The 69,224-nt window shown below is 57.9% G+C and overlaps 1 protein-coding gene across 1 annotated transcript; it reads left to right on the top strand.

Annotated features, from left to right (window-relative positions):
* The first annotated feature begins 31,758 nt into the window (after positions 1 to 31,758).
* NALF2 (NALCN channel auxiliary factor 2) lies at positions 31,759 to 65,820 on the top strand. Its single transcript, XM_063346353.1, has 4 exons — positions 31,759 to 32,596; positions 57,183 to 57,354; positions 57,957 to 58,638; positions 62,703 to 65,820. Exons 1-3 carry the CDS (start codon positions 31,832 to 31,834, stop codon positions 58,361 to 58,363), a joined length of 1,344 nt encoding a protein of 447 aa, XP_063202423.1. The 5' UTR covers positions 31,759 to 31,831; the 3' UTR covers positions 58,364 to 58,638; positions 62,703 to 65,820.
* The last annotated feature ends 3,404 nt before the right edge of the window (positions 65,821 to 69,224 follow it).

Genomic DNA, 69,224 nt, shown 5'->3' with positions numbered 1-69,224 from the left:
CCAGTTCAGGAGCAAAGTCCGGTCATGCAAACATCTCACAGCCCCGCACAGAAACAAACCCAGTCCCTGCATGGTTCCTGGGGCCAGGGCATGGCCACCCCAGCTACTTCCCTGCTCACCGAGCGCACGCGTCTGTGCGGGGTGGTTTAATCGGCTTTACAGCCGCGTGAATCCCCTCACCATCGGGTCTCCCCCGCGGGTCGGGGCCCTGTCAGCAGCGGCGGAGGAAGGACGGCTGCGCTAAATCGTGCGTCCCCACCACACATGCTGCTCCGCTCATCGCCCCTTCCCTCCCCAGCCCTGCGCATCCTCTCGGGCGCCCGGCCACTGTCTCCCAGCCGGGGCTGTGCAAGTGCTTCCAGACACGGGTCAGGGCAACGGGGGCTTCCCGCCGGCAGCTGCGGAGATGGGAAAACAAGACCCCGGCCTGGCTCTGCTTTGGTGTCTTGTCATCGCCACTGATGGAGAGGGTCGCCGAGGCAGGATGCTGCCCACGGCATCAGCGCCCTGCCAGCCCTGCCACAGGGTCACAGCGCTTGGGGGTCCCCTCTCTGCAAGAGGGTCCCCAGTGCTGCCAGGCACCCGCAGCAGCACCCTCAGCTCCCCAGAGGGGCTGAAATCCCAGCGGAAAGGATGGGATGCTGTGGGAGGTGGGTGGGCTCGCAGCTGGGGCACAGACCCCCGTGGATGGGGTGAAGCTGCTCTCTGTGCTCTGCTCCCCCTTTCCCACCACCCGGGGCCCTGCTGGGAGCCTGGGGCCAGGAGCAGATGCCAAAATGCCGTGGGTGGCTCTGCCCCGAGCTTCCCGGCCACCCCCCCAGCTCTCTATGCCAGCAGTGCTGCCGTAGGGCATGGCGTGGTGGTCCCAGCTCATGGTTCTGCTGGGGGCTTTGGCACAGCCTGCAGTGTGAAACCAGCCTGGAAAAATGGGGCTGCAGGAGGGACAACCCCGTTTTGGGGAGGGCAGAACCTCTAGGATCCACCATAGTCCTGCAGGGACTGCAACTTCTTGCTGGCTGCCACCGCTGCTACCGAAATGCCCCTCAGTGCTGCACGGGACCTCTGGGCTTGTGTCCCTAAGCCCTGGCAGGTCCTCCCGCCCCTCTCCCTGCTGCCCTCTCCTCCCGAGGACAGCCCCTTTCCCCAGCATCCCCGGTGGAGGTGCGGATGGGTGGCATGCTGCCATCCCAGCAGCCTGGGTCCTTCAGGGACGTGCCCTCCCTTGCACAGGACAGCAGAGACCAGGGGCTTTTGTCTTGCCGTTTCACAGCCCTGCAGTCACCCTGCCGTCTTCTCCTGAGCAGTGGCACAGCCAGCTGTGCATCCACCCGCTCCCCAGATCCAGAACCTTCCTGCCCCAGGATGGACGAGCTGCAGCGGGGCTTTTCCCTTCGGAGCAGCACGGTCCCCAGGCAATGCCATGACGGCCAGGAAATGCCACCATTGCCCTGCGCAGCCACCAGTGTGGTCACCCAGGAGCAATCGCTGCTTGGAGCTGCTCAAAGGCCTCCTTCAGCTTCCTCTCCTCCGCTAAAAATCCCTTTTCCAGAGGAGCCGTGCGAAGCGCCTCAAGTCTTTGGGTTCGCCCGTATGTTTATAAAGAATTTGTCCCATGATTAATCTTTCCAAGAATCCTCTGCAGATCCACTTCGCGCCGGGGAGGGGACATTTTGCCTATTGCTCCAAATTTCTCTGGATTAGCAATTAAGACATCTTTTCTCACTCTATATCCAACGGAGACAACTTCTGCTAGACCCATTACTGGTTTCACACAGCCTCGCCCTTTGTACGGGAGATATTTCCTCGGCAATGTTTCCCCCAATCTTTCATTGAGGGATTTTTTTTTTTTTTTTAGGGACCACGAGTTTAATTAAAACATTATTCGTTACAAGTTTAGCACCTAGTAACGCCTCAAAGACTTCGTAATCCCTCTCTGAAAAAGCCGTGGGGGCTGAATACCGAAGGGCTTCAACGTTGGCTTGAAAGTAGCCGGGAGGAGCAGCTAAAATTACCAACCCGCAGCTCCATCCACCCAACGCAACGTGACAGCATCCGTCCGTCGTGAGTGTCTGCCACCCTCCTTCTTCGTGGCACTTTGCCGCTGCTTCAGCAGCTCTGGTGGGGCAGAGATTCCCCCCACGGCGCCTGGGAGAAGGATCCCTGGCCCCCCCAGACCCCTTAGCCCCCTCCTCACCATCCTCGGGGGCTCAGCTGCATCCTCAGGGCTCCTCTTGCCCCTCTCCATCCAAATCCAGCCATAGCTGCAGAGCCGGCAGCGAGGACATCACAACTCAAAAATAATAATTAAAAAAAAAATTTTTAAAAAATGGAGCAGGGGAAGGGAAAATAATTGCAAAGAAGAGCTCATGACAATCAAAACTTGCTCCCCACGTATTTTCATAAGCTTTTGTTTCAGTCATGACTGCCATTTATTTTAAAATGTGTTTTCCTATCATTAACTTTAATTTCAGGATTTTTGAAACAGAAAAGAACTAAACATTCAGTAATTTGGAGAGTTTTTCTCTTTTTTTGCAGCGAAAAAAAGAAAACAGTCCTGGTCTGTTCATGACAAAGTTGATGAATCGGCATTTTTTAATAGAATTTTTTTTTTTTCCTTGGCCAGTTCCCAGCCCAAGCTATTTAGTCTAGCAGCTGAGCTGCTTCATCCTTCTGGAGTCTTGGAGGAGGCTGGCCGTCCTTGCTGCTCTCTGATATGATTTCGGGAGCCCTCCTTGGTGGCGATGGCCCTCTGGCCCCCGCTCATGGCAGGGCTGGTTGGCATCGCTATCACACTTATGGTCGCTCTGAAGGAGTCCAGCGCGGAGAAACCCTCTCTCTCCTCTGCGGTGTCCTTCCCTCCTTCATTTTTCTTTTATTCTTTTATATTTTCTGGGTTGCTCGTGGACGCAGGAATTCCCTTGCAGCCCTGCTCCCTCTGATGTGCCGGAGCACTTTGTTCCCTACCCTCAGCCTCACTGCATCCCCCGAAAGCCACATCTTACAACTGCCCTGCCACGTTCTCTGCTCCTTTCTCTTGCCTTCAGGCAAGCTGGATTCCTCCATGCTGAAAGGGGCATTTTAAGCTCACATCCCCTGGGCTCCTGCCCTCTCCCTTGCCTTTCCCTTTGCTGCTCACATCCCAGAGTACTGCATCCAGCTCTGGAGCCCTCAGCACAAGAAGGACACGGACCTGTTGGAGCGGGGCCAGAGGAGGCCACAGAGATATCAAAGGGCTGGAGCCCCTCTGCTGTGAGGACAGGCTGAGAGAGCTGGGGGGGTTCAGCCTGGAGAAAAGAAGGCTCCAGGGAGACCTTAGAGCCCCTGCCAGAACCTAAAGGGGCTACAGGAGAGATGGGGAGGGGCTGTTTGCAAGGGCATGTAGCAACAGGACGAGGGGCAATGGCCTTAAACTAGAGCAGGGCAGGTTTAGATCAGACATCAGGAAGAAGTTCTTTACACTGAGGGTGGTGAGACACTGGCCCAGGTTGCCCAGAGAGGGGGTGGAGGCCCCATCCCTGGAGACATTCAAGGCCAGGCTGGATGAGGCTCTGAGCAACCTGCTCTAGTTGAAGATGTCCCTGCTCCCTGCAGGGGGGTTGGACTAGATGGCCTTTAGAGATCCCTTCAACCCAACACATTCTATGATTCTATGATCCCAGAGTTCTGGGGCTGCATTTGCCACTCTCCAGCCGGGCTCCGGCTTCCCACGTCCTCCCCGTTGGTGCTCAAGGAACCTGCCTTTCCCAAAGTGTTGTGACTCTCAGCATCCCTGTCTGCACCCTGCCCCAGCGCTGCTGCCACCACCAAAATCCACTGCCGAGATCCTGCCTGGGGCATTTCTGCGCACTGGGACAGTCACATCTCGTCCCGGTTAGAGCATGGGGCCATGCTCGGAGGATGCTGGTCCTTTCAGCGCCATGGGGCTGGGACCCACATCCCCCATGGGGGCTCCCCAGGACCCCAGCCTGCTCAGGCAGCAGGGCTCAGACAGCACATCAGCCTCCAGCACTGTAGCAAAGGATTTGGAAAACAAGGATGCTGGTGAGCACATTAGATCATAGAATGGTTTGGGTTGGAAGGGACATAAAAGATCATCTAGTTCCAACCCCCCTGCCCTGGGCAGGGACACCTCCCATCAGACCAGGTTGCTCCAAGCCCCGTCCAACCTGGCCTTGAACCCCTCCAGGGATGGGGCAGCCACAGCTTCTCTGGGCAACCTGGGCCAGGGGCTCACTGCCCTCACAGCAAAGAATTTCTTCCCAATCTCTAATCCAAATCTAACCTCCTTCAGTTTGAAACCGTTACCCCTTACACTCCCTAATAAAGAGTCCCTCCCCAAATGTCGGGACACGGCACTTTTCCTGCCTCACCAGGGATTTGACCCCTAAGGACACACGCTGCCTTAATGAGAGGGACGCTGGGAGCAAGAGCAAGGGGACGCCTTTGCTCTCCCTTCAGACACACCCAGGGCGATGCTCTGGTGAGCCGGCACCAGCTCCAGGAAGGTGCTTCCTTCCCTTTCCCAGGTGGAGAGGAGCTGACAAAGGACAGCATCTGAACGCGCAGGCTCAATATATCAGGAGAAGCAAAGAGACCCCCAGGGTCCCGGACCTTTCAACAGCCAGATGCAAAATACCCACTCCTGTTACCCAGGTACTTACTCATTTCCAGTTGATTGAAATATAAATACAGGTCCTCAGCCTGATGAATCGCTTCTGCTCTGCGCGGCATTTACCTTTGAGGGGGAGTGAAAAGGAGAGGAAATGGTTTCCCACGTGCTTTCCACCCAGCCCTCTGCACGGAGAGAGCACAAAGCACATGGAAAACATCATTGCTCTGCGGATAAGATACTGATTCGCCTTCTAGACCTGCTGGTATGGTCTTAGGAAAGTCATTTATTTCATTCCCGCTCTACCTCAACCTTTGTTTTCACCATTTGTCCTTTCTATTTAGATTTTTAAACACTTGTGGCTGGTTTTAACCGTTTGTTGCTGGTTGGAGCATCGTTAAATAGCCCTTGCACCAAAGAGGCAATGGAGGCACCATAGAAAAACCCGGTTGGGAAGCAAAGCCACCAGGACCCTCGCCCAGCCCTGGCGCTGTTGGGACCCTTGCCGTGCCCCCGTGCAGAAGCGCGTGCTCCTGCCCCAAAAAATGTGCCCCCACCCCTGTGCCGGGTTAACAGCCGGTGACCCCGGGGAGGGAGGGGACGAGCCTGGAGTGCATGGGGGCGATGAGAGGGACCCCGGCAGGAGAGGGCACGGCCGCCACGATGCTCAGCCCTTTATAGGGCCGCGATAGCGGGGCTGAATTCCTAGATAACCCCAGGCAGATATACGGCCAGGCTGAGGGGACCTGCCCTCCCTCCGCCGGTGAATTAAAGCAGCCCTGGCAGCCAAAGCCCCGGGGACATAAATTAATGATGGAGATCAGAGATAGGAGCCGCTGGCCCTTGGCTCGGAGGGGCAGGGAGCAGAGCGCTGCGGGGTGCTGCGGGTGACCGTCCCCGCTGCGGCAGCGTGGGGATGCTCTTTGCCTCCCCAAAGGCAGGGAATTCCGTGGCGGGCTGGGCGCTCCCCGGCCAGGCATGAGGGGATCGTTAATACCTGCTGACACCGAGGTCACGGGTCAGGCACCAAACCGTCCCGCCGAGCCGGGGGAAGTGGCCTTTGCAGTGACACGCAGCCGCCCGAGGCACCCCTGCCATGCTGGGGGGGGACACGGGAATGCCCTGGTTGGGGGCCCTGGGACCCCCCAGCGCTGGGCTTGGGGTGGTCCCTGAGTGCCAATGCAGGTTCCTGGGAAGGGATGCAACCTGCGGGAGCTGGAGAAAAGCAAATCCATGTCTGCCTTTTCTTAGAGGCCAGGCAACGAGGAGGTAGGTGTTTTCTATGCACATACACACTCCCCCTCTTTTCCTTGTCCCTTCCTCGCTCGCACATGTCCCTCCTCTGCTAAAACCTTCAACCTTCGAGCCAGAAATTCCCCACCACAAGAAGCTGTGTGGAAAAAAAAAACACAAAATGAACAGAAAAGCATTTTGCAGCCCCTGCCCAGCCGTGCTGCTGGCTGCCCAGGGTGTCACCTGTGGCCCCTCAGGTCACCCCACAAGCGTGTGGTCCCCCTGAAGGTGTTGGGGCACATCTGCACCGGGAGAAGCCCCGAGGTCCGGGCAGAGACCTTGAAGGCAAAGGCAGCCTCACGGCTTTGGAGAAGGCAAGTGAAAAGCTGCCGGCAAGCCAGTCTGTAAACCCCCCCTCCTGCCGATGGGGTCCCCCTGTCACCCCGCCTGGCAGCGCGTTAATAACCCCTGGCGCCAAGCTCGGCCCAGCCCGGCCATCCTGCTCCGTGAGCGCGTGGGTCACTAATGAGCCCCGGCGCTCATTAGCCCCAGCTGCAGGGCCGGGGGCCGCGCTCCCGCCCGCTGTCAGCGGACACGGGGGTGTGTGTTCGATTAGTGCCCCACGGGGCCGGCACCCCTCTGCCCCCCATTCCCGCCCGCCGCCCCCTAATAGATGAGATGTGATATAAAAGCGCATCCCGTGAGTGCTTACGGCTTCTCCGGCACCTCCCCATGAACCGCCTGGGGCAGAGAGCCCACCTTTATCTGCCAGCATCCCCCAGTGCTCCCGCTGCCACGCCGGGCAATAGCGAGGACCCGAGTTATTTACCTGGCCAGAGTGATGAATGTCACTATAATGAACCCAAAATGGAACCGGCTAAAGATTAAAACCAACCCCCACCTTCCCCAGCCGCGGCCACCCTCCCCAGCCTTAACATTTTCTTGAGTGCATGGAGCCCAGATAAGAACAAGTTAAATTTATCTTCAAAGAACCCCCAAAAGCGACTCTCTCTTAACCCCCTGCTCACTGCCTCCCTCCTCGCCGGTATAAATCTTCCCCTTATCTGAACTTCCAAAGGAGCGGGGCTGGGCGGGGGAAGGAGCGGGAACACAGCAGACTTTTTTTAAGCCAAAAAACCCTCTGGTTCGTATTAAAGAGGCAGGATAAAAGAGCGCGAAGGGTCCCGCTGCGAGCATAAATAACGCAGGATGGGCCCTTTGCAGAGATTTACACCGGGCGGTTCTCTTAGAGAGAGACAAAGCCCAAAACAACAACAAGGGAGGCACAAGGGAGGTTTGTCCCCCCACGCCAAGGGGTGCCGGTGGCTACGGGGAGGGCAGGCAGCGCGGGCAGGAGGCATCGGAGCAGGCAGCCGGGAATGGGGGTCTGCAGGTGGGATGGGGACCCTGAGCGCTGGGCTCTGGCACAGAACCCTGTGCTGGCCCTGGCCCTCTGCGGGAGGGAGGACATGGGCAGGGGGACAGGGGAAAAGGGGAAGGGAAAAGGCGAAGGGGAAGGGAAAAGGCGAAGGGGAAGGGGAAGGGGAAGGGGAAGGGGAAGGGGAAGGGGAAGGGGAAGGGGAAGGGGAAGGGGAAGGGGAAGGGGAAGGGGAAGGGGAAGGGGAAGGGGATGCAATGCCCCGCGCTGCAGCACCCACGGCGCAGTGACCTGCGCCTCACACGCCGGCACATCCGCAGCCCCGCTGATCGGACAAAGGAAACTGGGCAGACACAGCCAAATTCCAGAAAATTATTTTTTCATTTTCTCCTTTATTAGTTTTTTATTAGAGGGGGGAAAAAAATAAACGTTAAGCTGACTCTGCGCGAGTGCAATCTTCACCAGAAAAGCTGCTGGCTGCACAGAGGCTGCCCTTGGGCTCTGAGCGCTGGGGGCCTGGCTGCGCTCCCACCCCATGTCTATCTCCCCCCCCCCTCACCCCTGGACCGCAGCACAGGGGCCAGGTCACAGCCTGCATCCCGGGGAGGATGCACCGCGGGTGCACAGCTCCTCGCTTGAGGATGCCCAGGGATAGCAGGTAGGGGCGGCAGTAGGGCACCCACCTCTTCCCTGCTCTTGGAGCCAGGAAAACACCCAGATGTTGGCCCCCCAGCTCTGGCAAGCTGCGGAAAACCATGTCCCTCCCGCCAGGTCACACAGAGGGAAGGGATGCGGTGGAATTCAGCAGCCTCCCAGGAGCGGTGGGTCTTCAGGTGTGGATTTTGTCACACGGTCAGCCCCGGCCCCCTTTTCCCAGCCATGGCCATTGATCCCCCCACCCCTGCCCGGGGGGTGAGACGCCCCTGGGGGTGTGCCGGGGATGAGCTGCAGTCGAAGATGCAGGATAAGCATCGACTGCAGGAGCTGGCTCCACAGCCCAGCCCTGCGGGGGGGGGGCAGACCCAGAGTTTTGGGGCTGTTGGGCCCCCCCAGCACTGATGTGTGGGCAGGGGATGGGGGGAGCTTTCCCACACACACTGCAGATGCTCTGGCCGGGGGTGTCCAGGAGGGCAGATCTGAAGGCAGCCCCCTGGGATCAGTGCGCTGCAGGAGCAGCACGGGTGAATAAATCCGACCAGCACAGGAACATCCCGGCCAAGGAATGAGCTAACTGCGGGGTCGGATGCGGCGGATAATGCAGAGCCTCTCGCATTGATGCAATCTGGAGAAGACACAGCCCGATGGGAACCATTGGAAAAAGCCTTTGACCTTCCCGAACTCTCGGAAAGATTGAAGCTGCACCTCCGGCCTGGAGAGCTGAGGGGGTGGGGGGAGAGAAAAGTACGAGCAGATGTCCCCCGCGGCAGGGGACACACGCAGCAGCCAGGGGAGGGTGGGTAGGATGAGCGTGGGGGTGTGCCCGCTGGCACAGCGGGTGGGTCGGGCAGTGTGGCATGCAGGACGACCACCCACGGCCACGCTGCCACGGGCAGGACCGAGCACCACAGCAGCACGGGGAGCTGATGCCATCCCCGCTGCCATCCTTCCCGCAGCGGGAGCCGTGACACGGTCCCACCGCAGCCGCAGGTTCCCCGCGCCGCTCGCGCTGGAGGTGGGAAGGGCTGCCAAGATCCATCGCCCTCCTGCAAAAAAGCTCTAGGATCTGGAACCAATTATTTCTCCGGGCCCAGGAATTAGCACATTACAAAAGCAAAATGACTTCAAGAACCTGGAATGGGATCAGTTTTTGCTCAAATTGTCACCTGCTGACCCTCAGCGCGGGGAGGGGAGGCTGCGGGGCAGCGACACGCGGCGCGGGTCCCTGTGAGAGCAGGAAAACCCTCACCTGCAAACAGCAGCTCCAGAGCACAGCTGAAGAGAGGTGTCGGTGCTCGCTCCCCACGTCAGCTGAATTTTTCTCATTCCTGGTTGAAGCTCTCCAGAGCTCAGTCCAAGGCGAGAAGTGACCCCGGGGCTGCCTCGTGTGCCCTCCTCGGCGTGGTCCAGATGGATGCTCAACGCACCCGGCCACCTCCCACCCAAAAGCATCTCCAAGTTATCAGCAATGCGTCCGCCTGACCCCGGCCAGCAGGAAAAATCCCTCTGCACCGAACTGCCAGCGGCATCGGCTCTGCTCACCTCTGCCGAGGGATTAGAGGAGAGTAACTCAAGCGACTCGAGGAGATATCGCCCGGGAGGCTCGCAGGCACGAGGAAACCTGCCGGAACCGTGGTATTAATCAACAGGTGACTGAGCCGCGGATTGCTTTTGGAAAAGCGGATTCTGCCTCGAACGGCTGCAGGCGCTGGCGGCGAGCTGCCCGCGCTCCTTCTCAACGCTTCTCTTCAGGAGTCATCGACCGTCCCGTGTTGCTACTTGAGCCTCCAAGAAAAAATGGTCCTCTAAGGGCGATAAATAGCACAGAACCCTCTGAAGGGAGTGGGAGCCCGCGGGATGGGATACATCTCCAAAAGTCTTCCTGGGGTGCAGCCTGCAGCTCGGGCCATCCCCTCTCTGTCTCGGGGTGTAGAGTGGGGATTTATCCCCTGGGCACAGCAACTGCCAACGATTTTGGGAATACGCCTTCCCGAGCCCAGCAAACACACCAGAGGGATGTCCCCGGCGAGCTGGTCCCCACGCTGCCCAGGGTAGCACGTGGGTGACGCTGGGGACGGCTGCGATGTCCCCATGCCCTCGCCCCCGCCTGACCGTCCCCCCCTTCCTCCTCCTCTTCCGCAGCCCTGGCTCCTGGCTCCAGCTGGAGAGAAAATCCTGCTTTTTTTTTTTTTTTTTTTTTGCCTTGCGACCGAGCTAAGCGAGCTGGAGAAAATCAACACGGGATTTGCATTAACAGCAGTCGCTACAACAAGATTGCAGCCAAACACAATATTAGAAACTCAGTTTCCCCTCCATCCTTAGTGCTTCCAGATGGAGCCCCTCGCACAGACCAAAGGGTAGGGGCGAACCCCCCTTTCTGCTCTCAGCACGGACCTTTTCTTCAGCCCCAGGCTCCGGAGGGGGTGAGGAGGGACAGATCTGCCCTTTGTCCAAGCTCCGAGCCCGATGCCGAAGCCGTGAGGGGACCGGCAGTTTCCCCCGCTTCCAAAGCAGCAGATTTATTTCCGTTTACATCAGAGAAAGTTAAAAAAAAAAAAAAAAAACCAACTGAAAGAGAAAGAGATCAGGATATTCTGTAGGTCCCTTAGGATCTGTATAGGGGAAGACATCCTTGGAATAACACAAGCAGCCCCAGCACCGCCTTCTGAGTCCGGCCAGAAACCGGCCTCTCCGGGCACTAAAATCACTATAGCAGAGTGCTAAAAATATTCATTACCCAGGAGGGAGTCGTCATAATTGAACAGGCCCCAGGTATTAAGTAGGTAGCAAGACCTGGCACAGGCTCCTTGGCTTACACCTAGTCGCACACATTTGTGTTTGCCATTAAAGCCTTCAGGCAAAGATGTTCCCGAGGAACGGCCAAAACCCGAGTGGCTGGCTTGTCGTCCCCCCCCCGGCCCCGCCACCCTCTGCCAGGAGACCCTCGTCTCATGGAGCTGTCAGCTCGTTGGTTTGAGCTGAAGCAGTTCGCCAGCACTTAGGGCTTTGCCAGGTAGTTTCTGATAAGAAAATAAGTTGCCTTGTGGGGACGCGGGGGCGCGCGGGGTGCAGCCCTGCCTGATTGCTGGGGCCAGCCCTGCTCCATCACCACCCGCACCCCCCTGCACCCCCCCGGGCTGCTGTCTCCCCCTCCACGCCTTGGAAACCCAAGCTCGGCTCATGTCCTCGTCATGCGGGGAGCTCATTAAACAAGCTGGCTAATATTTGTCCAGGCTTTGCATGAGGCCGGCCTTGCCTTGGGCAGGGTTTTTGGCTCTTCCCAATGGGAAATGGGTTTCAGCGCTTCCTCCGGGTAGCCTGGGAGCAAGTTCCAGGGCTCGTCCGTCAGCGCCGAGCTGGCTGCTTGTTGTCTTTGGGACAAAAAGACACGTATAACTGCCACTGACTGCTCACAGAATCGCGGCGGCTCCCGTTAGCTCTCGCACAGGATCACCAGCTCCGAGCCTGGTCAGAGCACCTTCAGCCAGATAGGAAAATCAAATTTAAGTGACAGTTTTCTTGTTTTTCACCAGCGGCTTTTGCAGCTGCCGCTCTCCAGCTTTTCTTAGTGAGAAAGCGGGGGCAAACCACCCCGGCTGCGTGCCCAGTGAGCATCTGCACATCCCCCTGCGCGGGGCAAATCGGAGGGTGCAGGATTGCAGGAGCAGGACCCCAGCGGGGTCTCAGCACCCCCCCAGCACCCCCCTGGCACCCAGCCCTGCTCCCTGGGGAGTGCCGTGTCCATGCACCGGCTCTGCTGGCCCTGGCAAAGCCTCGGGACGGATGCGATCGCTCACGTCCTGTTTAGCCCCAGCCTGTTTACTGGCCACCAGCGGTGTTTACCGGCCCGCCCAGACCCTCTGCAAACCGGAGGCAGCTGCAGCTGGAGGAGGGATGCGGGAGGGGGGTTCTGCGATGCTCTCCGGAGCCGGGCGTGCGGGCGGCCCGAGGATCGCAGCCTTGTTTATCCTGCTGTGGCTTCCCCGGCCAAAATCCCACGGCTGGGCTCTGTACGGGGACGCAAGGAGCGCTCCAACTGATCCCTGTGCACGTGGAGGTCTCGAGCCCCTTCCGTGGGGAGAAAGATGGATGTGAGGGCTACTAAAGGCAGGAACGTTGCTCAGATCCTTCAACCAGCAAACACAGGTGTGTTTTTACCTGGCAGCTATTTCCAATGCCATGTTTTACACTGGTAGCATTCCGGAGAGGACCCCAGACCTGTGCCACCAGCCGGGGCTGGCGCCTGCAGCACCCGCTGTACCTGCAGCGTACGGGGCTCCGCTTTTATAAGCAACAGATTTGCTTTGCATCTTAAAGAAAAGCCCCTCATAAAATCTGCCAGCCCTGCAGAGAGATAAGCGGTGTCTCAGGGAGCCCTTGGCTCAGAAAGGTGCTGCGGAAGGAGCCGCTGTGATGGAGAGCCAAGTGTGGGGGCAGCCAGGGGAGGGGGACGCTCTCGGGCCATTGCAGAGCCTTGGCCAGTCCCCACCCCCATCTCTGAAGCCCTTTTGGAAAGCTGCGTGGTGGGATCCAGCGCAGCACGCGGGGCACAAAGCCACCCTCCTGCCACCCCCGCCCACGGCTCCCTTGGTGGGACTGTGGCCATCGAGGGACCCCGGTGGTCCCAGAGCATCAGGGACTCCCCGGAGCAGTACGGCGGCGGCTTTATCACTGGTTTCCAGAGTGGGACCTGAAGGGCAGCATGAAAACACACACACACACACACACAGACACACACACAGACCCATCGCAGCTCACGGCACAGCCCTGACCTGAATTTGGAGCTGCTGGATGAGAGGCCAAAAGCAGCTGCCCCCACTTTGCTGTCCCCCACCGCCTCGTCCCTCTGCGCCTCCCTCGGGCAAACCCAGCCGTACCTGCCTGCAAGGCCCTGACACAGCCTGATAAGGGCTGATAAGAAGCTAAAGGAAGGAGCAAGACTCATGGGGACAAGTTTTACAGGGGAAATCAGCTGCGGGAAATAGCAGTGGTGGGGGCGGGATTTGGGAGCATCCCCCATCAAACGAAGCCTCGGGAGGCAAAATTGCAAAGCGGGGCATGGCCACTCCGCCTCCGCGTGGCATCCGGCTCGGGCGGATGGAGCGTGTGGCACCTTCATGTGTTTAAACAGCCATAAAAGCTGGGGTGGGGTAAATTCCCTTTACAGCAGCAAGGGCAGAGGGCGGCTGGTGCAGCCCCGGCCAAGGACAGGGCGGGTGGCCCCGCTCCGCTCCCTCCGTGCTGCACAGGAGCCGGTGGCGGCAGAGCCCCCTGCCCCCTCCCCGTGCACACAGCAGTTTTAGGGGTGCCTTCGCTTGCTCCACAGCCGGGATGAGCAGGGCAGTGGGCATTTTGGGGAAAGGCTGACGGAGCCGCAGAGCGGTCGGTGTAGGATGGACCAGCCCAAAGGAGGCACTGAGTTACCCGATGGGTCACTTTGGGCTAGAACTGGGACGAGGGGGACCACTTCCAGGGAGCTGCCAGGGGTGCTGCAGGTGATGCCTACGGGGAAAAGTCTGCAACACTCAGGTTAGAGCAAACACCGGTGCTCGGGACCGATTTTAGGGATGCTCTGCATCTTTCTGACTCGCTGTGCAGCAAGGGCAGGGGCAGCTGGGCTCCGATGCCCAGTGCGACGCAGCCGGTGCTGCCCGGGTGAGAGGAGAGGGCTGGGAGCACGGGGAGGAGACTGCGCGCTCCCCGCAGATAAGGCAGGATATAATGACTAGTTTTACACGCACGGAGATACAAAAAGCCAAATTGTGGAGGATAATTGCTCAGAAAAAACAAAGGGGCGCTTCATATTTCTTGGCTCCCTGACAGAATTAGCACAGCGAGCATTCCCCGGCTTTCCTTTCATTCTTCTCCAAAAACATCACTTTCCTCGGGCGGCGGGGGGGGGGGACGAGGAGGAGGGAGTGGGAAAGAAGTGAGCATCGGCGGGTCCCCGGCAGCGCATCACGGCCAGCTGCATGCGGGGAGCGGGGGCTCTGCCCGTGCCCCTTCCCGGTTGCCTCCGTCGCCCACCCAGCCTCCTTGCCCTCTCCCAGACCCCCGGGTCTGGGCCACATGGGGGACAGCTATGCCGGAGCCCATCCCCTGTGCTGCGGTCCCCAGCCCAGCCTGGCCCCGCGGCAGCTCCCAGCGATGCCCGGGCTTGTGCGTGTCCGCTGCAGAGGTGGTATCGAGCACAGCGGGGAGGCAGCGTGCCAGCGGCGTGGTCTAATCCACGAGTCTTGGGGAGGCAAGCAGCTGGGGAAGAGCCTCGGAGGCTTTTTCCCAAGCTCCGAGAGCTCTCTGAAGCCGCGTGGTGCTCGCCCCCGTACCCAGGTGTCCTTTGAAAGGGAGAAGGCAGCCCCAGCCCCTGGCAAGCCACAGCACGGGCAGCACCAGGGAGCCTCTACATGGGGAACGGGTGGTCAGAAAAGGTGATTTACTATGGGACTTTGAGATGCCACCGTCTGATGCCCTGAGCCATGGAAGCTCATCTCCTGCCAAAGCCCCAGCCTGGAAAACAAACCTTTATCAACACGCAGGATGGTGGTTTTAATGCTTTGGTGGGAGAAAGGGCACAAATGGAGGGTGGCGTCCGAGCCCAGATGCCCCTGCCCTTGCTGCACAGCGAGTCAGAAAGATGCAGAGCATCCCTAAAATCGGTCCTGAGTGCTGGTGTTTGTTCTAACCTGGGGAGAGGAGTGGGATGGAAAAGTGAAAAGGCAAGGGGGTGAGGTGAAGAGGAGAATGAAGAGAGTGGCTGTGCTGGAGACAGCCACACGCCTCCCGCGAGCGGTTGACCACTGGTGGCAGGTTGAGTGCCACCACCCCAGCCCAGTGTGGCCGGTTTTGCACCCCGGGCACCAGGGGTGATGGGGCATCCTTGGGATCCGAGCGCCTTTTGGCTTACCTCAGTAAAAACGCACATGTGAAACCCTTTTATGTATCAGTCCCTGCTCCCCAGGTCTAGTTTAAAGCCACCCAGTGTCACCCCTGTCCCTGCCACCCGCAAGCCCCATGGGCACCTGCCCACCGCGGCCCTGCAGCAGCCCCATCGCACCTCCAGCTCCCTCCTCCCCACGCCGCGGGGCTGGATGGCAGCGGGGTCCCTGTGGGTGCCGGGGGTGGTGACAGCCGGGGCTCCCCCCGCACCCTCCCAGCAGCCCCGCTGCCGGCTGCGCTCCCCTTCCACCCCTGCACCGGCTGGGTGAAGGCTGCAGCTTTTCAGGCCTCCCCATAAAGAGTGTTATTCAGAGCTGGAATTAAAAAGCTTAAGTGTAAAAGAACGCTAAAGGGAGCAGTGGAAGAACCGGATTTTCTTTTATTTGATTTTTTTTCTCTTCTGAAGGATGCTGTATTGAGCCGAACATGACAAATATGCCAGGAATGTTTGCCCTCAGGGCCTGGGAGAGCAGGGAAAGGCCCAGAGAAAGGCACCGCTGGCACCTTATCAACACCCCAGTCCCACTGTTTCTAAAAAACAAGTGCCAGCGGCAGGTCCCCGGGGCAGCAGCTGCCCACAGCACCCCGAGCAGGATGCCAGCGGGTGCAGCACTGCCACCGACCCCACGGGCACCCGCTGTGCCATGGGGGGGTATGTCACGCCAGCAGCGATGCCCGCCAGCTGCACAGCCACCCTGGGCGCAGGGCAGCCCCCTGCCCGAGCCTGGACCCATCTTCAGGGGGAGAAGCGGCAGAGCCGGGGGGTGGCAGTGGGTGATGTGATGTGGGGTGTGCAGCTCCCTGGGACCCTGTACTGTGTCCAGCTCCGGAACCCTCAGCACAAGAAGGACACAGACCTGTTGGAGCGGGGCCAGAGGAGGCCACAGAGATATCAAAGGGCTGGAGCCCCTCTGCTGTGAGGACAGGCTGAGAGAGCTGGGGGGGTTCAGCCTGGAGAAGAGAAGCTCCGGGGAGACCTCAGAGCCCCTGCCAGAACCTAAAGGGGCTCCAGGAAAGCTGGGGAGGGGCTGTTTGCAAGGGCATGTAGCGACTGGACGAGGGGCAATGGCGTTAAACTAGAGCAGGGCAGGTTTAGATCAGACATGAGGAAGAAGTTCTTTACACTGAGGGTGGTGAGACACTGGCCCAGGTTGCCCAGAGAGGGGGTGGAGGCCCCATCCCTGGAGACATTCAAGGCCAGGCTGGATGAGGCTCTGAGCAACCTGCTCTAGTTGAAGATGTCCCTGCTCCCTGCAGGGGGGTTGGACTAGATGGCCTTTAGAGGTCCCTTCCAACCCAACACATTCTGTGATTCTATAACCCATGCCCCTCCTGCTCGTCACCGCAGTGTGTGCCAGCGTGACTGGAGCAGCGACGGCTTTCGTTAGGCTGGGCAAGTCCATCCATCAGAGCAGCATCACTTCTGACTGCCTCGGAGGCGCTGCTGGAGCTGCAGACCCAACGACGGCTTCATTTCGGGGGAAAGCAGCGGGACGGAGGGCTGTGGCAGGACATGGGGACAGGGCTGACACCTGCCAGGTCACAGCCATCCCGGCTTAAACATGCAGTGGTGGCAGGGAGAGCATCGCATGCCCTGGAGGTGCACCAGCATCATGCCGGGGTCTTCCCCATCCCTCCTGGCCTCCTCCACTCGATCCCGGCAAAACCCTTCCCAGAGGAACCTCCTTTAGTGAAGAGCTTAAAGCCACTTGCGTGGTGCTTATCGAGATCTTGGTGTTTGCACCAAGGAAAGAGCCAGCGCTGAGCCCCCGTGCTGCTCCAAAGAGCCCCAGCCTGGCTTCAGGGAAGCCATGCGCAGTGGGCTGGGGCCGGGGCTAATTAACAATCCTCATTAAAAATATATTGTGGTTGGTTTAAACAAGGTTCCCCCAAGCCAGAGGAAGCCGGTGAGGGGCTGCGGAGAGATAGTGAGTGAGCGAGGCGGCTGGGGAGGGGGAGGCGATGCCTGGGTGCATTTATTTCTTTATTTACTTCCATTTCTAAAATAAAATAAAGTGCCTCTCTGTAGCTGTAGGCGCCCTAGCGTCTATTAAAGTACCACATAGGAAATTGTAAAGCACAGGAAAACAACCCAATCAGCCTGACCCCTTAACAAACTCCAGCCACAGCCAAAGTTGCAGAGTAAACAAAGCAAAGCCGCCGCCGTCGCCAAGCCTCGCCCGGTGGCTGCATGGTCCCACCGGCGGCTGGCCGGCCCCACAGCCCTCATCCCGGCCCCCAGCTGTGGGGCTGTCCCCAAGATGCTCCCATGTGCCGTCTGCCAGCACCGGGGATGCTCTGCTGCCACGGCTGCGGTGTCACCCCCGGTGCTGGCGTTGCCACGCGCGCTCCAGAGAGCATCGCCCCTGCCGCACGGGCTCGGCAGCGGACACCGAATCCGGCAAAGCCCCGTCCTCACCCAGCCCCGGGGTGACACACGTGGCCTTTGCCCCTCTCCGGGCTGCGAGGAGCGAAGGCAGCTGCGCTACAGCCTTGCCTGACCGCACTCTTCCTCGCTTCCTTGGCCAAAAAGGGGATGATGTTAAATGAGTCAACAGTTGGCCCGAGCGCTGGGGTCGGGAGGGTAATGTTTCCTTCCGAGTCAGATGCTTCCACTCCTCCTCGCTGGAGACAACGATGCTCTGGGCCAGCAATGGGTCCTGCCTCTCCCGCACAGGGCAAGACTGGTGTCCCTCCGAGCCTGGGGGTTTATCCCAGGCCCCCTGAACCCTTCTGACACCCACAGAGGGGCACCGCCACCACCGCAAGCCATTAGCATCCGTCCCACCGAGGTATTGCTCCGTTTCCCTGGACACCGGCAATTCAGCCAGAACCTGAACAATTTTCTGTGCATAACAGCCAGAAATCTGCTTTCAGTGGCAGGCTCTGAAATCAGCATCCCAGCAGAGGCAGCCTGGATTAATCAGGCTGGCCACAACTCGGAACAAACCTGCTGATTAAGCCTTGGCAGAGGCGGCGGTGTGTGCTCAGGGCCTTCCCTTTGCCTCCTGCACAGGCACAGCACGAGGGTTCCGAAATCTTTACCGAGCCACGGACTGCATCCTTCCAAAGCCGTCTGCCACCGGCGCTGCAGCCGCCTGCCCCGTGTCCCCCACATCCCCCATGTCCCCTGCCCCAGGAGTGACAGGGACTGGGCACGCAGGAGGCGATGCGGGGCTGCCCGGGGGGGTTACCGGGGTGTCGGGAGCGCAGCAAGCAGGGAGCAGCCCTGCGCACCCGAGGTGTTCCCGATGGATGAAGGAAGGCAGGGCTGTGCAATGATGCTTTGGGGGGGGGTTATGCTCCTGCTGACTCCAAACTCCCCCTCAGATCCCGCAGGGCTAGAGACCCCCCTCCCTTCCTGCAGGGAGAGCACGGACCTCTTTTTGTAGAGTATATGGCTGTCGGATGCTGTGCTCGTGGCCGGCACTGGCAGCAGGCTGCTGTCCTGGTGTCCCAAGCTTTCCTGGGGACCTGTGGGGTCACCTGCCCACCCTTCACCAGCCCGGCCCCGCTGCCCCAGGGACCACACTGAGCTGAGGGTGGGGATGTCAGCATCCTCCTGTGCTACCCAGCCCCGTGGGGGATGTCTCTGGGTGCGTGTGGGTGCAAGACGTGCAGCCCTGCAGAGCAGGAGGCAGGACATCTCCTCCATCACCGCGCTCTCTCTTCCTGGCGAAGCGGCAGGATGTTTACATGAAGGTTTCTGGCCAGTGAAGGACGCACAAAGCCTCCAAAAAATAAAATGAAATTTAAAAAAAAAGAAAAAAAAATCCCCTCTTGTTCCCTTCAGCAGATGGAAAGTAAACACAGCTGCTCTGTTCACCCCAGGCGCCGTCCGCGCACCCCGGCCCCCCCGCCCTGCGGTGGTCCCCATGCAAGCTGGCGAGGACGTGCTGCCCTGGTGGCCACATGCCTGTGGCCCTGTGCAGGGCAATGGAGGGACAAGGAGTCCTTGGGCTGGACCCCATGGGGATCCTGAGCCCCCAGCGTGGGTGGCAGTGTGGGCTGGGGACACCCAGCTTCCCACGCTGTGTGATGGGTGCAGGCGCTGAGGAGGTGCTGCCCCGGAGAGGGGACAGACTGCGCGGGAAGCCATGTCCCGGCCCCGAGGAGCCATCCTAAAGAGGGTGGCATCCAGTGGGTCCTCTCTTGCAGAAAGGAGTGGATGAGCAGACCCCCCTGGAAGGAGATGCTCGAGAGGACAGTGTGAGGGGGACAAGGGACCTGTCACCTGCGCAGCCTGGGGACAAGAGCAGCAGAAGAGGGAGGATGCAACGCGTGTGCGGGAAGAAGAAAGATGGGCTCGCGCTGGCGTGGGAGGACACGGCTACCCGCATCCACGTGGAGGATGGGGTGAAGTGGAGGTTAAACATCAGGAAACACTGTCTGGCTGTAGCCGGGATCTGGGCGGCAGAGCCGGCTCCGGGGCAAGCTGTGAGCCACCTCTGCAGGGACAGGCTGTGGCTTAGCAGGGGGGGCTGGCTGGGGGGACAACCGGTGCGGGCTGCGTGCCTGCCACACCACCACGTCTCCGATTTCCCATACCCTTTTCTTCTCCCTTAATTTTAATGCAAGCAGCAGCTCCTGGCAGCAGGGCCCGCTGCAGCTCCCCAGCCTGCAGTGGTCCCCACCCCATCTGACCTGAAACTGAGAAGAAAGGAAACATTTCCCATATTTACTATGCAACCGCTTCAGCTCCGGGGCAAAGCCGCGAGTGGGAACCTTCACAACCGCTTCCCCCAAAGTAACGCTCCCGGTTCTGGATTTAAATAAAACTCAAGGAACTCTAAACCCCGCCACACACACAAGCAGAAGTACCAAATCCCCCCCTGATTTCACCTGTGCCGTGACTTGCTCAGCAGGGTTTTAGCAAATGGCCCCAAACCCATCAGCCTCCAGGTCCGGGAGGCCTGTGAGCCTTGTGGAAGGCTGGGCTGCGCTTGGAGATGGGGGGTGCTGAGGGCTGCGGGGATGTTGCCAGAGATGCTTGGGGCTGTCAGGGGTTCTCTGGGCTGCAGGGCTGCCCCGGGGCTGGAACAGTGCTTGGGGCTGGCAGAGATATTCGAGACTGGCAGGGATGCTCAGGGCCATGGGGATGCTCGGGGCCGGTGGGAATGCTCGGGGCTGTGAGGATGCTTGGGGCTGGCAGGAACGCTTGAGGCCATAGGGATGCTCAGGGCTGGCAGGGATGCTTGGGGCCGTGGGAATGCTCAGGGCTGGAAGAGTGCTGGAGGCTATTGGAGGTTCTTGGGGCTGGAAGGAATGCTCGAGGCCATGGGGATGCTCAGGGCTGGCAGGGATGCTCGGGGCCGTGGGAATGCTCAGGGCTGGAAGAGTGCTCGAGGCTATTGGAGGTGCTTGGGGCTGGCAGGGGTTCTCGGGGCCGTGGGGATGTTCAGGGCTGGCAGGGATGCTCGAGGCCATGGGGATGCTCAGGGCTGGCACGGTGTGCAAGACTAGCAGGGATGCCCAGGGCTGTGCAGATGCCCGGGGCTGTGCAGATTCTCCAGGCTGTGCAGATGCTGGGAGCTGGCAGGGATGCTGGGAGCTGGCAGGGATGCTGGAGGGTGCGGAGTGCTCACGGGCAGGGTGCTCGGGGGCTGGGGGTGCTGGTAGGGAGGGCAGGTTGCTGGCAGGCAGGGCAAGGTCTGCGGGAGCTCCTGCCCGGGCCGCTTGCGTGGAGCTCGGCTGTCCTCTAGTGCACGCCCGGCTCCATGACACGGCCACGGCCGGGCGAGGCAAGGCAAAGCAGGGCAAGGCAAGACAGGATAAGGCAGGGAAAGGCAGGATAAGGCAGGGCAAAGCAGGGCGAGGATGGAGCTCTGCCCCACCAAGACCCACCTCCTGCTTTTCAGCCTCCCACTCCCTGTCAACCTCCACTTTTTTGGGGGGCTCCACTATTTACTCAGCATCCCGCTCTTTGCCCTTCACTATTTTTTTTTTCCCAACCTCCCACTCTCTTTTGGCCTTCTACCCGTTTTTTGGCCTCAGCTCTATATTAGCCTCCACTCTTTTTAACGCTATCTACTTTTTCTTTGGACTTCTGCTCCTTTTCAGCCTCCCATTCTTCAGTGGCCTCCACTCTTCGTCAGACTCTTTCAATCTCAGACTCCATTTCACACTATGATTTTATTGGCCTCCCACCCCATTTCACTCTCTACTTTTTTTGGCCTCTATTTTTCATTTGGCCTCCCGCCCTTTTCAGCCTCTGCATTTCTTTCACCCTCCCACCCTCTCTTGGTCTTCTACCCTTTTGCGGCCTCTATTTTTCCTGACCATCCACCCTTTTTCCATCTCACACTCCTTTCCAGCCTCTATTTTTTCTCTGTCTCCAATCTTCTTTTTAACTCCACTTCCTTCCCAGCTTCCTTCTCCTTTTTAGCCTCCATTTCTTTTTCAGCCTTCCTTGTTTTCTCCATCTCCGATCTTTTTTGGCCTCTACCTTCTTTACTCAGCCTCCTGCTCTTTTCCAGCCTCCTGCTCTCCTTTGGCCTCCGCTTTTCATCAGACTCATGGAGCCTCAGATTCTATTTCCTTTTACAATTTTCTCAGCCTCAAACTTTTCTGGCCACCACTTTTTCTTGTTGGCCACCTCTTTTTTCTCAACCCCCACGCTTTTCCTTGGCCTCCTACATTTTTCAGCCTCCAATGTTTTTTGACCTCCGATTTATCTCTGTCTCCCACTTTTTTTTTTGGGTGGCGCTTTTTTTTCGCCACCACTAACGACAGGACAGGGGGACGCAGCTGCCACCCACACAGGGCCTGGAGAGTCAACACAGGCACACGGGATGGGGAAAGGGGAAAAAGAGAGGAAGAGGGGAGTGGAGAGAGCGGAGGTGGAGGGATGGGGCTGTCAGGTCCTGGGAGCACTGTGGAGCTGTTACGAGCCTCACCTGGGGCTCCCACACCCGTCTGTGGCTCCATTTAAGCTCAGATTGGAGCCTTCAGCCCCTTCCTCACCTCAGTGCAGATGTGCCCGTCTCTGGCCCTGCCTCCAGCATGGACCTCAGCTGTGATGCTAGAGGTAACTTCTCTCTGGGGGAGGTTGTGGATACCCATTGTGGCTTGTTCCCAGCCCTGGCTTTGCTCCTGGGTGCTTGGGAGCCATGGTGCAGCCTTGCCTCCAGCCCTGCCTCCCTTTGCTCTTGCCTGGATGGACCCTGGACCTGGCTTGGTGCTTGCTTTGGCTGGGGCTGCTGATGGGACGAGCTGTGTTGCCAGCATTCAGCTCTGCCTGCCGTGGGGGAGGTTGCATCTTGTGGGTGAGGACACTGCCTGTGCTGGGATCACCCTTGGCTTCCCATTTTGCCTGTGCTTGAAGACATCCTCATTCTCCCTGGCAGAGCTTTGGGGTAGCAGGTTCAGCTCCTGCAGCCCTTAGCTGTGCTCCTGCCTCATCGAGGTGACACCTGCCCTGTCCCTGCTGGGGTTATGGGCACAAGGCAGGCTCCATCGCCACTGCCATCGCTGCACGGAGGGAGACCCAGCCCTGAGGCAGGGGGGTAGGTGTGAGCCCCAGGCCCTTCATTGTACCTCCCACCAACACGACTGGATGCTCTGGGCTGTTTTGGGTCCCCCTGGCCCTGATGCACCTGCAGTGCCCCTGCTCTCCCACCCATCGCGTCCCTCCCTGCTGTCCCAGGGTCATGGCTACAGGTTTCAGCAGCAGTCGATTATTTTGGTGCGCTGCTGGGGGCTGTGCTTGGCCAGGTGGGAAGGGTGAGTTGCTCCTGCGTGCGATGCACACTGCAGAGATTAATCCTCCCCGCTCGTGTGCGGGACTGGGCCAGCCTGGGGGCTCTCCTGAGCAGTGAGGGTGCTTTCTTCCTGCCCTCCCTTCCCCCTTGCAGCACCCTGGGCTCCCCTCTCCACTCATTGCCTCTCCTTTCCCTCCCTGCACAGAGTTTGTTTTCACCACAGCCTTCTCCATCCTCAGTCTGACTCCTGATGAAGTCCTCCTGCGCTGCAGGAAAGCCTTTTTTCTAGTTTTCCTTCGGGGACCATTTCTCCAGCATCCCTTGTCTTTTATTAAATTGGAGCCAAAAAGATGCTGTAGAGGGGGTTGAACACTCCGGCCCTTTGCAGAGCAGCCAGGGCAGAGGATGAGCAGCCCAGAGACGCAGCAGGGTGCGGGTGGGACCTGCCACCCTGGAGGAGCCGGGACCCCTGAACACACTGTAAGCGGGAGTCAGGCACAGACGTGTGGGAGGCAGGCGGCAGCGTGCAAGGCGAAGGGAAAGCCAGAAAATAGTGTGGATGTTTTACTGAGTGTGTGCTGGCTGAGTGTCTGGGAGCAGGAGAGGGAGGGGAGGGCAGTGCCTTTGCCTGCACGTGTGCGCCAGCGTTCAGCACGCGTGGGAGGGGTGTGCATGGCCTGGTGCGTGGTGCGTGGCGTGCTGTGTGGCCCAATGCGTGGCCCAGGTGTGGTGCGTGGCGTGTTGTGTGGCCTGATATGTGGCCCAGGTGTCGCAGGTGTCCCCTTGTGTGGTCCAGGCATGGCGCACGGCCCCGCAGGCGCAGCGTGTGTTGGCACACGTGTGCCCAAGGGATGCCCACGCCTGTGCGAAGCCCCGCACGGCACGGAGGTGTGCGGCGGTGCGGGGATGGGGACGGGACACCCCGGTGCGGGGGAGCCGGCGGAGCCCCGTCCCGGCCGCGCTGCCCGCGGGGCGGCAGCAGAGCGACAGCGATGGTTCCCGCTGCCCGCGGCGGGCCGGGCACCGGCACCGGGACGGGCAGGAGCGACGTGCCCCGTCCCTGCCCGCTCCCCTCTGCCCGCAGGACGGGCGGGTGGGGGCACAGGTCTGCCCGCCCGCCTCCTCCCGCACCGCAACCACCCCACCACCCCCACACCCCCCCGCCGCGACCGAGCGGCGCGGCTGGGAATCCCCTCGGGTAACCCTGATGTGCTCAAAACTGCTTTGGCAGACACTGCCTTGGAAAAGGCACACACCTCCCCGCTGGGCTGCCCGGCTCGGGGGCCCCAAAAAGGGCCGTGGTGGTACCTGACCCGCCTGAGGCAAAAATGACGTGCCCAGAGCGAGTGGGGAGATGCTGCGGCAAGAAATTCTTGCAGGCAAATGCAAGACCTGGCCCGGTGTACCAGCAAGCCCCTGGTGACATCTGCTGTTTGCACCCAGGTCACCCCGCGGCTCAGCTCACCCTGCGACTGGCATTGACCCAGAGCAACACCACAGCCAGCTCCCCGGCCAGAGTTGGGCACCAGTGAGAGCACCCCAGGCTCTAAACAAGTGTGGTCAGAAAGGTGAGGAAAGGGAAACCAGAGGTTTTGGGGGGAGCAAGGGATGTCTCTGATCAGCAAACCAGCTGGTCAGAGGTTGCTGTGGCTGCTGGCAAGCACCCGGGCTGGTGGGGAGGATGCTCTCATCAAGTCAGGTGTTCAGATCCTCTCTCCTTCCCAGGCAGCTCCAGGACCTGCCATTGCTAACAAGGGTTTCTTCATCTTTAACCATCAAAGAAAATAAAAAGGAAATTAGTAGCCACCTGTAGGTACCACCTTCCCACTACACCAAGGCATTAACCTGTCCTGGCCCAGCCGTGGCTGAGGTGCAGGTACGAGGACCCTCACTCCTGGCCTCCTTTGCTCCAGCAGGATGAGTTTTCCAGCCCCAGCAGCCACCGGTGCAGAGACATCGGTCTGCGGGCTGCGCGGCTGCTCAATCTGATACGCATGCATGGCCTCCCCCTCGCCAGCCCCCTCTCCCACCCCCACCATCTTCAAAGCCAGCGACCTGGCAGTGGTTCTGAAACCCGGGCAGAGCCTCCATGCCATGGCTTGGCATGCAGCTCAAAGGCTCAATTAGCAACATCTGCTTTTGTGGGCTGTAACCCCCTCTCCCTGCTCCCCTCCCTTGCTCTGAGCGCTCACAGCTGGGAGCAGCATGGGGCTGCAGCCAGCCGGGGCCAGGGGAGCTCTGCCGGGCAGCCACAGAGCCTGCCCCTGCCTGGGCAGCTGCTCTGCCAGCGTGGCATGCCGTGCCACCTCTGCCACCGCTCTCCCGACCCCTCGGATCCAAGGGCCTGACTGCAGCGGAGGGTGGGGGGAAGCAGGTGGGGGGCAAGGGGCAGAGGGCCATGGGGGAGCATGCTGAGTATGGGGTGATGGAGCCTGAAACAGGGCAGGAATCGCAGACCTCTCACACCAGGTAGGCATAGGAACTTTAGTGAAGTGTGTGCATCCCAGTCTCTTCCAGGATATGGAAAGAAACATCAGGGAAGGAACGGGAAATGTATGAGGTGGAAGTCTGCAGGGAGAGCAGAGGGTGCTGCATCCCACCCCAGCCCCATTCCCCTCTGAGATGGGGATCCCTGGCCTGTACTGGGGTGCAGGGCAGGAGGATTCGGTGTGGGATGGACACCGCGATTGGGATTCACACAGGGAGGACCCACAGGAGGTACCTATTCAGAGGGCAAAGAGTTCTGTGCTCTCTGTCCATCCCCATTCCTTCCTCCCGGAGATACCAGTCTGGAGCAAGACCGGCTCCTTCACCCCATGCTGGCCGGGCCGGGAGGCTGGGACAGGCTGGGCAGGGAGGACCGTCCTGTGCAGCTGGCAGGGCTGGGTCCCAGGGGCTCCAGGCTGCAGGGCCAAAATGCTCCCAGCAAATCCATGGGACAGGCAGAAGGGAGAGGCACTGGGGAGGGTCAGAGTGGCCTTTCTCCTGCAAATACAGGGTGGAAACCAAAATTAAATCCTCCTTCGTCAACAATGCAAGAAAAGGACCCAGTGAGAGGGCAGGGAACAAGGTGGGTAACAGGGAGATGGGGAATTCAGCCATACCCTCCTCTCCAGCCTGGTACAGCACTGCACTTGCAGGACACGAGTGTATGAGGTCTCAGGCAGCTGGTGAGTCCCTCTCACCCCTGGCACAGGCTCTTGTTAAGGTGCCACCGCTACAGCCCCTTTCTGGGAGCACTGGTGGTGCTGGGAGCCCAGTCCTGTGGGCTCTCTCATGATCAGCTGCTGTAGCTGCGACCCGGACCCAACAGCTCCCCTCTTCCCCGCAAGGAGCGGGATGCCAACATGGCCATTCCCAGGAAGGGGTGCCAGGCAGCTTCCTCCTGGGCTGTGCACCCCAGGTTTCTGGCCAAGGGGCTGTGCCACATGGTTACATGGTGGCACCAGCGGTGGGACCTGATGGGAAAACCAGTCTGTGCCCTGGAGGCTAGCTGAGAGCCCCCGCCACCGCCCATTGTTTGGGAGCTGAAGCAATAGGAGCCCTTGCCCAAGGAGCCGGGAGCCTGGCAGGTCTGGCCAGCAACTCAGCTATGTGGTCTGAAGGCTTTCCCAGGAGGGCCGTATAGAAGCAGGGCTGGACGCTGTTGACATCATCCCGGGTATGTCTAGAAACGCGGCCAAGCGGCGCCGCACGAGGGCCACCGAGGTCGGGAGGGCACGGTGCCAGCCCGGGGATGAGGATTTGTGAATGAGAGCAGTACGGGCAGTGCTGGCGGGGTGAGGCTGTGGGGTGTCCCCTGGAGAGGGGCTCGCTGACCCCTCTCCCTGCAGGCAGCCGTCCCCTCGCTGCCTTGGCACCAGGCGAGGGCAAGTGGGTCCCATGGGCAATGTTGGGCAGGGGACTACTGAGGTCTGACACCAAAGTGGCGAGCCCTGGGCACCCAGGCGTGGCATCCCTGCCTTTCCTGGTCTCATTGCAAGAAGGTCCAGGATGTACATCCACTTCTTCCCCACTTTCTAGCTGTTTTATCTGATTGCACTTGATTTACTTGCAGCCAGAGTAAGGGCTGCTGAGGCTGGGGAGCTCTCAGGGCCTCTGTTTGTATGAAGCAACCTCAGCTGCATTCTTGCTGCAGCAAACCATCCCACACCCAGGACATCCCTTAGGAGCTTCCCCCGAGATCCCAGCAATGGGATTCCTCACCTCCATCCTGGCTGGGAGCTGGTGAGCAGCAGGGCTTGCTAGGTCTGTCGCTGCGTTGCAAACAAGATGTGTGATCACAAGGCAAGGCTCGTTCCAGCTCAACACTCCTACGATGGGTAAAGCATCTTCTGCTGCCAGTCTCCAGTGGGAGCACAGGGTTTGTGCTGCAAGGTGGGATTTTAACGACTCCGAGCCAGGCGTCAGCCCCTTCTCCAGCTTTGCCACCCTGCAACCTACAGGTTGTAAGGGTCCATGCTGGCACTTGAGTCAGCGAAGAGCCTGAGGTGGGATATCTGTGAGATATAGCCCCCGTTTGTGTCCCTGCGCATCCTGCCAGCACCTGCTCCCTTGCCGTGGGCCAGGCATGGGCTACGCCTGCCCTGCTGCCTGCAGCCAGGTAAGGAGTAAAGAGAGTTGGCTGCAGAGCAGCCCTGGGCAGAGAGGGAAAGGGTCCGGGCAGGGGACCTACCCCTGGTCCCCACCATGTATGGATGTGAACACAAGCCCGAGCCCAGCTACCCTACGCTGAGCCCTGGCAGGAGGTGAGGGCAGAGCCCTGCGGTTGGGAGGCTTGGCTGCAGGGTACACCAGGATGGGCATGGCCAGGAGTGATCCTGGATGGAGCCATCGGGCAGGGCTGCTGCCCCCGGGATTCCTCTGGCTGCAGGTCCTCCCTCTGCCCCACAAGGATGGGGGCTGAGGGTGACCTCCCAAGTCCGGACTCTCCTCTGGGGCCGCACTGAACAACGCCTCTCGCAGGAGCTGGGACGCATGGGGCTGCGTGCCCTGTGCTGCGCTCTTCCCTCGGCAGCTCATGCCCCAAAGCAGCCAGCCAGGCTGGGTCTCTGCTCCAGCTAATTTTAATTGCAAAAAGCAAAAGTTTTTCTGCACCCTGGATACCCGGTCGGGGCCACACTGTGGTGGCCCTTCCCAAATGCCGGCTGGGTGCAGAAGTGTTTGCATCGCAGTGCTGCGTGTGCCTGCCCAAAGCCATGGGTTGGCGGGGTGACACTGACGCCTGGTGTAACAGCCCCTCCTGCCACCCCATCGCGTCAGCCCCTGGGCTCTCTTCAAGGTGCTTTTACTGTGCCTGGGGATGCGTGTGCCCTGGTGCCTCTGACAGCTGCTTGGAGCTTGGGGTCCTCCCCCCAGTCCTTCCTCCTGGTGCCTGGGACCCCTCCCCTTGCACGTAACAATTTGCCTTTTCCAGCAAAGCATCGAGATCCCATAAAAGCACATCATGGAGAGCCCTTCGCAAAGACCAGGCCAAGCCTTGTCAGACGCAGCATGTGGTAAGAGAACGCTGGCCTTATGCTGGTGGCGGCTTCCTTGCTGGCTTATCCCCACCCGAGGGTCTACCTGATTAGTCATCAAGCTGATTAGCATCAGGTAATGATGGAAACTGTCTCCAAATTGCTGGTGCTCCTCGGGGAAGCCTCCCAAGCACTGGGGCAGAGACTGGTGCGGAGCGGAGAGCCAGACCATGCATCTTTGCTTGGTGTAAGGAAAACATCAGTAAACCACATTGCCCTTTGAATACCAGCAGCAGCAGTAAAGAGAGAGAAACCCAAGGAAGGCAGAGCAAACGAAACCCTTCCCTCACAAAGGGCCACGTGTAAACTGCTGTTTTTGCAATGCAAGAGCAGCGAGTGGGAGGAGCGGTTAATGTTTTCCCAGCAAGGGGAAACTCCTGGGTGGAAATAGCGCTGCGCCCTGGAAACGGAGCCCTTCACCAAACAGGGCAGTGTTTGCGCAGCCCTGTCTCAGCCGGGTGATGCTGAGCCGGGTACAGGCTCTGCAGTGGAGAACTGCTCCCGACGGGCACGGCAGTGATGAGCTCCCATCAAAGCCCTGCCGGAGCACACAGGGAAGCTGGGGCTGAGCTCAGCCTCACAGCGTGTGCCCGCGTGGGTGGGCTCCCCAGGAAGCCCTCCCCATGCCCTCCCTGCTGCCCATCCTTCTGGTTGCATTCAACCCACAAACACCCATGAAAGGACCAGGAGTGCAGGGACAGGAAGAAAGCAGAGTCCTCTGGCTGGCAAAAAAAGCTGAAATAGGATGGGAAATGTGGGGTTTTGGGGAGATACGCAGAAACGGGCTTGAAAGACGCTTAAAGAGCAGCTCCCTGATGAAGATGGGAGGAAGAGAAGACCCCCTCTGCTGACACAAATAGTACCTAAAGGCTAGCTAAGCCCATCGCTTTAGCTGGGACCACCAAACCCACTGCTGGAAACATGGGACATTGTCTCCCTTCCTGCCCTGAGCCTCCCAACGCTGGCATGCAGAGCACTAGAAGGGAAGGAGCTGCCTCCAGCAGCCAGGGCCAAAGGACAGCAGGGCTCCCCGTTAGATAAATAATGGGGTACGCAAGGGTTCGAGGGGCTCTGTTGTTGCCCGTTAGCTCTTTTTAAGCCCGACAACGTGCTATACTGCTGGCCTCCCGCTCTCCCCGAGACTTTTTGGTTTTGCACAGCATAGCAGTACCTCACCATGTGGAGGTGAAAGCCCTTTGGCAACAGCCTGTCAAGAACCGGAGTCCCGAGGCTGCTGCCTCTTGGCCAGGCAGCACAGCTTAGGGAGCGAGGTCCCTGCCAGCGTGCCCAGAGCCTGGACCGAGTACGCTCAGACTCTGTGGATTTTTCCCCTATGTGCCTGGTGCCTCAGTTTCCCATCAGAAAGCAGGGTGCTCGGCTCTGCCAGGCAGGCTGGGGCTCCATTCCCAGCAGCAAGGAGCTGCTGTGGTCACAGCCTTGTACTTCCCACCCGCCGCTCGCGCCCCGGGGAGCTCTGCCTGCACAGCAAGGGCACCGGAGCTGCAGGACGCACTGCTCCCACACCATGCACGAGACGGTGAGGCATTTGTGCCTGAGGTATCAGAGCCATTTCATTGCAAATACAGAGGGATCTCAGTTAGTATTTATTTCCAAAATAGTGGTTCCCATGCCCCGACCCTTGGTATAATCCTGTGTGCACAAGGCAGGCACTGGCAGTCCCAAGAAAGAAGCCCTACCAGAGAAACCCCGGACCTGCAGGAATAGCGCTCTCAGGTATTCCAGCATCTCCTCCCAGCCAGGCCATGGGCACGCTGGAGGGGCGGGAAGGGATGGGGTGGAAGAGCCAGAGGGAAGCTGCCCCCTGAGCTCTGCCCTGTGCTCCGGGAGCCGCAGGTGCCTGTGCCACGGCTCAGAGGAGTTCAGTCTCCAGCCTGCGTTGCACTTTTCCTTATATCACTTTCAGTGATGTTCGACATTTGTTCGTTCCGGCTGTAAAACCTCTCCTGGCTCTACACCAGATTTTTCCTCACCTCAGTGCCTCAGCCACAGCAGAGCTAACCGTTGGAGTATGTACAGCTCCAACACGTTGGCCTTCATGATTAACGCGCTCTTTATTTTGGGCGTGCTGCTTGGTAGGAGGGGTGGGAGTTCAGCTCCAGCTGTACAGCCCCCCGAGATTCCCCTTGCTGTCACACAGAGAGGTCGGTGGCCCATGCCCTGTTGTGCAGGGCCTGCCTTCAGAGGAGGGTGGCCATAGCAAAGTAAAATCCTGATCTCCTGGCCCAGGCCTGGGCATTTGGGATTCAGGAGGGCAGTGGGCAGGAGGATTTCCACGCATTGTGCTCACATTAGAGCAACGCCCTGAGCACCAGCTGAGATGACAGCCCTCCTGCGCATCCATAAACACCGTGAGCTCCCCTTTCCCGTGGGGCTCGCTATCCTCGCGGGTCAGGCTGACAAAAGGGAGGAGGACAAAGCCTCCGGTGACTTTTCCCGTGCCTGCAGGATCCCACACAGGCCAGCCTGAGGCAGCTCAGACAACCAGCTCCAGCACCTCTGTTGCTGAAGGGCTGACGGCACAGCTGAGTGGCATGAAGGAGTTGGTTCACTTTGGGACAGAGCTTGATGAAAACCCCAGAAATAGGAACACTTGAACCAGTTCCCGCAGCCAGGTTAGTGCCCAAGGGTGAGGATGGCTTCATGTATGGAGAAGGAGCCCCAGAGCTTGGATGCCTGCTGCTCTGCTTACAGCAGCATTTCATGTTGCAGAGCTCTGTTTATCTTTCACTCCCAGTAAGCTGACAGTCTCTTGTCTAACTTGCCCGAGAAACCCCTAACCGGGTGCCAACAGGGTTTGGGACACAAAGAAGTGATGTTCCCTGGAAGCCACCTTCCTCTTAGTTTTGGTGCCTGGTCAGAATTCTCTCCCGGTGACCCGGTGACGAACTTGTTGGGGGCTCTTTTCGGGGCAATCGGGGCCGAGTGCGAGCAGGCAGCGAGTGCCCAGGGGACACCCACCCTCCGCCTGCCCCGGGAGAGCTGGGCGACCCCCAGGGCAGCGTTGTTGGCGGACAGCGCCCCCCCCCCGCCCCCGCCTCCGCAGCCCTTCTCCGCTCAGGATCCGTCCCTTACGGGCACAAAGGCCAGACGCGCCGCCCGTCGGTAATCCCGCCGGGGCTGCCACCTCTGCCTTCTCCGGGGGACACGGGACGCGGTACCCCACACGCGGGGCTGTCGGGACCCGGGCTGCCGGGGGCGGCTGGGGACACCTGCGCCCCGCTCCCCAGTCCCCGGGGCAGGACCCGGTAGCGGCGGGGCGGGCGGAGCTGTCCTTCAGCACCACGGCACCTGCCGCCGCCGGTGCCCGGGGCGGGCGGCGAAGGGGCGGCGGGCGGCGAAGGGGCGGCGGGCGGGTTTCGGGGAGGGTTTCGCGGGGGGTGGGGGGGGAACCGCGCAGGCGCAGGGCGGCGCGGCTCCTCAAGGTGTTGGCGGCGCGGCCGAAGATGGCGACAGACTGAGGGCAATGGGGCCCGGCGGCGGCGGCGGCGGCGGGCGCGGCGGGGCCCGCCAGCTGTCGCATCCGACGGGGAAGCGGAAAGCCGAGTGAGCGGGGCCGGGGCATGCCCCCGAGCGGCGGGCGGCGCGCCGCGGCCGGGGCCGGTGCCGGGGCGGGGAGCGGGGCCGAGCCGGCATCGCGGCGGCCGGCCTGTAGGCGGGGGCGCGGGCATGGCGGCGGCGGCGGCGGCGGCGGCGCGGCGCGGCGGGCGCAGGTGACAGCGGCGGTAGCGCGGCGCGCCCCGCCGCCGCCGCCGCCGCCCCCCCGCGCCGCCCCCGCAGCATGATCCGCGGCGCCTGGATGTACCCCCGCGGGGGTGCCGCCGGCGGGGCGGTCTGCTGCGCGCCGCGCCGCAGCGACAAGCCGGTGGCCGACCCGGAGCGGGCGCAGAAATGGCGCCTCTCGCTGGCCTCGCTCCTTTTCTTCACCGTCCTCCTCTCCGACCATCTGTGGCTCTGCGCCGGGGCCAAGCTGCGGGCGCGGGAGCGGAGCGGCGCCGGGCGGCCGCGGAGCCGCGGGCCGCGGGCCTTGCTGGCGGCCGAGCCGGCGGGCGGCAGCTGCGAGGCCCTGCTCGGTAACCTCAGCCGGGCCCCCGGCCCCTGCCCCGCCGCCCGCGGCGACCTGGACTCGGCCTGCGCCCGGCTGCAGGCCCTGCAGCGGCCGCGGGGCTCCCCGGCCGGCGCGCCCCTCCGCTCGCCCCCCGCCGCCGCCGCCCCCTTCTTCGCCTCTCCCTCCTCCAAGAGGACCTTCCTGCAGGCTTACTTTAGGAACTTCAACCTCTCCTTTTGTGATACTTACACGATCTGGGACCTGCTGCGGGAGATGGCCGGCCCGGACGGCCTGGACTGCAGCGTGGACAACCTGATGGTGGACTTGGTGGCGGCGGCGGCCGGGGCGCTGGGCGGGGAGGCCTGTAGCAGCTGCGTCCAGGCGTACCAGCGGCTGGACCAACACGCTCAGGAAAAATACGAGGAGTTCGACCTCTTGCTGGAGAAGTACTTGCAATCGGAAGAGTACTCGGTCAGATCCTGCCTGACGGACTGCAAGGTAGGAGGGGGTGCTGCGGGGTGTCGTCCCCCCCGTGCCGCCGGGCGGGCAGCCTGGGGCGAGCGTGCGCGCACTTGCACATCTCTTCACACCCATCATGCCCATCCCGACACCCCGCTCCCCGTCAGCCTCACCCGCGCCCCTCTGCACGCACAGGCTGAGCTGGGGCAGGCGTGGGGCCCCTCACCGCCGCCTCTGGCCTGCTGCCGAGGGGTGCTGCGCAGGGCTGGGGCAGCCCAGGGCTCTGCCCGGCCGTCGTTAAGCTGAGGTGTGTAGACGAGCGGTGACCTGAGATGAACCACAGCGCCGGAGCCCCTTCCCCGCATGCAGCAGCTGTTTTCCAGCCCTTCCATCCCTTCTCCCCAGGGAGATGGCCAGGATGTGCCTCCCCCTTGGCGTTCCCCCCCGGTGTCACTGATCGTCCCCAGCCCCGGGGCACGGTCCATGTTCCACAAGTGAATAGGTTGTCTTCCCCAGCATCAGTCGGATCGAGCCTCAGCATGGTGACCATCTCCTCTCCAAGATGAGAACTGTGGTTGCATCTCTGTCCCGAGCCCGGCATGGTTCTGCTGGGCGCTCCCCTGCTTTCTCAGGAGCCCCAGCATCGTAGCTGCTCCAGCCTCCACCTGCTCCGAGCTGCCCGGCTCACCTGTGCGTGCTCCCTCCAGACATCGCCTCCGGGAAGCGTAACAGTCTCGATAATTAAACCTGTTTCCCTTTCTCAGAGCCGTGTCTTGGGGGAGAGGCAGCGGGGCATGTTACAGCATCGTCCCCAGAGGGATGGTGGCAGAGCATCCCCCGGTGACAGGACGCTGCTCTTCTGGGAGAGTTTTGAGGGACGCTTGGAGCTGCGGTGGCGGTGCGGGTGGCTCTCGGCGCAGACCTCATCCCCTGGGAAAGCGCGGGAGCAGCACTGGGGCGCAGCGCTGGGGACACCGAGGTGGTGTCTTTCATCAAGGGCACAACGGCGAGATCCTGGCCGCCGCTCTCAGGCCCACGTTTCTGCATCGCTTTTGTAAGGAGCCGGTTTTGGAAAGGAGCTAGTGCTGGCGTTCTGGGCCGGTGCCAGGCCAGGTAATTACAATCTGCTTGCCCAAATTCCCCCTGCGGTTTCAAAGGTACATAGTATTCAGCCTGCACCGAGTGCTTCGGTCCTCCTGTTCCGCTTCCACGGTGAATGAAGGGGTTTGGCGCTGCTCCCGCTCCCGGGGGCCCAGCAGAAGCGGGGTTCTTCCCGTGCTGTGTCCGGGAGCGCGTACAGGCACCCCCACTTCAGGCTTAGCGTCCGTCTCTGCCCAGTCCAACTGGCTTGTGCTCGCTGGTGTAGAGACCCAGAGAGAGAAGCAAAGAAAGATAAGAAAATAATCATTACCTTTGGGTCTTGGGCAAGGAGATGTTCCCATGGACTGTAAAGCATCTAGAAACAGGGCCGTGCTTAGATGAGTCTTCATTAAATGTCCCTGGTCTTAACATCCTTGATGAGAAAGCAGGAAACGAGCTTAGAAGATGCAGGGCTGAAGGCAGCAGCGGCCAGGCGCGGACCTCCTCGCTTGCCTCCGTGTCACGTTGGCGGTTGCATCCTTAGAGCGTCTGTGAGCCCCAGCTTTGCGATTTTGCAGGCGGCATTTGGGAAGCAACAGGAGGCTGGGAGCGGCAGGGCCAACCCGTAGGCGCCCGCCCGGGCCACCCGCGAGGAGGTTTCCAGTGGGCGTCCCCGAGTCCGTGTGCACCCACCCGAGCCCTCGCAGCTCCCGCTCGCTTCAGTCTCTCGTGAAAATCAGGCCGTTTATTTAAGGTGCTTCGGTATGTATTTAGGTGCCTTCCTTCAGACTTTCGCAGCGGCGAGTCTCCACCTCACCCTCTTCGTGGCTGTTCCCCATTTGTGAAACCAGGCTAACGCCAAACTCACCCGGTGTGGTGGCGGCGAGCGAGTTTTGGCCTGATTTCGAGTCCCCTGGACTTCAGCAGGGGCTGCAGTTACTCGTTTGTCGTGGTTGGCAGTGGGAAAAAATCTGGCTGGCGGGATTTTTTAAAGCAGCCTGAATTTGTAGGAATTTGTAATTCCCTTCCAGATGCTAAATAATACTGCATTTTCTGATGGGACTTGCGGCTGCATGCTGCTCATGTGAATACCTGCTTGTAAGCGACAGCAGCGGGCTACCGCTCGATGGTAACGGCATAGGAGAGCAAATGACAGCGAAGTAGGAGAGGAGCGGAGGAAAATACAATAGACAGCTCAGCCGGCTCCTGCAAAATCCCTGGAGCGGGACTCTGGCCACAGAGAGCCATGTAGCTGGGTAAACAGGATTTAAATAATATTCCTGGGGCTGGGTGAACATGCGGGGCAAGGGACCGCGCTCGCCGCGGGAGGTTAGCGCTGGGGGAGTTAGTGCTGCCTCCCGTTTCCATCCATCCTGTTCCATAATAGCGTCTGGAAAAACAAGGCAGGCAAACAAAGCAGCTCCGGCTCACCTGCACACAGCCTCCCTCTGCAGAGCCACGTACCCCCCCCCTCTCCCAGCCCCGTAATTTCGTCCCCAAGGAGCAGTGCGGCTCGCTAAACAGCACACACGGAGCTCTTTGGCAGCCGAATCGCCCCGGTGATTTTGGCTCTTTTATCGCATCTGCTTTAAAACGACAACAACAAAAGCCCCACCGGAGCAGCCGGTTCCTTAACAGCAGCAGGTTTGACCCGGAGTTAAAAACTTGGAAACGGCGGAGCGTTGCGGGTCGGTTTCAGGAGACACACGAGTCCCGTCGTTCCCTGTTGATAAAATACCCTGAGGGCTGCCCGCGGCTTCGGGGCACTGGGCTCGCCGGGGAAAGGTGGGTGCTGCAGGGGGGTGAGCAGCATCCTGAGTATTCAAACCCTGGATCCCTCCGTGCCCCCTGGGTATGCAGATCCGGGATCCCTCCGTGCCCGGAGCTCAGGGGAGCGCTTGGGGAAGGCTGGGCCAAAATCTCCCCGGGAGCTGCGGGAGATGGAAATGCCGTGAAATGGTGGGGTCTCTGTGTAATTCAGCTGCTTAGATTACTCATTGCTGTAATATTCTCCTAGGCCATTTTATTTTCTGCTCAGAAATAATTCCCAGGCAGATCCCACTTTCTGCGTACGTTGTTGTTATTCCCGTGCAGCGCACGTCAGCTTCTGAACCATACTCCGAAAATGTTTTACTTATTACTCCTAACACCAAAAATCCCTGTGGCTGAGAGACAGCGAAACGTGAAAATACGTTTCTCGGGTTTATTGTTTGTTTTCATTTGGCATTTGATGGGGTTTCGTGGGGGCTGGCTCTCGCAGCCCCTCGTGGGCAGGTCCCCCTGGTGCCCTGCAGGGGACTGAGGGGACAAAGCGGGTCCACATGGTCCATCCGTCCTCTGAAATACGTTTCGCCTCTTGCAGTGAAGAGGACCTGAGCACCAGCTGCTGGGGGCATGGTGCCGGTTAGTGGTGATGTACATAAAACACGTGGAAAATACTTGGTTTTTAATGCTTGTAAGAGAGGAAATTCATTAAATGAATCGGGAGCAGCTCCTGCCACCTCCATCTCCCCTCTTCCTGTGCAACTTGTACCTTTGTCACTGCGAGACGCGATGAACTTCATGCACTGAGCGGTTGTGGTGACGCCTTGGTAGCATCCTTCAAAAGGGCTGGAGGAGGTCCCGGCCCTGGGGACGCGGATGTTGCCCCTGAACGTCCCTCGGGAAACGCAGGGCAGCATCAGCCTTTGCGGCGCAGGAGCCGTCGGCTCAGGCTTTGCAGGACTTAGTGCAGGAAGAAATCCCCGTGCCTCCAAAGTGATGCCTGGTGGGATGCTTATGGCTGGTTCGTGCCTTTTTTCCCCTCTTTCTGAACAGGCAAAAAGCAGCGTTGCTCCAGCTCAGCCGCCGCCAGACGAGAGCTCGCTTCTGTAACGGCAGAGCGCTCTGTTTGTGCCGTCTCTCTCACCAACAGCCGCTACGGAGAGCCCTCCTCAAAGTGCACGTTCCCACTGGTGCTAGGGCAAATCAAGATCTATGGGACAAAGCCTGCTGAATTAAGGACTCATTAGGTTGCAAGAAATAAAGCTGCGGAGAGAGAAGGGCTGACAGGCTGGAGCTGCAGGGCCGGGGCTGGTAACAGAGCGCTGGTGGGAAGGCGAGGCTGGACAGGACCTGTACCATCTCCAATTTTATTAGATTAACAGGGTTTTTCTGCACGCGTGGGCCAGTGGCTGTTGAATCCCGCTGCCACCCTGGCCAGATCTGTTTCTTCGCCTCTGGTTTTCCCCATTACCTACCGGAGAGCCCGTCTCGGGGAGCCTGGCAGGGCAGGATTTCACTCCCGAGGCTTTCGCGGCGTGCCGGTGTTTCCCTGCTGTGGGTGCGCAGGCGATGCGGTGAGAGCTGGAGGCCGGTCCCTGCTGTAAAGTGCCACAGCATCGTGCCTGGGTTAAACACTGTCCGGACATCCTGTTTTCTTGCTCTGGTTTAGCCAGAAACAACATCAGCAATCTGCGTCTCTGCTCAGCATCCCTCCTTGCAGAGCATCTTCCTGGAAACCCGAGCACGATGGGGCCAGGAGCTTTGGGAGGGCAACGTCTCGGGGGCACCTTGGGGCCAGGGAGGAACCAAAGTAGCGTTTTACCTTCACAAAAGCAGCTGGAGCTGAGTTTGGGCTGAGCTTATCCGAAATGCTGCTCAACCTGGTGCACTGTGGCTCGGAGCCTGGATGGCTCCTTGCCTGGAGACCTCTGCGTGGAGGGGAGGTCGCTGGAGACCCACAGCAAAAGCGTTTTCACCAGAATCTTGTTGGGTTTTGTTGGGTTTTTTTTTTTTTAAAATGTGAAGTCCGGGGTGGGGTTCCCATCTTACAGTTCGCATTAATATTGAGGCTCGCAGCGAATCTGCCGATGGGTGACTGCAGAGCCGCCTCCCCATCGCCCTGGGCTGGGTGCCTGGTCCCCTCTTGCAGCGCTGGTGGCTTCGTGGGTGCTACGGCAGGAGCAGCGCCCGGGAGGGGAGAGGCTGTCCCCAGGCACCCGGGCGGCTCTGCTGTCTGCACCTGGAGCTTTTCCCCGGAAAGAAGCCTGGCCGGTGAGGTGGAGCTTTACTAGCATTTCATGAGGTGAAAAAAAATAAATGAATTGCAGAGTGAATTCCAGAGTAATTCCAGCGGATCAGCGCAGTACGTAATTTGGCAATTTTAAGAAGACCACGTGCAGGAGCTTAGCTGAGCACGCAGCTCCACCTTACACACCGGCTCCATGTGAGCAAAGGTAATTTTTTTTCAGCCCTGCTGAAACCACGCAAAGATGTGATTAAATTGTATGAAGGATTTGAACAAAAGGAATGTGTGGGTTTAGGTGTGCAGTTACTGCGAGCGCAGCCTCTGGCACGGCCTGATTCCTGCGCCTTGGGCCGGGTGCCACCTGGGTGCTTGAAAACAGAGATCAAAGATGGAAAAATAGAAGAACCGAAAACTGACTGATGAAAGGAGTTTGCTCTGTAATAAGAAAAAAAAGTGTCAAGGTGTCAGAGATGCTCCAGCAGTGCGTGGGACGCGTGGGAGTGCTGTGATCTGGGAGGGAAGGGGGATGCTGAGCTGGTGCTTGGATAGTCCAGAGCTTTGCCTGGGGTCGAGACATCTCCAGATGCCCGGAGGTGCGCGGTGGGCTGGCGGCCAGACCCACATGGTCGCTATGGGGCAAAGCAGCTTGGGGGGGGGCAGCAGGCGTGGGGTGCTGCCCCCCAGCACTTGGCTGGTGGTGTGTATGCTGGAGTGCAGCGTCCAGTTCTGGGCTCCCTGGTTCAAGAAGGACAGGGAACTGCTGGAGAGGGGACAGCAAAGGGCTACCAAGATGATGAGGGGACTGGAACATCTCGCTTATGAAGAAAGGCTGAGGGACTTGGGACTCTTCAGTCTGGAAAAAAGAATACTAAGGGGGTCTTATAAATACTTCAAGAGTGGGTGTCAGGAGGATGGGGCCAGGCTCTTTTCAGTGGTGCCCGGGGACAGGACAAGAGGTAACGGGCACAAACTTGACCATACGAAGTTCCACCTAAACACGAGGAGGAACTTCTTTCCTTTGAGGGTGGCAGAGCCCTGGCACAGGCTGCCCAGAGAGGTGGTGGAGTCTCCGTCCCTGGAGACATTCCAAACCCGCCTGGAGGCGTTTCTGTGCCACCTGCTCTGGGTGACCCTGCTCTGGCAGGGGGTTGGACTAGATGATCTCCAGAGGTCCCTTCCAACCCTACAATATTGTGATTCTGTGTGTGAATGGGAGGGGATTTACCACTGCTTTCAGCGGTGTTTGGCTGCCTGCTTTGGGCTGGTTGGGTGTCTGTTAGTCCTCGCCTGTTAATGTCTGTTGGCAGTGCTTAAGGGAAAAAAAAGTCTATAAAGGCAGCAGGTCTCCGTGCGGCAACAGGCAGGACGGCAAATGGTGCAGGAGAGAGCGCGAGGGAGGGTGAGAGATCTGTCTCCATCAAACTGTCACCAAGTAGCTACAAGTGACGCAGGTGCCAGCGCCTGTTCCTGCGCCCGTGTACTCCTGGCTGTGCCTGCAGCCGCCGGTGCTGGGTGCGATCCCGGGTTCCCCTCCCTGTGTGCCCGTCCCTGGGAGCACGATGCGCACGGGGACTTCAGCGGGGGGGTGGAACGAGCTCCTCGGAGAAGCAGGCTCAGCTCCGGTGGCAGAGGCGCAGTGCGATACTTCAGCAGCTAATGATGCCTTTTGGAAAGCGTCCGGTGTGCCATGGTCCCGTCGGGTGCAGGCAGCCTCTGGGAGTCGGTGAGCTCAGCAGCGCGTGTGACAGCGTCGGCAAAATGCGTGACCTGGTAAAATAACACAATCCCCCCCTGGTCCTGCCTTGCTGTACACATCCATCGCCACGGGCTGCCTGGGGTGGCCCAAATCGGGGATGGCTTGCGATGCTGCTTTTCATAACATGCAGCAATACGTGCTGTCCCCACGGACAAAGGGATCTGCTCGTGTGACGCCGACTGCCAGCCGTGCCAGCATCCTTGCGCTGCCGGGGAAGAGGAGGCAGCACCTTCCCCAAAGCCGGGCACTGAGAGGTGGAAGAGGATGCACACCGTGTCTGCGCGAACCGAGGACATCGCCGGACCTGCCCACGCGAAGGGCTTCAAGTGGTCCTTGTTTGAGGACAGGGATCTTTTCCATCGGGAAAGGAGCCTTTTGTGCACGGCAGGGATCGCGCACAGCCTGGCCTCTCCCCGTGGCAGAGACCCCTGACACCACCCCGGGAGCTCTGAGGGCCGCACGCAGCAGCCCCAGCCCCCCCGCACCCCAGGAGGCAGCGGGGTCTCCTCGAAACATCCCATGGCCCCAGGCCTGGCCCCACAGATGCCCCACGGGGCTTTTCCTCGGCTGCCCGGCTCCAGAGGCAGCCCAGAGGCAGGCAGGCAGCAGAGGCAGGAGCGCAGGATGTACCTGGCTGCCAGGGGCTATTCCCGCTGTCACCGGGATGCCATTAGGATGCGACTCATGCCCGGCTCCGCGCAGAGGAAGCTCGGGCTCCGCTGTCGTTTGAAGGGCAATGACTCAGGGACAGCAAATCTGTGAATGAGACACGGAGGCTGCTTGGGCGAGAAGTAGCCATCTGTCCACGCTGCCTGCAGCCCCAGCTCCCGCGGGCAGAGCCGGCAGCTGCCTGCCTCGGCCAGTTCGGCCTCACTCCTCTTCCCAGCTTGGATTTTCCTCTTGGCTTCTCCCTGGGGCCTCTCTCCCAGCCGTGCTCCTGGGGTGTCCGAGGGAGGAGCGGTGCTGGGTGCACGCAGCCAGCGTGGGCTCCCCCAAACTCCGCTGATGTGGCCATTGTGTTAAAAAAGGCAGCGTGACAGGGCATCACCTGGCAAGTCTTTTGGCTTTCCCAGAGCCCTGCCTGCATGAGCATCCCCCTGCTCTTGGTCCCAGATGGAGAAAGAAATGCTGCCTGCCCTGCTCATCCTCTCGGGAGTAAAAGATACAGGTATTTGGCATCTCGGCCGACATCTTATCTCTGCGCGGCAGCTTCTGCAGCGCTTCTGGTGGATGGAGGGTGCAGAGGGATGGGAGGGCTTGCAGCAGGAGGGCAAGGGGAGGTACCGCGGCAAGGAGAGCTGGAGAATGACCCCATAGCCAAGAAGTAAGCTGTAAAAGGAGGTACGTCCTCCCGCTTGAGGATACAAAGCAACTACCACCAGCCTGAGGTTGGATGGGAGCTCTGCTCTGGATGGTTTATTCCTCATGATGGGGTCTCCAGCATCTTCCCCAAAGCCCCTGCTTCTGGCTTGTGCTGATTTCCGTGGGGGGAAGGGAAAGCCTCCCCCATCCCACCCTGGATCACTCATGGGGGGGCCTCCACTTGGCTTCACTCGAATTTCCATTCTAGACCAGGGAAGCATCTCTGAGCTACTGTCTTCCCATGAGATGCTTCAGTTTCCAAGAACTGGCATTTTCTACACGGGGGAAAAAAGCCTTTAGCCAGAACATTTTCCGGCAGCCGTGTTACCAACTGCCACTGCGGCAGTTCGCCCGCTGCACAGACCTGCTTCTGCAAACCGGGGCAGGAGATGCCTGTGGAGGTAGGGAGAAGTCCTCACCCACCACCACCACCACCACCACCACCACCTCCTCCTCCTCCTCCTCCTCCTCCTCCTCCTCCGTGTGTTCCCTGTGCCTGGGGCACTCCCAGCTCCTTGAGCCCTGGCTGGGCAGGAGGTGCAGGCAGGGTCTGGCAGCCCAGGCTGAGCCCGAGGAAAGCAGGGTCAGGTGTTGGTGGTGATTATTTCACAAGTGGCAGCTGCTCTCCCTCCCCCTGCCACGTGTGAGCTGCTGCTAACGGGTCTGCAGCCCCCAGCGTGGGGAGAGGGGATATCTGGGTGTGCAGATGGTGGGTCAGTTCGCAGAGCTCTCCGAGGGTATGTTTGAGATGTTCCCTGCGGTCCCATCTCCATCCCAAAGGTCTCTGAGGTGTCCGGGCACTCCTGGCCCTCTGCAATTGCTTGGGTTGCTCGGCAGCAGCAGGCACAGGTAGGTGACAGGAGGGGTGTTGGTGGGGTGGAGAAGCCCCACGTGTTTTGGAGGGTCCCTGCACGGGCTGCCTAGTGCTGTCGGGGCAGGGTTTGCTTCTGGATGCGGTCTCCAAATCCTTATTTAATCCCTGGAGTTCTTCAGGGCATGGCCGCTAGCAGAAATGCCATCTGTAAAAATGCTGTTTGTCGTTCGTGTTTGGGAAAAAGTTGTAACCTGTCCAGCGTGCCCGGCATCCCTGTCAGCCTGGCCGTGCTTCCCGCGGGGCTGGCAGAGGTTGGGAATCTCTGTATCCAGGCAGGGTGTCTATCTGCCTCTTGAGGAGGGGTGCTTGTGCAGGCAGGGCATGTGCAACACCAATGTCCTGTGATTTTTGCTACCTGCTGCTTAGTTTCTAGGTGAATTCCAGGTGTGTGGTTTGGATCTGTAACACCCATAAGTTATTTGCATCTCTGCAGTGGCCCAGCTGTGCCCACAAAGCAAACCTGCTCGCTGTCGTACCTGGGGTTGGAAGCTCTTGGAGCCCATCGGACCGATGCTAAGCTGGTTGGGCCCGTGGAAATTATATCTGAAGAGGTGCTTGCGAAAATCGGGGCATTTGACTCAATGGCGTTTATGAACTTTGGCCGGTGTTCCCCTGTTCCCACTGCGGCGCGGCTGGCGAAACAGCGTCCGCAGAAGACTCTGCATACCTCCGCAAGAGCAGCATTTGTTTGCCATGGTGCGTTACTTGTTTGTGATCGTTCATCGCTCTCCTGTTAAAATGAGGTTTGTCAGGGAACAGCAGTAGCTGTCAGGACGGAGGACTGGCTCGTGGCATGGCCATGGGACAGCGCTGAGCCCAGGGCGTGGGGCAGCTCTCTGGATGCTCCTTGCTCGCGGAAATGCAGGGAAAGCGCCTCTGCTCCGCGAAGGGTAATTAACCTTCATACCGTGCTTTGGAAGTTCATGTCTGTGTGTCTTAGTGTTACCAAAGGCGCCGACCCCGTTGCTCACCCCCTTGTCTGGCGTCTCCCTGCCCGTGACTCGCTGCCTTCCCTCCCGCACCCCTTTGCTCTGTGGCTGACGGGGTGCTGGGCTCATAGCCCCATGGCTCCAGGTGCCGGCTCTTTTTAGGGTCCAGCAGGCAGCAGTGGCCAGGGGAGTCCCCAGGGCTTGCCTGCATCCTGGCCACTGGCCTGGGGGGCGGAAAGCAGCTACAGGTAGGGTGGCAGCTTTGCAGAGAGGAGAGCCCCAGCCTTGTCGTGGGCCAGCTCCAGGGGAGAGCAGCAGGGATGGGGCTTCCCCACAGGAGTACATCCCTTGAGGCTCGCTGCCTGAGGAGGAGCGATGCCGGCCGGGAGCAGTCTTCCTGTTGCTTCCCATGGAGATTGAGAGTTATCCTGGATCTTTCCCCACCTGCCCGGGTGCATTAAGGCCCCACCTGGAAGGGAGGGGGAGATTTCTGTGAGTGGTGTTTAGCTGGGGAGGAAAAAAAAAAAAAAGAGGTTCCAGCTCTCAGGTTTGAAATGAGCCGTGTCCAGTCCCGTTGTCTCCATCAGTAGAAGGTGCCAGGAGTGGTACAAGCTTCTAGGAAATGATCTTATTCTGCTTTTGCCTTTAGTTTTAAGGGACCTCTACTCACAAGTTAAATGTAACAGGCCCTTGCAGCCGCCCAAACAACCGCAGCATCAGTGTGGGAGACTGTGTACCTGCCTCTGACCACGAAAGGTGCCTGGGAACCGGGCTGCCGAGGTGGGATGCTCCTGTCTCCCTGCTGTTTGCTGCCTGGAGGAGCTGGGACAGGCCAGATCGTGCTGTTCACCCCCCAGTGACATGCACCAAGCATGGCACAAACCTGGCCAGGTTCCTCCCGCTGCGGGATGTGCGTTAGACCCTGTATGTACCAGGTTGTGCTCCTGCCCATACAACATGGGACCTTGCGGGATGCTGTGCACCATTCAAGCACTTGGAGTGAGAACGAGTGGCTGCTGGCAGTGTGCAGGATCGGGCCCTTCCAGGTGCAAAGGCAGCTCTGTCGTGACACCCCAGCGTGGCCCTGTCTGGGCTGGGCACTCGCACCCTCCTGAAAACGATGCTCCAGCCTCGCTGCTTCCTTGGAGGGTAGATGCACCCAATCTGCTGGAGAAACCTCTTCCTCGCCCCCATCAGCTGGTGGGTAATTTATGGCTCGTGGCACTGAAGTGTCTAGCCTTTATTTTTTTTATATCCTATCTAATGTAACAGGATGTTCTCATTATCCGTATGAATGTTTAATCTACTTTTGGATCCTGCTAAGCTCCTGGCTACAGCAGTATCTAATGGGAGTGAATTCCTCAAGTGATGCTAATAGATTGCAGGGACCTGACTTTCCCTCTGTCCCGACTCAATCGTGTTCATCTTCAGCTTCATAGCGGTTTTTTAATTACTTTTTAACTAATTGGGCTGATAGCAGACTAGGCTGCTAACTAACCCACTGGTTACCTGCAGCATCACCAGGGGACTAGCTGGTGAGTTGATGGGCACGTGTCTTTCCGGAGCGGTGCTGGCTGGTGTGACTACAGCAGAGAAATCACTGCTCCCGAGCAGCCCTTCTGCCTGCCTCGCTGAGGGGCTCTGAAACCCCCAGGAGTTATTTTTAGGATGCTGGTTAATGGTCCTCTGTATTCCCTCTTCCCAGCAGGCGCCTGTGGGAAAACAGCATTCGGGATGGGATGCTTCTCCCAGCCGCGTCCATGTTTTCTCCTTGTAGCTGAGCTGTGGTTCGGCTATAGCTGCCTAAAGAAGTGCCGCGCTGGAGCGAAATGCTGCTCTTTCTTGCCTTCTGCTGCTCTTCTTTCTGCTCTCCCCGTCTCTTGGCGTTAGTGTTTCCTTCGGCCCCTTCTACGAGGCAGCCAGGAGGGACCGTGTGCTGGGGGGGCTGTTAAGGAGCCGTTATTCGGTTACTCCTGCAGCCAGCATCTGCGGCAGTGGAGCTGCTCGAGCCTCCCGTGCCAAGGCAGTGTCCGGTCTGGTTTGGGCCAGGTGATGTTGGTCTGGTTTGGTGTTTGGCTGGGGCGGTGGTGCCTGTCCTGGTGTGCTGGAACCCTCGTGAACTGGCAGGATCGGGGTTCGGTGCCTGCGTGGCCTGGCCTCCCCCCAGCCCCAGGACACCTTCCCCCTTGGGCCCCGGCCACGCAGTGTCACAGGGGAGATGGAGAAGGACAAAGCCCTCCGGATGCTGAAGAGAAGCTGCCCGCTGTCTGGCCACCAGTGGTTTGTCCCAGTCTCCTGGCCGGCTCTCCTGGTGTCCATCCCCTTCCCACGCATACCTTCACGCTCCCATCCTGGCCTCGCCTTCCCGGCGAGCTGGTCTTCTCCTCTCTCAACCTCAGCCAAAAGCCTTCTTGAAAGGAGAAGCATAAAGCAAGCGGTCTAGATTTACTGTTGCCCCTCTCGCTCGGCGGGCTCAGCGTGGGAGCGCCGGTCCTTTCTGCCTTTACTGCGCTCTCGGGCTTGTGTGCATCAGACGCTTCTCAGGACAGAGACTGTCTACTGCTGGTGTTGTGCAGCCTGTAGCACAATGGGGCCCAGTCCTTCCTTCCAAGGCACTTCCAGAAGGAGCAGGCTCCATGTGCATTTTGTTTGGATTCAATACATTTGTTTTACAGCAGCGCCTGCAGGCAGCCCACCAAGACTGGGGCCACATTGTACTAGACACTGTCCAAGCGCGGGTAGTCCCTGCCAGAAGAAGTGACAGGGCGACACAGAGGGGACAGACCCAGGGTGCGGGGGGAGGACGTTGAACACGCCGCCGACATCACGTATGCTGGAGCGAGAGCTGGGGTCTGCGCCCTGGGAGCTGGTGGGCAGCAGCGAGCAGAGGGCTTCCACCCCATCCTCATCCTCCCTTGGAGGAAGGACGCGTTCGGCTCCAAGGTGGCGTTTTGATAGTTAAACGAAAATGTTATTTCGTGATAATTCTAACATTTTTGAGCAGTGATACGGTATCAAAAGCCTGCTGTGGTGGGCTGGGGTCTGCAGGAGCAGGGCTGGGTGGCTGCAGGCAGGCGGCTGGACCACGGCGGTCAGCCCTGTCCGGGTCCCGATGGTCGTGGGGCCACCGTGGCAGACCTGCACTGGGTAATGTGGGAGTCCTGGTGGGAGGGAAGGGGCGCCAGGCAGTGCTGGGCAGGGAGCGGGCAGCGCTGCCGGCCCCATGCCCGGGATCCTGCAGCTCTGCCCCTGCATCCCGCATCGCCGTGGCTGCGGCACCGGCTCCTGCGCTGGCTGCTGTGAGCCTGCGCCGCAGCGAGAAGCTGTACAGGGTGCTTTCCTGGAGGGTGCAAGGGGATAGAGGTGACCTGCGACGGGCAGGCACACGGGTACCGGCTGTGGGAAGCGAGGGGGCTTGACAGTGGTCACCGCCTTTTCCGTTCATCCAGCTGTGATGTTAATTAGCGTGATTATTTTTTTTTTTCTTGCTTGGTGTGTAACAGGTAGACGTAGCCACACAGCCACGCTGGGATGCCGAGTGCTGTGTCTCCTAAGCGCAGTCTCAGCCGCAGCGCCGCGGGTTGTCCGGTGTGCGAAGCGACGCTGCGAGCACCGCTATTCCAGGGGATGCTCCCCATTTCGGTAGAAACCGCAGCGACGGGCTCTTCCTCCTGGGTTTGTTCCAAGGCGCGAGTCGCATCTGCTGGGATGAGACCGAGCTTTTTCCCTGGCCTCTGCCCCAGCGTGGACACGTGGCAGCCCTTCAGCCGCAATGAGCGGATTAGCAAAGAAACGAGCCTCGAAATGTGGCTGGGAGCTGGCACTGGTAACCAGTGCCCAGGGCTGCCCCTGGCCCAGCGCTCCCAGGGGTGTTGAATGTGCGTGTGTTTCTGCCCAGGCAGCTTGAGACGCTTGTTCTCCTCTCCTTTCCCAGTTCCTGCTGTTCCCAAGGCACACATCGAGCTTCCCGATGTAGTGAACTTTAGTGGGCTAGGATTGCTGCCTGGGCTTTGGGTGTATAAAGTGCATCGAGGTGGTGCTTTAAAGCTGTGTCCTCTTAGTGTTGAACGATGAGCTCTTAGGAAGTCACGTGTGTCTCAGACTTGTTTTGAGTAGCTTGGAGGGGGGGTTATTTTGGGGGGCTTTTTTTTTTTCCCCCCCTTGTAAAAGAAGGGGCATTCAGGTAGTTTTTAGCATTTAAGTTTTAATTCCCAGTTCTTGGATTAAAGAAACCATGAGCTTCTTCACGAAGTCACTAAGGTGTTCTGAGTGCATAGCTCTGATTTATGTTGCTTTGGGGTAATTTGGGAGTGACTTCAGCGATGACGTCAAGGGACGTGCATGGGGAGGACGGGGGGGGGTTCCCCTGCCCAGGACCCTCCCTGAGGATGAACCTGGTCAGTGCCGGACCTGGCGCAGCCTCCCCTACACCCGTTGTGTCCCGGCACGCCGCGCGGTCGCAGCGCTAAGGTGATGAGCCGGGATGCAAACTGGTGTCGTGCACGGGATGGCTGGTGGAAAATTCCTGGGAAAACAAGCCCTGGAGAGGAGTGGGCTGCAGGGCAGCCATCCCTGGTGGGCAGCGGGTGGGATGCTGGTCCAACCGCACAGTGTTTCCAATGATGTTTGAGGAACACCGTCTCCGGCGAGCAGCCGGGGTTTGTAGCAGTGCCATTCCCAGAGCATGGCAGCCTGTGTGCGGCCATGCCCATTCCCGCCGAGCGCCTGTCCCCGTCCCACACCGTCCCTGCTGGCAGCCTTCATCGCGGTGGCCGGAGCTGCAGACGCTGACTCCCCTCCATGCCCTACGGTGCCGGGGTACAATGGGCAGTGTCGCCCCGGCCCTCGCCGCCCCCCCCGGTTGTGAAACGGAGGATCCGTGGCTCCAGCGCTGTCATCGCCAGGCCCAAGTCAACATTATATTAAAAAAAAAAAAAAAAAAAAGAAACAAACTAAAAACAATACAAAAAAACCATAATCGCACACAGTTGTTGGGATTTGGGGTTGGGTAGTTGGTTGTTTGGTTTTTTGTTTTTTCTTTTTTTGGTTTGGGTTTTGTTTTTTTTTCTTACCCCCTAAACCAGAGCATGTGAATGTTGCAAGGTGGAGATAACGCAGCTCCAGAACTATCAAAGAACTCACCAAAAAACCAGCTGTTACAGATATGATGTTAGAACAGCCTATAGCAAGGCTAATTTAAAAAAAAAAAAAAAAGCTGTTTAAAAAGCTCAACATTGTTAATGTCAGAATTGCAGGCGGCAGTAATTGAATACAATGGTAATTGGACATTGCAGCTTGTGTTTGTGACTCCTCCTGGCCGGCCGTGGATGTTAGCATTCCCTTAATCCTCTGCCATCCAAGGGGGCTCTTCTCTCCCCCCCTGTGCGTCCTGCTTCCAGCGCTGCATCCTGATGTGCCAGAGCTTGGAGAGATGCCCGAGCGGCTCATTAGCAGTACTCATTTCCCTGCGTCCAAGATTAATGAGGCGCAGCCACTCCAGATGCTCCTCTCAGGCCACGATGGAAATGTGAGTCCCAGGAACTGCTCTGGGAGGGGAGGGGGCAGCTCTCGGCCTGAATGGGGGGTCTGGAAGGGATTTCTCCTCTCGGCCCACCTGGAAGATGGGTGTCCTGATGAGCAAGATGTGAGTGAGCTCCCTGCGGGTGGGGGTGAACGGGGTGCTTTGGGGAGGAGGGTTTGGGGCAGGTTCCCTGACACTGATGGGGTCTGGTCCGAGGGAGCAGCGAGACTTGCAGGATGCTCACGTGCCCCCCCAGCCCTGCGCCATGGCAGACGGGTCATGAAATCATAGAATGTGTTGGGTTGAAGGGACCTTTAAAGGCCATCTAGTCCAACCCCCCTGCAGGGAGCAGGGACATCTTCAACTAGAGCAGGTTGCTCAGAGCCTCATCCAGCCTGGCCTTGAATGTCTCCAGGGATGGGGCCTCCACCCCCTCTCTGGGCAACCTGGGCCAGTGTCTCACCACCCTCAGTGTAAAGAACTTCTTCCTCATGTCTGATCTAAACCTGCCCTGCTCTAGTTTAAGGCCATTGCCCCTCGTCCTGTCACTACATGCCCTTGCAAACAGCCCCTCCCCAGCTTTCCTGTAGCCCCTTTAGGGACTGGAAGGGGCTCTAGGGTCTCCCTGGAGCCTTCTCTTCTCCAGGCTGAAGCCCCCCAACTCTCTCAGCCTGTCCTCACAGCAGAGGGGCTCCAGCCCTCTGAGCATCCTCGTGAGGTCTAGCGCTCATGGCCTTAGAGGTGGAGGAGGAGAGTCGTGAGGGCGGATCCCAGTGGATTCCAGCGTGAACCCCCAGCCTGAGCACGCTCCTGGGTCTCCTTCCAGCGCTGACCCCAGCGCTTCCTCGGATTATTCAGCAGAGCCCAATATTATTGCAATTAAATACAGCCCTGGGCAGCTTTGCCAAGCCATAAACTCGCGCTCGGTTTCTCAAAGCATCCAATTTGCTTGCGCCTGGTGTAACCACTTATTACTGCTGGTCGGCAGCTCCGCTCTCCTTGGGCGTCCCCTCGTTGGGAGCGGCGTGGATGGGGGGATCGACCGGTAGCACCCTGCTGGGGGGGTGCTGAGTGCTCGTGGGGCTGGGGGTCCCCCAGGCTTTCTGCTCAGACCCCCCCCCCCCAGTCATTTATGTGGGGGCAAATCCCCGCCTTGCTCAGGCGTGAGGTTAGCAGAGGGTGAGCACCAAGTCTTGCCTCGTCTGTGCAGAATGAGGTTATTTTGTAAGGGAAGGTTTCCCATTTTCCTCTCTGCCCTTGTTATCCTTCTCCGCCTCTGGTTTGCAAATTCTCCTTCCAGAGAAGCAGCTGCTGTCCCAGCCCCTGCCTCGAATTAAGGAGAAGGGTTTGTTGCAGCTGGACCAAGCCCCCTACATCATTAGCGGGGTTTTCCCCTGGGAAAAATTCCCAAGCATTGATTCTACCAGCAGCTCGTTGGGTTAATTACAGGTGGTGGTCCCGGTGGGCATCCAGACTATCCCAAGCACTGCATCCTCTGCAAAGACGTTGCATCCCAAGGATGGTGTTGCATCCCGAGGATGGTGCTCCATCCCCGTCCCTTCGTTCTCCTGAAGTTTAGCTGGGGTGGTTCAACAGGCAGTGCCGGTTTTTTTTACAAAATACCGGAATCAACTCGATCGGCTTTGGAAATGGCCAAATTACTTTAGAAAACGAGTATGTTATTTTGTGTAGAAGTACTAAGAACACAGAAAGACTCTGGGAAAGCCTTCAGATGGGGGATGCTCTACTGGGGCTGACAGGAGGCAGCGGGAACTCAATTTGGCACAGAAGTGCCTGCGAAAAGGCCGTCCCTCTGACTGCTGCTTTCAGATGTCGGTGGAAGTGTGAGCAGACAGGTAGCTTAATTAGGTAGCTATTGGAAATCCAGTTCAATTCCTTTCTTTTCAATGTCTTTTACGATGGGATCTTTCGGCGCACCCGTAAGATTCAGATGCAGATAGATAGATAGATAGCCTGTCCTCCTCCTCGCCTGTAAATTGGGTGTCTGAAGTTGGCCCCTTTCCTAGGCAGCAAAACTCTTTGTGCTTTCTTGGAGTCATCTAGCCAGTACTCTGAGCTAAAAATGCAGGAAGAGGGCACCGAAACAGAGCTTTTTTTGGAGTTCAGGTCACTTATATTTACTTGGCCAGGCTGGAGATCCGCCAAAAATACAAACAGAATGGAAGAAATGCTGATTGCAACCAAACTCACTTCCTGAAGAAACCGTAAAGGGCAAGGATGGAAAATGGTGAGCTTTCCCCATTGATTTAAGCAGAGAATAAATTTCTTCCTGTCCTAAATTGTCACACGTCCTTTATAATGGCAAGAGAATGCAGGTTGTGTGGTGTAAGCTCTGAGATATCGAAAGCTGTTGGAAAACCGAAGCCGTGAGGCTGCTGCTTGAGCATCCCAGGGAGTTTGGTCCTCGCCTGTAACACTGATCTGTGCAGACGCATGATGGGAGGACACTGGTGTCTCCTGGAGATCTGCCTGCAGAGATCAGCCTGATCCTGGTGGAGTGGGGCACCAGCGGGTCTTCATTGTCTTTATTTTTGAGCAGACTTGGGGAGGTTCCGTCATGCACAGCCATGGGAATGGCTGCTGCAACACCCGGAGGACCCGCAGCCTGGCAAGGTGAGGGCTGGCTGGGACCGGGGCAGCCGCACAGCTCCGACGCTTCCTTCTGGGCAGGTGGGTGCCCTGGTGGGGGAAAGGGAAAAGGGAAGGCACCCCAGAAATCCTGGTGACTGGTTGCAGTTTCTGGGTGACAGCACCTCCTCTGTCCTCTCTGGTGGCTGAGGTATCACAGAATGGTTCGGGTTGGAAGGGACCTTAAAGACCATCCAGTGCCACCCCCTGCCCTGGGCAGGGACACCTCCCACCAGCCCAGGTTGCTCCAAGCCCCGTCCAACCTGACCTTGAACCCCTCCAGGGATGGGGCAGCCACAGCTTCTCTGGGCAACCTGGGCCAGGGGCTCACCCCCCTCACAGCAAAGGATTTCTTCCCAATATCTCATCTAAATCTCCCCTCTTCCAGTTTGAAACTGTTACCCCTCGTCCTATCATTACACTTCCTGATCCACAGTCCCTCCCCACCTTTCCTGTAGCCCCCTTTAGGTTCTGGCAGGGGCTCTAAGGTCTCCCCGGAGCCTTCTCTTCTCCAGGCTGAGCCCCCCCAGCTCTCTCAGCCTGTCCTCACAGCAGAGGGGCTCCGGCCCTCCCAGCATCTCCGGGGCCTCCTCTGGCCCTGTTGCAACACCTCCATGTCCTTCCTGTGCTGAGGGTCCCAGTGCTGGACACAGCACTGCAGGTGGGGTCTCACGAGAGCGGAGCAGAGGGGCAGAATCCCCTCCCTCACCCTGCTGGCCACGCTGCTTGTGATGCAGCCCAGGATACAGTTGGCTTTCTGGGCTGCGAGTACACGTTGCTGGGTCACGTTGAGCATCTCATCCACCAACACCCCCAAGCCCTTCTCCTCAGGGCTGCTTTCAATCCATTCTCAGCCCAGCCTGCATTTGTGCCTGGGATTGCCCCAACCCACATGCAGGACCTTGCTCTTGGCCTTGTTGAACTTCATGAAGTTCATACGGTCCCACCTCTCAAGCCTGTCCAGGTCTCTCTGGATGGCATCCCTTCCCTCTAGCGTGTCGACCATATCACCAATTCTTTCACTCAGTATTTTCATTAAATTCATGGGAGTGTCCTTGTCTGAAAACCCAACCCTCTGCTAAACTTCCCTGACAGGAGTCAACAGAAACATTTTAGGGGGAAAATGTGCAAATCCATGCAGAGTCTGCTTGGGCAAGGTGTGTTTCCGCAGGATGAGCCCAGGCTCCTTCCTACCAAGCTCTCGGGAGTCTCCTGTGTCGGCTGCCCCTTCTGCCTACAGGGCTGAACCGTGGGTTGCTGCAGCCCAAAGCCGGAGCTGGGACAGCACAGGTGACAGCCGCAGTCCCCTGCCAGGGCACCCGGTGTAGCATCCCTCCTCACCGGGCTGCACGTGTCCCCAGGTGGGAGCTGTGGAAGCGACTGGAGCTTGGGAAGCAGCGCGTGGGAGAGTTGGAGATGATTAAAGGTCTGGGAGGGAGACTCGCAGGAAATGTGAGAGAGTAAATCAGTCGAGCTCGCCTAAGTTATGACTAAATGGGGAGCGTGATACATCTGCAAATATTAGAAATGTGTAAACACAGAGGAGGGAGAGGGATGGTTTGTGGAATGATTGAAGGGAATGAACTTTTGGATGGAAAAATGTAGGTCAAGTATGAAGGAAAACTTGTAGGCAGCGAGATGAGTGCTTTCAGCGGTAAAACAACCTCCTTGGGAAACGCGAGAAAGTCCCATTGATGGAGATGTCTAATGCTAAGCCTGGAGGGCCTGGAGCACAGGCTGAGTGGGAGGGATGGACTCGGTGTGCCCCATCTGGTCCTTCCACCCGTACCCTCGGGGCCGGGCACACCAGCGGTACCCGTCTGGGGCCATGCAGGAGGTCCCCCAGGGCTGCCGGGTGGGAGGACGGGTGACCTTGTCCTTAGGGAGCAGTTGCCCTGCAGACATCGCTTGTGAAGGTCCACGTGCAGTGCTGCTGTGTCCCCTTGGCACCGCCGAGCAGTTGAGCTCCCAGGGAAGCATGGAGTGGCAGCCTGGCATCGCTGCTCACCCCGGGGAGGGCAGCACCCACCGCTGGCCCTGGGCGGCGTGCTGGCTGTGGATCACCTCGCAGATTTGATCCCTTTCCCAATCATAGAACTGTTTAGGTTGGAAAAGACCTTTAAGATCATGGAGTCCAACCATTAACCCAACACTGCCAAGTCCACCACTGAACCATGTCCCTCAGCACCACATCTACACATCCTTAGGTACATCTAGGGATGGGGGACTTCACCGCTTCCCCAGGCAGCCTGTTCCAATGCTTGACAACCCTTTTGGTGAAAAAATTTTTCCTAATATCCAATCTAAACCTCCCCTGATGCAACTTGAAGCTGTTTCCTCTTGTCCTATCGCCTGTTCCTGGGGAGAAGAGACCAACCCCCCCTCACCTTGCTGCAACCTCCTTTCAGGGCGTTGTGGAGAGCGATATTTTGTGGATGGACGCTGGGGTCTGCTGTTGCGTGCGCTGTCACTTCGCATTTGCGGCATTTACCCAGAGAAACTGTGGCTGCCCCATCCCTGGAGGGGTTCAAGGCCAGGTTGGACGGGGCTTGGAGCAACCTGGGTTGGTGGGAGGTGTCCCTGCCCAGGGCAGGGGGTGGCACTGGGTGGCCTTTAAGGTCCCTTCCAACCCGAACCATTCTGTGATTCTAATTTTTGTGCGCAAATGTGACACTGCGAGCTGTGTATAAACTGTGCGCTTCACCTACGGAATATTTATTGTTCGTTACCACGGAGCGCTGAAAAGCGCGTGCAAGAGAGAGACTTAAGCGTCAGGACGCTGTGGGTGCTGTGTGACCGGCAGGCCTGTCGCGTAGAAGCAGCCCGAATGATGAATCGCAAAAAGCGAGTGGCGAGTTATCTTTTCCTGGTATGTATCTTAATTCTGGTTTAAAAATTGGCGGGCTGTTTGTGGTGCAGCTAATGCGTCCGGTTTTTAATCCTGAAAGCTTTATGGCTGGGGGGAGAATTCAGCCCACCCAACTTCAGCCGTTTAAAATTCAGGCATTAAAAACTCGAGCTGGCAGAAAATCCCCTACGGTCACCAGGGAAAGAGGGCAGCACCTCCAGCCCCCTCGCTGCTGGGTGCTCTGGTGCTTCAGAGGGATGTGCTGTCCTCGGGATGCTCTCTATTGCCTAGAAAAGCACCCCAAATAACTAACTCCGATAATTACTAATAATTAAAATTATAACTAATTGTTAGAGGGTTGAAATTAAGGAAACTCACCCCGCCTCAAATGCCTTAAATCTCCCAATAGACCTAAAAACTCTTCAGAAAACATGTTTTATAACGATTTCCTCGGTAGTGCTTGCTGGGGGCGGGTCTGTGTGCCTACCCGCTGCCTGCCTGGCCCGGTGGGATGCCCGTGTCCTCTAACGGGGAAAAGGGGATGGCATCGCCTTCGGCCCGGCGAACCGGAGCCCCTGCCTGCGGGATGCCCCTGCCCCGGCAGCTGCCTGCTCTCTGGGGGCTGCGTGTCTTGGTCACTGTCCTCGGTTTGTCCCTTCCAGAGGCGTCCCCGCGTTTTGGGCTGTCACATAGCGCGTCTTTGCAGGTGCAAGCTTTTCGAGGCAGGGACCTCTATGGTTTGCTCCAGATTACGCGTGCATCTGTAGTTGCGCGTAAATAACAGCGTTGTGCCGAGTCCTCCGACCGAAGTAAGGATGTATCCCATCTGTCTCAGTCCTGGACAGTCAGTGGATGGTTTGAAGCCCCTTTTTATACCTTCTGGTTCTCTGACCCATCTATCATAAGGTGTCGGTGTCCACCGACGTGTCTAACCCTCCTTTATGTCCTGTTGATGTCCATTGGAGAGCAATGATAGATGCTTTCCCAAAGGAGAAAAGTCCGTGGCGCTTGTGAAGTGTCACGATCCCCGCCACCGAGGGGTCCTTCTGCATCCTCCTCACTGTCCCACCGTCCCCTTGCTCCCGACATGCACCCTGAGGGAGCGGAGGCCGGTGGGGAGGACACGTGTCGCAGCTGTGGCATCTCTGGAGCAGGGGCTGTGTTCGCCCTGCCCATCTCCCATCCTCCTCCTCGGCCCCAAGGGAATCATCTCGGGCAGATGCCGAACCAGACCTCGAAGCTCTCCCTCCCACTTGTGTCCTCACAGTCTGATTGCAGAGTCAGTCCCTTCTCTGGAGCTGTTCCACTTTGTCTAAATAATTAACATCCAATGGGCCAGGGAGAAAAAGCAGGACCGCAGCTGAATTTCCCACATCCCAGCTGAAAGCCTTGACCACAGGGCTATTGACTGCTCTGAAAGGCTTGCTCCATATATTCTGTCCTGGTCCTGATTAAACTTTTTTTTTTTTTTTTTTTGTGATGAAAGTTTCACCAAAACGAACACGCTTCCATGAAAATTCTGGTTTTCATGATTTGGCATTTTCCAGGGAAAAAAAAAAAAAACAAAAAAAAACCAACAAAAACAAAACCAGCACAAAAACCCCAAAATAACTTGCCAAGAATTTCCCAACCAGCTTTAATCCTGAGACACTACCATGGTCCAAACAAACGGATGATAAGGATCTATGGAAAACATGGGGAAACAAAGAAGTGATGTTTTTAAAGCCTCCAGAAAATAAAAATGCAGCTGGAAGGAGGAGCACGGGGTTTTCTCCAAGCACGCCGAGGAGGGAAATTCAGTCCCTTTGAATCACGGGGAGTCCTTTCTAGTTGGTTTCAAAGGAAATTGGATGTGGTCGTTAACATGACCTTAACTCTGTCACTAGATATATTCATAGATGAGCTGGAAGTGCCGCAGAGGGTGCTGCTCTTCCCAGCGGTGTCGTGGGTTTCTTGCAGCCTGAGGAATGACTGCTGCCCATGAGAAACAAGAGACCTCCCTCCCTTTTACAGCGAGCAAAGGCAAACAGTTTCCACCCGTGCCTGATGCTCGGGAGATAAAGGGGGATGTGCGAGATAATGGTCTTAACCGAAGCCATCTGGGCTCTGCCTGGCCAGCTGCGATGGGCACGGACGCACGGAAGGTGGAAGGGAAGAGCTGGATTTTGCTGAGGAAGGTGCATCTTTCAGCTGCAGATGAAAACCGCTTTCTTAGAATCATAGAATTGTTAGGCTTGGAAGGGACCTTAAAGATCATCTAGTTCCAATCCCCCTGCCCTGGGCAGGGACACCTCCCACTAGATCAGGTTGTTCCAAGCCCCATCCAGCCTGGCCTTGAACACCTCCAGGGACGGGGATTCCACCCCGGCTCTGGGCAACCTGTTCCAGTGTCTCACCACCCTCATGGTGAAGAACTTCTTCCTCACGTCCAGTCTGAACCGACCCATCTCTAGTTTTAATCCATTCCCTCTAGTCCTACCATTACCTGACATCCTAAAAAGTCCCTCCCCAGCTTTCTTGTAGCCCCCTTAAGATACCAGTAGGCCACTATAAGGTCTCCTCGGAGCCTTCTTTTCTCCAGACTGAACAACCCCAACTCTCTCAGTCTGTCCTCATAGGAGAGATTCTTTCCTCTGCTCATGTGGCAGTGGACCTGAGGGAGGGGGACCGGGGACCAGGCAGGCTGGAGAGGCCAGGGGTTGTGGCACAGCCTGCCCGGTCCCTGTCACAGGTGAGCCCCCAGGGTTGGTTTTGCTCCTGGAAGGGTTGCCAAGCACAGCTCTAACCAGTGGAAAGGTGACGGGAGCACGCAGGGGCGTCTATACCACTGTTCAGTACGTTCCAGTGTCAAAATATACCTGTAAAATGAACGTGTTCCCCCGCTTTGAGCCAAAAGAAACGGCACAGGAAAAAGTGCCAGATTTCTATGAAATGGGAATCTTCCTCAGAACCAGGTGGATGTGTGGGGAAGGTGCAGAAGGTGTTATTTGGTGGCAGAGACGGACAAGCCTGAGGCTGCAGAGGCCGCCCGTGCCACATCCCAGTGGTGCCCATCTGCTTCTGGCCAGCAGCTTTTCCAGCCTTTGGGAATTTCCAGTGAAGATCAGCCCACGGTCTGTTTTGCTGTCCCGTGTTCAGGGCTGATGGGGACCAAAGTGCTTCAGAGGAGGAGTAAATCCCTACCCTGCTCTGGGGGGATGGTGGTGGCGGGGTGTCTCCAGGAGGAGGAAGATGCTCTGGGATAGGCTATAAGCGGTGCTCGAATTTTTTGCATGATGGCCCAAGCTCTCGGGCCACCGATCTTGGCAGAGTCACCGCAGTCTGTCGCAGCGCCTGTCTGCGGGGGACGTTAGTCCATGTGGTTAATTCATTTTATTTTGGGGGCGGATTTAGTTAGTTAGATGAGTTCCCCAGTCCCAACACTTCAGAGGTTTATTTTAATTGATCGGCGAGTTCAGTAAATGACCCCGATGTACTGACGCACATTTCTCACCTGAGCTAAGAGTTCTCCTTCCCCTTTCGCCCCCTGTCGCTGTGATGCATTGGCTACCCTGGCATTTGGGGAGGTGACGTGTCCCTCTCGGTGGCTTCCCCTAGGCTGTCTACAAGGCCTGGCTGTGCTCCGAGTATTTCAACGTGACCCAACAACAGTGCCGACACCGGATCCCATGCAAGCAATACTGCCTGGAGGTGCAGACCAGGTGCCCGTTTGTGTTACCGGACAATGACGAGCTGATCTATGGAGGTTTGCCTGGCTTCATCTGTACGGGTAAGGAGGTCCGGGCAGCGGGGATGGGCTCCTGCACACCCCGGAGGGGTATCGGGGGGGGGTGGGGATGGCAGGGGTGGTGGTGCTGATGAGCCCCATCGCACTTTGCAAGCCACGCGCCAGATTTTGAAGGGTTTTTGGGGCAGAGGGGGAGGAGATACATCACGGAAAGACATGAAGGCACTGCCTGGCTGCCGAAACGTGGCCATGGGGGGGTGAGGTGTCAGTGGTTGATGGAGGCATGACAACAGCCCACACCTTAGAGCAGGAAATTAAAGCCCTACCTCTAATTGAAAGCTAAAGCAGGCATGTAAGGGGCTGAAGGTGATGGGATTAAAGCAGGGCCGGTACATTTAAGCGCTACAAGCCGCGGTTGGGGTGTCCTGAACATGTCCCAGGGCTGTGGTCTCTGCCTGCACGCTGGCCCGCGCAGGCTCGCAGCCCCACTGGGGGCCGGTCCCGGGGGGTCTCTGTGCGTCCCGGTTCTCCGTCTCTGCCCGTCCTGCAGCGCGTGGCTGGCAGGCACTGGGGCTCCGTCCCTCTGCAGCCCCATCCGCGATCTCCCCCTGACCCCCTCCTCTCCCTCCGCTTCCTTCCCGCAGGGCTGCTGGAGAACCAGCTGCCCGACGAGGAGGCCAAGTGCTGCGAGGTGCAATGGGACTCCTGCGACCACCCCCCAGACAGCAACGACAACCCATCCCCCAAATCCACAGCGTCCGAGTCACTCCATTTCCACCGCCACGAACCCCACCTCCATCACCAGCGGCAGAACCACTACCACCTCTACCACCACCACCAGTACCACCAGCCCCGCTCCCCATCCTTGCTGCCGGTCTCCGCAGGGTCTCGCCTCAGCAGCAGCAGGATCAGACTCTGCGTGCTGGTCCTGATGCTTCTCCACACCATGGTGTCCTTCTCCAGTGTGCACGGCGGCGGCGGGGCAGCCGGCAGAGGGCTCAGCCTAGAGGCCCTGCCCGCCTTGGAGGAGAGCGTGGCACGGGACGAGTGACGCGGAGGGGAAAGCCGACCTCCAAGAAGAACGCCAGATCTTTTTCCACTAAGGGGGGCACATGCTATTCCTCCAATGGGAGGCACGGGATTGGGGGTGACGCACACACACACACCCCCGCACATACCCCCAAGAGCTGCTCGCCGCGGGGCATCCCCGTGATGAAGAGTCTCTAATGCGCACAGGGCTGCGGGACTCAGCTTTGAGAAGGGTTCGGTCAGTAGCAGCCGGGCAGCGCGGCGTGTCCGGCCTCGCCGAGGCGCCGGCGCAGGAAGGTACGGCATGGGGGGGCAGGGGGAGCAGAGGGGAGGGGGTCCCTTCGGCAAAGGTGTCCCCCTGGGACTGCCGTGCATCTCTCGGCCACCTGCCACAAGTGCCACCTTACCCGCCAGCGACATGCCAAGGGTTTGACAGTCAGCCTAGCCCCATTTCTTTTCCTCCTCGGTCCGTAAATCCCGAAGGACCGGGTGGGCAGGGAGGCAGCAACTCTCCGCACAGCCTTGCCCCGCACCCCCCGTCCTGTCCCAGGGGAAAAACCCACCAAAAGTCATGGCAGAACCCTCCTGGTGGGATGCAGCGTCCTCAGCGCGGCATTCCCCTCCGCACGGCCCGGGCTCGTCCCTCGCTGGTGGGATTTGGAGGGCAGGAGCGGGCTGGTGTTATGCCACACTATGGTACTCTTCGGGGTTTGTCTCGTTACGTCCCTGACCTGCTCCTCCAGCCTTGTCTCTCCTGCTCCTCCATGCAAGGAGGTGGAGAGGGAAGAAGGAGGCACAGAGCAGGAGGGACGTCCCCAGTGTTCCCGCATCCCACTTTGCCAAGCGTCCTGATGATTCGGTTTAACCTTTTGTTGCTTTGTTTCGTGACTGGAGCGGCTGGTCTCCGAGAGGAGTGAGGGAGATGTGGCTCCAGCAGCGCACAGGCTGGGCGAGGGAGCGGGATGGCGCATGGTAACAATTGGGCGTCAGAAGGCATCCTTCCATCCTTCCCAGCTACAAATCATCAACTGGATGGCAGAAGGACTGGGCAAAAGGGCTGGAGAAATCTGGCTTGTAGGGAGAGCCTCCCACACAAAGAAGAGGCGCTAATAAAGCCCAGCTGGGGAAGAGACTTTTTGTGAATGCTTTCTATCCACGGATACCCCCCAGATCAGAATTTCTCCAGGAGCCCAGCTGGGACAGCTGGACTCGGCCGGGCAAGGTGCTGGCTGGTGCAGCTTCGTTTGGCTCACCTGTTTGTGGGGTTTTTTTAACCTGAGCTCAGCGTATCCAGGGATTCAGCCCCAAAACAGACATCAGATCCCCTTTTCCTTAGAAACTCCTGCGTTTTCCACCCACCCACCGGGAACTGTTCCCAACACGAATGCTGTGGGGACGGTGCTGCGCCTTCGGGCCAGGCACCAGAGATGAGAAAGTTCATCATGGGGGTGGGCGAGGGGAAGGAGGCGGCTGCGCTTTAGCGCGAGTCAGCTGCAAAATGTCCTGGTGGCGACAGGGATGTGAACCTGCTCGTTGCCGCCGAGGACGTGCGTGGTGGTCCTTTCGAGGCTGCTTTTTGGCAGGGAGCCCGCGGCAGAGCCCAGGGTGGGTTGCTGCAGCCCCGCCGGCAGGCAGGGATGGAGCAGGAGGAATGTCCTGCCGCATCTCGAACCGATCCCACATCCCCGTGAGGGTCTGAGAAGTCACAGAGTTGAGGACTGGGAAGAGTTTTGGGGTTTCGGGTCTGTTGAGGCGAAGCAAACCCAAGCAGAGCCCCATGAGCAAAGCTACTTCCTACCCGGCTGGAAGAAGGAAGTACCGGGCATCTCGTGGGAAGGACAGGTTTCCTGACATTTTCCAGCCCATTTCCAGACCAAAGAGGCTCTGAGAAGCAGCTGAATGTTTGATTTCTGCTTTGACTTGAATCTCAGAGCTTTGGGGTGATGTTTACACGCTATCAGTTACCTGTTACCAAAGTCCCGCAGATACCAAGCCTGCGAACGCGCTGTCCCTTGGTTATGGGGCTAGGAGAGGTGATGGCCATGGAAGATGCAGAGTCTTTCCCGAGCAGATTTCCTTGCTGTTGCTCCCCAGAAAAGGTAGGACGATTCTCGTTTGACTGTTCCTCACAGCATCCGTATGTTTTCTGTCTAGTTTACACCAATATGAGAACTTGGACGTGCAAATAGGGATCCGACCCCACCCCGCCGCCGTTTGCTCTGCTGCTAAGAAATGAGTTGTGTAGCTGCTTTGATGGGTAAAAAGCAAAGAGCCAGACCGAGGGAGGGAGCAGAGTCCTGCGCCTGCCTCGAGACAGCCGGATCCAGTTCGCTCTTAAGGAAATTAGATTTTTCATGTACTGCCAAGAGTTAAGCTAATTCCAGGCGCCTCTCTCTCCGAGATAGGCTGCATCCAGTCTTTGAACGACTCATCTAGAGGGAGAAGAATAGCCCAGTGTGGTGCGTAAGCGAGTGGCCCTGAGTCACTGGCCCTATTCATTGTCTGCTGGCGTGACACTGAGCAGCGCCCGAGCCTGCGCGCTCGCCGGCGGCGCGGTGGTGGTACGGGCTGGCTCTTCTGCACCGCCTCTGTGTGCGTGTCCGCGCCTGAATCCAGTGCGAATCGTACCGTTCTTCGAGGGGCGCGTGCGCTTCTGCCCGCCCCGAGGCTCTCCTGCACCGCCGGCGAGCGGGGCGATGGAGTGGGGTGGTCCGCGTCCATCCAGGCTCGGGGGGTTTCTTTGCGGTGGCGCCGAGGGCGTAGGTTTCGCGATGGGGGGTTTTCGCAGAGCTGCGGGAGCGATGTCAAATCGCCCGAGTTACCTTCAGGCGCTAGGGGAGGCTGGCGGGGGGGGTGTGCTGGAATAACCTGGGAGCTGTGACAAATGCCTTCACCTTCCATACCGTCAGCTGATGAGCTGCATTCTCAGGAGGCAGGGAGCCCGCGTTAAATCCCAGCGGATGGTCCGAAAGCTGAGCCATTTCACAAATGGGGTCTTTAGCGTGATGACTGAGGAGGTGTAGTTGCGTCAGCCTCGTCAGCCGGGCAGCGAGGAGGCTCTGCAGGGCAGCCGTGCTGTCGCCGGAGGAGATCCACACGTTTTCCAAGCCGCGGCTTTCCCGGGAGGTGTTCACGTGAGGATAACGTGCCGGGGCGGCGGGCAGGGGGAGCGCGCGGGGTGCGGAGCTGGGATTTTACCTAGTGTGACTGGAAGGAAAGTGCTGAGTCTTCACAGACCGAGGCTTTTGGAAGGAGTTCTTTTATTTAGCGAGTCTGGGCTGCTGTCAATAAGTTCTGTGGTTTTAGGGCACCATATGCTGTATTCAACACTTTGCCAATCTCGTTAAATGAATCCAGACTAGGCTGTTCACAGAACAGGACGGAGCAGCTGGAAGCGGTGTATGTCGCAGTCCATCATTATAAGGCCGTCGGATAAAAATCTTCTCTTTGGTCTGACATTACAACCTTAATAATCCTCCATCCGTATTAGCTTTCTCTTTGCTATACAAAGAGAAAAGTCCAGAAAGGAGACGTTTACATTGTCTCACTCAATACCACTGACATGATTTTTATTAAAACATGGAGCGAATGTGGCTGGGATAAGGAGAGGAAGGGTTCCATGCCCTTCATGTACGCTTCAACCCGAGCCCCTCCTGTGCCCAGGAGCCCTTTGCAGAGACACGTTCCTGCAGCCACCTGGGACCTTGGAAAACACCAGGTCCAAATGGATTTATCCTACCGGGAATTTAAAACCGAGGTGCTTTCTCCTTTTCGTTCGACGACGTTATTTCTTCTCCCTAAAGAAGGTGCCACGCCTTGGGATTAATAGGTAAAACCCAACCTTTCCGTCAGTGGATGGACTTCTCTCCACTCGGAGAAAAACGCCCTTGGGAAAGCAGTGATTCCTCCCTGGAGAGAGGCTGGCTGTGCCCCATGGCGCCGGGGGACGATGCTGTCCCCACGGGGTCCGGGTGCAGGAGCGGGCAGAGCCGACGGGGCTGCGGGAGGAAAGGTAGCCGGGTCCTGCCCGGCTGGAGCGTTAGTCCTGGGTTTTGCACTTTAATGTAACTGCCAGTTGTACAAATTAATTAAAAATAACTGAAGAAAAATCCCAAAGAAAGGCCCTGCTTCCTCTGGTGAAGATTAATCATTAGTTGAGCCTTTTTCTTATGAAAATACAGATCCATGGTAGCCCCAGGCAAAAGATTCCCAGGGAGAGCCCTCACCATTCGTGCTCTGAGTTAGGGAAATCGCTTTGAAAGCATCTGACAACTAAAGCAGAACATGTTGAGTAACTTGGCAACACTCGGAAAACATCTTGAAATGGTTTTTGTTCAACACATTTTGCTTTGCTTCAATAGGAGATGTCAGGGCAGTTCATTCACTGCCACTCAGGACTGCAGGCGATGCTGGGAGACAGTTCCCTCTGCCCGTGTTTAAAAAAAGAAAAGAAAATCCCTGATATCTGCTGCTCCCGGAGCGGGATCCTCCTCGCCGGTGCCATGGCGTTTCCCATTGCTGTGTTCTGTAAGTGCCTCCCGGCCGACGAGGTCTCCCCGTGCCGGGGAGGTGGGTGATTTCCAGCCCGGAGCGGGGCCGTTTGCGTGGGACAGGGTGTCGTCGTCCCCCCCCCCCAGCCTCCTCCTTCAGGGAGGGGGCACCGCCTTCTGCTCAGCCTTGGGATTGAAGGCTTTGCCCTCAAAAAGTCATGCAGCGGCTTGTGATAAATTATAATATGATACCTCGCTACCACCCCAAAAAGGAATGCCTATAGAAATTGGTAGAGACAAAACGGGGACAGAAACATACTTGGATTCTGTGAAAATCCCTATTAAATTCTGGGATGTGACAGACGATGTTGTTTATAGACTTTTTGAGCCGCCCCGTGGATATAAATCTCTCTTAAATTATCCTTCGAAGGTTAGGAAGGGCACTGTCTAATGTTTAGGCAGGACGTTAAGAACCATCTACTTCAGCCCGTCAAACAAAGTCAGCTCTTGGGCATCCCATCGCGAAACCCCGAGATCATCCCTGCTCATCCCAGGATGTTTTAGGGCTCCCGGATCACGGCAGCTCTGTGGGGGCTGCACTGGTCCAAGCATCGATTAGTTTTATTTCAGGAGGGAAGCTTTTCAGCAGCTCTTTTTTGGGTGTTCTTGGTCCATAAGGCTCTTTGGGTGACAGCTTCCAGTCCTGTGCCTCGCGGCGGGGAGGGGGATAGGGAAAACCTGCTCTGCTTGTCCTGACTGCCGAGAGTCCCGGTGTTTTACACCCTTCCTGCAGCCCCAGGCTCCACCTCAAACAACGAGCGGAGAAGAGCATCCTCCCAGAAATGGGGCTCCCAAAAGTGGGGCTGGCTCCACCACCACCCGCGGCCGGTCCTTGGGGGTCCTTTTCCATCGTGGCCACTGCAGGACGTGCAGGTGCCACCTCCCCGGACCGAAGGCCGGCAGACGCTGGTCCCGCTGGGTGGGGAGCGCTGGGCGCAGGGGAAGGGGGGGTTTACCTCTGCCCCGGGTCGAGCAGAGCTGGGGACCCCGCGGGGGACGTCACCGCCATCAGCGGCCCCGGGGCAATTCCCAAAGGGACCTTCGGCTCTGCCCTTCTGGGATGAAGGGAGCCAAGGAAATGCTGCGGCCATAGGCGAAGGATAAATCATTTTCAAATAAGGTCCGTAAAAATAAAAAAAAAAAAAGAATAAAAAATTCCTTTTAAAAGTTGGGATTTTATCAAAGCTGTCAGCCCCTGCTCCCGGGCTGCGGTACTACACACCGTCCCTCCAGCTCCCTTCCATAGGCTGCAGATCCAGTACTTGTGTTCGAAACAAGGTCAGGAATGGTTTCCAGTCTCGTTAGAATTTTATGATGATCCCTTTTTTCAGCCCAGGAAGTCGATGACTTCGCTTGTTGTAAACTGAAACTCCAAAAAAAAAAAAAAAATTAGAGTTCGGCTTATGAAATTTGGGTTTGGTTTTACCATTTTTAAACGTATTTATTTGGGAATGGTACGTGCTTGAGTTGCAAAACAAAAAGACATTTCAAGCCAGACAGTGATTTTTTTTTTTTTTTTATTTTATTTTGAAACTTGTCAAAACAAGCCATATTGATAATTATGACCGATTTTTATTTTTCAAATTGAGAAATGTATCAAGGACAGCCCTTTCCCACAAAACCTTTCATTTTCAAAAAATAAAAATGAGGAAAAAAAAAAAATAAAAATCAATCACACTTTTTCTGCTCGCACAGTTGGAACCGGTGGCAGCGGATTCGAAGAGAATAGCAATTTGTAAGGAATTCCAACCAGCTCTACTTAAAATAGCATCCAGCCAATTTCTTGGGGGCAGTTCGGCTGAGCGGCTCCCTGGTGAAAGCAAACTGGAAAGCTGACTTTCTTACTGGGGCGGTTTCGATCCGGGATAACGCACCTTGGGAACCGCTTGGGCACGTTCCCCTTGGGAATTGGCCGCTGAGATGCTGCTGCCTGGGAGAGAGCATCGCTTCTTCTCTCGGTCCTCTCGGTCCTTGTCTCGGTGGTGGGTGCCCCCAGCCGTCCCTCTAACCAAGCTCTAGTTTCTTTTCCAAACCAAAAATAATCCGCCTTTTTCTAGCTTTTTCAATACATTCGGACGTGACGGTGGCTGGGATGCCTTCAAAAACCAGAGCTACTTACGTACGGTCGTGGGAGTTTTCAAGTCGGAAGAAATGTCAACGCGCTGGGCCGGCAGGGATGTCACAAAGGGGGAAGAGCCAACGCCAGGGGTCACCGAGAACCGTGTTAAGGGAGGGTTTTGAAGAGATTTCCCCCCCCCCAAAGAAAGAGCGTCTTTGCCCTCTTGCCCGTCTCCGTTCGGAGCGCGGGCGATGCTGTGGGTGGCAGCGGAGGCGAAGTCTCTCGGATGGGCTCGGGGCGTCCCGGCACGCCGGGGGGACATCGCCAGGGGGACATCACCAGGGACCGGAGCCCCCCCTGCAAGCTGGGATGGCTTTGCCAGTGTGTGGGACCATGCTGCTTGTGACCGAACCCTTCTCAAATGCTTGTGAAATGTCGGTGGTTACAGAGCTCAGACCTACAAAAAAAAAAAAAAAAACCCAACAACAAAAAAAAGAGATAAAAAAAGGTCCTTTTACAGTACGTGGTGGCGAGGTGAAACAACAAAAAAGAAAACAAAAACCAACATACTGCTGAAGTCAAAATATTCTTTCTAATCCCCCTGCCCGGTTTCTCTTTCTTTCCAGCTTTCTTCCTCTGCCTCCCGGACCCTCCCTCTCTGTTCCCACCCCCCTTCTGTTTCTCTTTCTCCCCTCTGTCATAAGAAAGTGACTGTGTCCTCGAGGGGACAGTTTTCTTATGCCATTTTATACACTGTGCTTCATGTTTAGAACTTTTTTGCACTAGTTCCTATTACATTTATTTTCCAAAATGGTTTGACAGAAAACAAACGGAAACAAAAAAAAAAAACAAAAAAAAAAAAACACCCAACAGAAAACACAAAACCATGCTATAATTCAGTTGTATTAAAAATATTATCCTACTACTCTCTGTGTTCAATAGTCTCTGTACCTGTAATGCTTTCAGTTCTGTTGTATTTTGGGGCAGAGGTTTTCTCCGCTCCTTGTTTAACCCAGTAAAGAAATAAAATGTTAAGAATTGATGATAACTTCCTCCTCCCTGTCTCTGCCGTTTCATTCGGGCCGTGGGGGTCCCGTCGTCCTCCTGCCCGTCCCGGGAGAGGCGACGGGACAGGCTGCCACCCCCTCCCCCCGCCCCCCCCCACCCCAAACCTGCCCTGAAAACTCGCTCTGTCTTTTTTTCCCCTGCAAAATCCAATCTCAAATGGAGGACAGAAGAGGCAGAACGGAGGGACAATAACCCTGCCTTACTGAATTTGATTTCGTAACCTTTCTTTATATTCTTTTGTTTCTTGCCTTCACATTTCTTGCCATGGGGCTCACCTCAGAACAATAGGGGCAAAGACTGTCACCAAGAGATTCATCAGAGAATAATGACTCAACCAGGGTATCCAAATTTTGCCCAGCTGAAGTCCACACCCACATATAATCTGGAATTAATTCATCTGGACAACAGATCTCGGCATGCAACAGAGCGAGGACACTCCGCTCCAAATTGAATGCTGCATGCCAGGCTGCAAAAGGCCATGTAATAAAACTCTGAAGTTACACTTTGGCCATTCCTACCCCGAGCTGAAAACTCTCCGTTTGGAAAGAAGAGGAGGAAAAGAGAAAGGGGGCGGGGGGGTGAAATTATTGGATGGAGGTGGAAATAATTTTTTTTTTTTAAAAAAAGCAGATCGGGAGAGAAGACCCAGGCGATGGGGAGGGCGCTGGGAGGCAGCGGCTCTGCCGTGAAACCAGGGCAGAGAGGAAGAAGTGGTGGGTGCAGGAGGGGAGACGTGGAGACTGCGGCCAGGGAGCGGGGTGTCTGGTCCGTAACCGCAGGAGGGGCTGGGTGAGTAAATAATCAGCAGGATATATCACAGCTAGAACAGAAGGCATCATTTTCTGGCCTCCCGAAGGGCCACCTTTGGGCCTTCTCTTTGCCCCACGCGGAGCCAATATCCCTATTCAGCCCTTCAGCTGCAAAATCCAAAGTATTCCAGAGCCGCCTGTCCCCCTTTTTACACGTGGACACGGGTACAGACGCATTTCTTCCCTGGCCATTAATGGTGGCAGATGGATCGGTGCCTGAGTTCCGTTTCTGCAGTGCTTTACTCGGGGTATCCACGAGCTGGGTAGAAGGTGGCATCGCATCTCCTCTCGTAGGGGGACATTTCATTGATGGGACCACCTAGTTGTCCTCTTTGCCCACAAAACCCAGAGGCAGGAGGTTGGGGATACCAGGACAGGCAGATGGGAGGGTCACGGTGCTATTCCCTGTTTGGGCAACTAGAGATCGACGTTATCCCAGCCCATTTTTAGCTGAAACCGAGCTGCTCACTTGTTTCTTCAGTCACATTAAGTCATCTACAACCTCTCACGAGGTCTCCAGCAGCAACAACGGCGTGAATTCCCACCGCGTTTCCCAAGTAACCTTCACAGCTTTGGTGGGGAAGCGAGGGGACAGTGTGGATGCCGTACAGGAGCCTTGTGGATGGAAGTCAGGGACAGTGGGGTCCTTTGTTCTAAAACCCCTTTGTCCTGGTTTGTTCCAGCCTATTGTTTTGATTTTCAGAGGGTACCACGTTCCGGTGCTGTCAAAGTGTAAAAATAAGGCAAAGTCAAGGTCACTTCCAGGGTGAAGCGTGAACACAAACTTCTAACATAGAGGCGTGATGCCAGCTGACAGAAACCCAGGGGGTCTCCTCTTATTTGCACGGAGGGGCTGACGCTCAGCCCCACAGACCGACAGCAAAGCCTAACCAGAGGCTACCTCCAGAATAGCACTCAGGTGTCTCAGGTTAGCACATACCCTGCCCTTAAATCCAACCCAGGTATTTCCTAATGTCTTCAGACCCCCCCCCCACTTGCTTTTAATGTATTTCAACCAGTGGTTCCTCATGGGTGTGCCCTGAACCACCCAATTTGAGCCACTCTGGGCCTCAGCTGGGCTCTAGAAACTACATATAAGACTCCTGGGAAGGGCTTGAGCTGTTAAATAGTCTCAGGATGCAGCATCAGACTTCTCAGAAAAATGCGTTTGGGGTCACTTTTTCCTTAGGGAGCGCTGCTGGCGAGGTGGGTCCCAGCTGGCCACGTGCCGTCCGTCGTTCCTACCAACCTCCTGCTGCCACGGTGAGAAAGCCCCTGGTGCTGGGCTCTGGGTAAGGTGGTGGTGATGAGCTACGAAGCCTTTCAAAACGGACCTGAAATAACCCCATGGTGTGGCTCTGCTGGGCTGGGCTCCGGGTACTGCTGCGGCAGAGGCTTAGGGAAGCTGTGCAAGAGCAGGGCAAGCGTACAGCAACGCTGCTCCCGAAATATCCACGCATCGGCACGCCATTAATGGGATTTCTGAGCCAAATACAAGGGATTTATGCCTAGAGAGGTGGTGGAGTCTCCGTCTCTGGAGACATTCCAAACCCGCCTGGAGGCGTTCCTGTGCCACCTGCTCTGGGTGACCCTGCTCTGGCCGGGGGTTGGACTGGATGATCTCCAGAGGTCCCTTCCAGCCCCTCCCATTCTGTGATTTCCTGGTATCTCTTTATGTAACAGCTCTGGATTGATGTTTAACTGCTGAATTTGTGTAGCTGCGTTCTTGGACCCAGCTACTCCCCTGCTATCCCTGCTCCTGGTATCCACCGCTCCCGTGGCAGTGACTGCTGGAGTGCCATCTTGCGTACTTCAGAAGTGATTTGTTCTTGGCAGCTCTTTTTGATGCCCCTGTGTCATCTCGTCTGAGACACCCCATCCCTCTCCCATGCTCCCCAGATCTCTTCTGGTTTAACAGACCCCAAAAATCTCTGCACTCAGTTGCTGCCTTCCCTGGAAGAGAGCATCCATGAGCGTGCCCTGTCTCCTTGCCTCCAGGATGCCCTGAAAGAGGTGTCTCTTGGGGCTTGGCCATCATATAAAAAGGCCTCAAGATTGATGGGGATGGAGAAGGGGGCAAGAAGGCACATGCCTGCCCAGCCTGGGGGGCAGTGATGCTGTTCCCAAGCTCGTGATGAGCATTGGGGTAACGGTTTTAAACTGGAAGAGGGGAGATTTAGATGAGATCTCAGGAAGAAATTCTTTGCTGTGAGGGCGGTGAGCCCCTGGCCCAGGTTGCCCAGAGAAGCTGTGGCTGCCCCATCCCTGGAGGGGTTCAAGGCCAGGTTGGACGGGGCTTGGAGCAACCTGGGCTGGTGGGAGGTGTCCCTGCCCAGGGCAGGGGGGTTAAACTGGATGGTCTTTAAGGTCCCTTCCAATCCAAACCGTTCTATGGTG

This window comes from Chroicocephalus ridibundus, chromosome 9 (assembly GCF_963924245.1).
Source record: "Chroicocephalus ridibundus chromosome 9, bChrRid1.1, whole genome shotgun sequence".
Taxonomy (NCBI): domain Eukaryota; kingdom Metazoa; phylum Chordata; class Aves; order Charadriiformes; family Laridae; genus Chroicocephalus; species Chroicocephalus ridibundus.
This window is presented reverse-complemented; position numbering and strand designations above follow the sequence as displayed.

Excerpts from the sequence above, each read along its gene's own strand:
- NALF2 (XM_063346353.1), top strand. The coding sequence starts at position 31,832 with ATGATCCGCGGCGCCTGGATGTACCCCCGCGGGGGTGCCGCCGGCGGG. Across the intron at positions 32,597-57,182 it reads CCTGCCTGACGGACTGCAAG|GCTGTCTACAAGGCCTGGCT; the intron begins GTAGGAGGGGGT and ends GGCTTCCCCTAG. Across the intron at positions 57,355-57,956 it reads GCCTGGCTTCATCTGTACGG|GGCTGCTGGAGAACCAGCTG; the intron begins GTAAGGAGGTCC and ends TCCTTCCCGCAG.